The sequence below is a fragment of the Besnoitia besnoiti genome, chromosome I (genome assembly GCF_002563875.1).
Source record: "Besnoitia besnoiti strain Bb-Ger1 chromosome I, whole genome shotgun sequence".
Lineage (NCBI taxonomy): Eukaryota > Apicomplexa > Conoidasida > Eucoccidiorida > Sarcocystidae > Besnoitia > Besnoitia besnoiti.
In genome coordinates this window covers 200,138-258,852 of record NC_042356.1, presented here as the reverse complement: position 1 = coordinate 258,852, position 58,715 = coordinate 200,138, and the positions used below count along the sequence as shown (strand labels likewise).

Below are 58,715 nucleotides of genomic sequence, written 5' to 3'. Positions count from 1 at the left end.
AAACTCCGTGGGCTGCCAACAGCAGGCTGAAGCTACTCACACTGCAGTGGCAAACTGGGGAACCAATCTGGAGACACTTTCTCAACGGGTGCTTCTGGCTTTGCCCATGCTAGCCACTCCGGAAAGCCCTGAAGCCTCGTTTGTACTCCCACTGAAGGTGGATTTGTGGAGAGCGAACCGGTAACCGAAACAGGGTGAGCAACGGGTCAAATAAAATCGTCATTTTCTTTATGCAGCGACCACTGAAACACGCTTCGCTCCTGGGTGAACTAAGCTCGGTCTCCGAGACTGGGCACGAGCCCTCGCCCGGGCTCGAGACGCGGCTTTGAGCCCACGATGTTTCTCGTGGAGATTAGCGATTTCATAGCGTACAAGGACCTCAAAACAGCGAGGAAGTGTGCGCATGAGCAGCCTGGACTTGTCGGCTTAGACGCTCCTCACAGGCATCGCCGCGGAGACAGCGCGAGCTCAGCTTCTCTTCAGGAAATCCCGCATGCAGTGTAGGGCGCAAGCGCATTCGCCACGTGCGACGCCAACAGACAGCAAAAACGCGAGATAGTGATGCCTCATTTGAACCTGCAGGCAACTTCACCTTATTCAGCAACTGTGCAGACACTGAAAAACATTTGCTTGGCGTCAGAGTCAGTAATTCTCCGCTCCACTGACAACAGGCATGCTGCACATCTGCCTCGCGTTACGAAAAGACTCTGCCGCGGTCGTTCGTAATCCGTACACGCATTTTGAAACGGCGTTTGCTTCTGTCTCTGTGTGCTCCTGCTCTTTGCTTTCTCTCCTAGTCAACTGCTCAAACAATTGAGCGCGCGCCTTTTCTCCTGTCTGCCAAGCAGCCGGCGCTGGCTTCCACGCTGTGTCTGTCTCCGGCTCCCGCGCGCCTTCCCGCATGCCCAGTTGTTTTTCCTGTCACTCCGCAACTGCCAAAGGAATTTCTGGACCGTGGAGTCTCTTCCTGTCCTCTTCGTCTCGGCAGTCCTCGCTGCATGCTGTGTCCGTGCCCGTAGACCGCTTCGTGTCACGAGGAAGAGTCTGCATGCGCCGCATCTGCTCGACAGGGCCATTCCGCTGCGGAGAAATGGGCATGCGCGTTGTCGGGTGAAGAGGACGGTGTCGCCTATAGATCTGCGGCGAGGTTTTTTCTTCTGAATCTCGCAGCATAGTCCGCTGATGGAAAGATAGCAATGATGCTGCTGACCTCCGCGCAGCCAGGGTGGCGCGGAGCCTCGTTTCGCAGGGCTGCGGGGGCTTCTCCTCTCCCTCCCCTCCGGTCTAGCCAGGTCTCCTCTCGTTCCTTCTCTTCACCGCGCCCACGCGCTTCAGCCGCCTCCCTTCTCTCGGCGCATGGTACGAGTCCGCGTGAGCCGGCAAGCTTCGACGCGGTGCAGACTGCCATCGCTAGGGGTTTTCGTCCGCAGCCCCGCCTCGGAGCGCAGCTGTCAGCCCGTGTTTCGTCCCTCTCTCTGTCCTCAGGATTCGTGTCTGTTCGCCACTGCTGTCCCGCGACGGCGTCGTTTCGACTCCCGGTCTCGCGTGACTCAACGCACGCGTCGGCAGGCTCGCCGGTGCCTTCTCCGCCGTTCTTGAGAGGCAACCGACGCTTCGTTTCTGAGAAAGCCAAGGCCACAGACACGAAAAACGCCGCTCCTGCGGGAGGCAGAGAGCCGAAAAAGGGCCTCGTCGCCGGAGGTCGCTTCAGCTTGTTCCGCGCAGTCGAAAGCCTCGTCAACACACAGCCAAAGAGCCCGCCGACCGCCGCGGGGGGGGGGAGGCAGGCGGCAAAGCGGCTCCTGCAGGCGCTGGTGCTCTCCGCGCGGCGTCAGCTGCTGAGGGCTCCCCAGCGGATGCGGCCGCAGCGGGCAAGGCGCAGGCAGCGGAAGAGGCAGGCGAACCCTGCGTGGACCGACAGACCTTGACAGACGAGGGCAGCCACTGGCTAGCACAGCGTGCGCGGCGGAGGGCGCAGGCGCTCTCTGGTGAGGCCAGTCTCGCCTCAGCAGGCGGCGAGCCCGCCGTGCAGCAAGGCCCCGAAGGCGGACTCGCGAGGAAACCAGTCACCGTGGTGTTCGCTCACGCTGCATCGTAAGTGAGAAGAAGCGTGGCTCGCTCTCTGTCGCTCCGCCGCGAGCAGCTCGCCACGCATGTGGGCAGCCCCGAGCCTCCGCCGGGGTGTGACTCGGGACCCGGCCTCAGAGAGGGAGACCACACGCATGTGACGTGAGATGAAAAATGCGTCAAGCGGCGCAGCGAGCGAACGCCATTCTTCGTGTGTGCGGCTCTGTCCGGTGTAATCTGTTTTCCTCTCCAGCCTGGAAGAGACGAGTCCGTCGTCTGCCTCCTCGTCGTTTGCGCTCTTCCTCCGCAGCCTCCTCCCGAGGCTTTTCCTGCTCCCGGCAGACGCCTCGTCTGCAGGCGCCGCCCCACAGAGGCCCCCGGCTGTCTCCTCCAAACCGGCTCCGGCCCCGCTGCTGTCTCCGACGCAGCACCGGCACCTGCCCTTCGACTTGGTATCGGTCGACGTCTCCGCCGAGCCGCATCTGAGCAGTTACCTCGCTCTGTCTTCTGTCCCTTCGCTCGTGTGCTTCTACGATACGAAGACCTACGCGGGTAAGCCGCGCCCACCAGGATGAGAGAGCGTGTGCGCTGGCGTCTGCCGCCCTCAGTGGATTTCGCGCGTCTGCGCAGCCAGGCTGGCGCGGATGCCCTCTCGCATCCGCGCCCCCCCTCGTCGCGCAGGCAGGCCGGGAGCCTCTGCTACACTGCTCTGCCTTCAGGGTCGCCGGAGAGCGTCTGAGGCTGGTGCCGCGTGCACCATGCGTTTTTGTGGCGTGCGAGCTTACTTCCCCGCCGCCCTACTCAACTTTTGAAAGGGCTACAGGGTCGCGTCACATGCCTCCGAGCTCACGTTTGCCTGTGCGCTGTGGCTGTTTTGTCTCTGTCTCAGTCCTGACGCCTGGAGCATCCGATGCTGCGCTTCTTCGGTTCCTGAGAGAGGCTGCAGATATCGCGGAGGCGAGTCCGGCCTCGCCAGCAGAGACGACCCCCTCTGCGCGCGTGGCGCCGACTGCAGTCGCCGAGGCTGTGCGTGAAGCGCGCGCGGAGGCGGCGCAGGCGGCGAGCGTCCCTCAAAGGGAACGCGCCGCCGCGGCTGGCGTCTCCGCCTGGATCTCTAGAAAGATCTCCGAGACCGACGCAGCCGCGCTCGTGGGCGCCTGGGCAGAGAGGAAGCGCACCCAGTCTTTGCTGGCGCGGTTAAAAACAGCCATGCGGAGGCGGCAGGCGACGGAAGTCAGAAAGCTCAGAGACGAGGTAAAGCCCGCTCTGCGGCTCAAATGCTGCACTTCATCCCCCCCCCCCCCCCTCCCCCCCCCTCGACGCCCTGGCGAAGCCGTTCAGAGGACTGAAGAGACGCGCGCCGGCTGCAAGAGAGCGTGGGGGGAAGAATGCAACAGCGAGCGTGTGCGCCCTTTCTTGCAGTCGTTGCGCAGCTTCCTTCGCGTTCACTCGATCCGCGCGGCCTGAGCGACGCCTGGGATGGTGTCTGATGCGCGCAGCGGCTGGAGACCCGTGCGCACACAGCCACGCGGCTGCTGCACCAGCGGCGGAAGTGTCTGCCCCAAGGGAAAACCGTTGTCTCTCCGTTTTTCTTCAGCTCGCGGCGGACGACCGGCCTGAGGAGCTGGAGCTCTCCCGCGGGCGAAGGCTGTTCGCAGAGCGTAAGCCACAAGAGGGATGTGAGCGACGTGTGCCCTGGTGCGGTGCGGAGTGCGTTACCTCCAAAACGATTACCCATTTCAAGTGTCTCCATAGACATTTCTGGAGATCAAGCCAGTCACAGAGGGCAAAGGTCAGCACCGCGGAATGTTCAGGCCTTGACCCAGTGTCGCACGCATCCTCCGTGTTACGTCAGTGCTGACTCCAGTGATGTGTATTTGCACATACATATATACATGTATGTAATCGCATGCAAATATGTTTGCGACTGATCACGGAGCTGCACCGACGTGCGGCTCTGGCGCACGGCTCCTCAGCACACAGTCTCCTTGCGCGTGTGTGTGCCGCTCCAACCTTCAGTCCAGCTGCACCTGGAGCGCGACGGCGGCGCAGACAGAGCAGCGCTCTCGGTAAGTCTGCAGGCCTTCTCAACAGTCGCTGCCCCCCCTCCGGCGCGGACTTGACACGCACAGCCTGCGTGTCAAGTCTGCAAGGCATCCATACACACTTACATATATATATATTTATATATTTATATATGTGGCTATGAATGTGTGCGTGAATTTTTGTCGTGGGGCATGTCGGCAGTCCAGTCCGCGCTAGTGGCGCTCTCAGACTGTCACATTGCCTGTGCATTCTTTGCCACCTACGCCCGGACTAGTTGACTGCACTTTCGGCTCAGGAGGCGGGTTTCGCGAGGCTCGATTCACGCCTCAAAGGCTGAAACTCAACAACTCGACACGGCGGGCGGAAGAGGCCACTGCTGTGTGGGGACGCTGGAACGTGCCGCGTGCGTGTGTGACTCTCTCGTTCGATTCCAAAGGCGTTCGAGAGCGGCCGGCGGCTTGCGTGTTTCTCAGGCGCTGCTCACTGAGATCCTGGGCAATGCGCTAAGTCTCCCCAGCGGCTTGCGAGGCTCCGCGGCGGCGGAGGCGGAGGCGCGAGACGCGGCGACGGCTCCACGCGCTTTGTACCCGGGGGACGCGCGCGGGCGGCGAGCAGACGCGCACGAAAGCTGGGCGGTGTCTCCCTACGCCGTCCGCGGATTCATGAACGAACTTGAGACCGAGCCTGCGTTCGCTCGCCTTCTCGCGCGGGCGACTGTCGCGCTTTTTGACCAGGAGCGCGCAGCTCTCAATGTGAGGACGGCAGCGCGGACTGCACTTCACACCGATGGGCCGTCTGAAATGGAAAAAAAGAGCCTGTACACTCCTTGTGCTCGCACGCATGCGTGCACGCGTGTTTGTAGATAGTCGCTTCACTGGCAGACCCTTTCTGTGCCGCTAATAAGTGTGTGCTTCGTCGTCGCTCTCAATTGTGACGCCTGCCGCTCAATCGCTGTCTTGCTGAGGACAAGCAAGTCGTTTCTTGGGGCGTCACCGCTGTTGGCCGCGGCGCTTTTCCACGCAGCCTCAATCTCGTAGTGTGCAAATATGTGCACAGCCTTGCTGCATTCCTGGAGCCTCTCGCGCCTGCTGGTTGTCTCCTTCTCTCTCAACAGGAGCTGGAGGAGTGGACCGCGCGCATCGAAGAGCACGGTGACAAGAGCGATTGGGCTGCCATGTGCGCAGACATGCCTGAGTCGCTCCGCGACGTCTTGGAGACGGAAGAGCCTGTGCGGCCTCTGGATGAAGCTGTTCACTACGCACACGTCACCTTGAAGAATGAACGAGGTGAGTAGCTTTGTCGCCTGTTGTGACTCAGGCTTCGTTGCGTAGCTGTTGTCGCGACCGCCTCGTCTTGCTCTTCTCTGCATGGACTCGCCAGGGCTGCGGCGCGCGGTGAGCGTGTTTTGCAGCGCATCTACCGCTTGCTTTCGCCGTTCGCCTCCACGACTCGGCTGTCTCGCCACGCCCTGGTGGAAGTCGCGGCGCGGGCCTCCGTGTGAGTCCGTGGCTGTGGCTTGCGAGCTCCAGGGGCGAACAGCGGACTCGGGGTGTCTTCTTCGCATCGTTTTGGAGAGAGCGCTGCGTTTTCTGCATGCCTGCTGAGCAGATCTGGCGCGCTACCGCCCCTCGGTCTTCTTCCTCGCGGGTTCGCCGTCGCTTCTCGATTGCCCTCTTCGCACGCTCAGCCGGCTGTGCCGCATCCGGGCGGCGCGGCAGTTTTCCCGCGGCTGCGTGGAGGAGGACGCGCTGGCGCTCGCCGTTCGCGCGTACCGCCTCGAGAGCCAGGGCGCGGCGGAGGGCTCGCGGGACACCGCTCCTGCACACGTGCTGGGCACGTGGCGGGACGACGAGGCGGCGCTGCAGACCGTTGAGGCCTCGTACGACAAGCTTGGCGGAAACGGCCAAGAAGACCTCTTCGACCAAATGGCTTGCCAGCGAGCCGGATGGCCTGCCAGAACTCTCGTCATGGCCATGTACATGGCTCTCGGTGAGCGCGCACGCGACCCTAGACCCTAAACAGGGCGGGAGGGGGGAGGCATCAGGGCGGGGAGAGAGAGCGCGCGCGGCAAAGAGGGTGGGGGAGGAGGGGAAGCGCGCTCATGCGCGGCGGGTCTGAGTATGGTGTGTCTTGTTCTGCAGGCGCCAAACATCCTGCTGTGCAACGCAGCCGCGCAGAACTGGAAGTTTTGGTAAGTCTGCCGCCGCACTGACTGAGCTGGGCGGACGAGGCCAGTCGGCCACCCTTTAGGCCTCCAGGGTGAGACACGGCTGGCGCAGAGCGCGTACAGCGATCGCTGCGCGCCGACCGGGCTGGGGGCCTGCGGCTGCTGCCCTCGCGTGAACAGCGCATGCATGCACACGCCCCCTGTGCCGGAGACCGTGGCGTTTTCCACGTTTGCGGGATGCATTCTGTACGGGCCTGTGGGCTTGGTTGCGTGTGAGTGTTTGTGGACGTCACGACTGGCTTTGCCGCGAGAAGAAGGCGAGAGAAGCACTCATGGATGCACATGCATTGAACTGCTTCTCACACTCTCTGTGCAGCTCGGCACCGACGGATTCGTTCCCGTCATCTTCCCGCATACGCGTGCGCGAGCCGGTGGCAAGCCGATTATGGTAAGTAGGTTGTGGCGAGGGGGGAGGGGGAGGAGGGGAAAGGGTGAGGAGACTGGAGCGTTTCAGTTCCCTGCGGTCTCGTCCGCGCGGCACTGCGTGCGCCAGGCGAGGGAGCCGAGTGCCTTGAGCAGAAGGGGCGATCGGGCTCAAAGCAGGCGAAGGCGCAGGTTGCGCGCGTTGAGTTTCAGACGCGTGGCTCGCTTGATGGTGTTAAATCCAGAGGAAACTGATGGGATTATCGTAGTTCTGCAGTCCTAGGAACTAGCAGTATGTACGTGTCCACCGAGCAACAGAGGTCCTGAACTTGGGGTTGGAGAAAGGCGATGTTCGAGCTCGAGTGCGGTGGCAGAAACCGGTTTGTCTGTGTCTTCAGATGCGCGGCAAGAGCGGAAAGTGGCACTGGCTGGGTCCCTACTGGAAGCCGCCGTGGGCGCCGTCCAACAAAGTGCGCTGGCTGGCGGGACGGGAGGAGTGGAGCTGGTCTAACCCAGCCCGGTGATTCTGCGGCTCGCTCTCAGGTCCATCCTCTGCGCTGGACGATACGATCTGGATGCGGGAACGCGGCTCGCCAAGCGAGCTGTGGCAGGACTGGCAGACGGGGTTCCGCAGTGTCTCGTTGCTGCGCGAGAGACGGAAGGCACCGCGAGGGGAGACTGGAGGAGGCACTTGTCCGTCTCACGTCCACCGGCCGCTGGTGCTTTGCGATCGTCGCGGAGCGTCTCGCCCGCAAGCAGCAGCTGGGTTCTCGTGCACGCGACGTGCTGTGGATGTCTCCTGCGATCTCTGAAGTCACTCTGATGCAAACCTTGATTCACATCGCGATCGACTTCGCCAGTATGTTGCGGGTCAACCTGCGCAGCGAGGACGCGCCGGCTAGTCACCGCGGTTCGGCCAGAGGCGCCACACACTTTTTCTGCTGCTAGCTGAACGGCTCACGTTGATTTGCTCGGATGCTGCTAAACGACAGGGTAGAGTGATTGCAGTGTGGTCCGGTGGGCGGGGGGCACGGAATGGAAGGCGGCGAGGCGGACACCGGGGACTGAGAAGCATGGCGATCTACTCTCAAGCGGTAACAAGTCGTAGCTGGCTCGCACGGGGAGACCCCGGTTTCTCCCGATGAAGGCAAATGATTCTTAGCGTACAAGGCTTCACGGCTTGTTATGTAGCCTGTCGGATCGTCTAACAAGGCTCAATCGCAGCCGCTGCTGGTCGCCAACAGTCCAACACCGGCAAAGACACGTTTGCGAGGGAGCTATGCCTGAAGGTCGATGCCACGGGCATTTGTTTTGAATGTCAACTCACGCACAAACGAGTGCGTTTCAGCCTCATTCTAACAGGCTGTCAAACCGGATCTCTCGTGTTTTGGTCCGTGTACTGCCTTCGTACGTTGTTAAGTGGCTGAGTTGGGTCGACCGCAGAAAAACGGTAGAATGGACGGGTACTACGCGTCGGCTAAGGCATTTCTCCAAGAGGCAGTTCGCTGAACTCTGGAAGAAGCTTGGGAAAGAGGGACGCTTTTACTCGATACCAGACAAACACGCGTCGGCGGAAGGCCCATTCTGGCGGGCTGGCTAGTCAGAGCCTCTTACTGTTGGCAGGCTTGACGCGCTCGAGGCTTAGTCGTTCCACTTGTCCGGTGCACACTCTTCTTCTCGCGCTAGAGACTACGCAAAGAAACAGAAAACCCTCTTCAACCCCCCAGGGAAAGGCAGTCTTCGCGCCACTACACACACTCTCTGCGGCCGCAGCGCGCTTCGCCTCAGCGCGCCACGCCTGCGCTCGGCGGAGGCTAACTGTGTCTGCCGCAGATCTTTCCGTAGTTTTCCGACAACGAGTCTCTGCGACACACTCGCTACCTTTCTGGTGGATTCACAAGTGAACGCCTTGCTCCACCTGTCTGCCGTGATTGCCACGTGTGATACGAAGGCGTGTGCTGCCGCCACGCGTAGGGGCTGGCTGTTGGTCGCTTCGAAAATCAAGCTGCATCGATGTGCATGCGCACATACAGCCATAGCGACGGCGGGACCACGGTTTCTAGAAAGAAAAAGGGAAGCAGACGAAATAACGTAAGAGGTGAGAGAACGCGCGCCGGACCTCCTTTTCCACATGCCTATTCTGGATGTCAGTTGACTTGACTCTGGTCAACAAAGAGCGCAGTCGCTTGGCTGCGATTCTGTGCGACGGCTGCCACGAGCTGTTGAGCATGTGCTCTCAGCTACGCAAGCCGCCTGAATCGCCGCGCCGGCGGTCGCAGGGGGTCAGAAAGCATCGGAGAGTGGGTACGCGGAGCGACGCAGTGCTCATTCTCGCTTTTGACCCATGGGATAGTCATTTCACTCTTCCGTCGACATCCTCGCCAATTTCTGCGCATTCTGAAGCTCGTTGCTGCCCAGCCACGCGATCTCTCCCGAGACCGGCCGTACCGCGATTTTGTGTCTGCCGGTGCGAGCGCTGCACAGGAAGCTGCAGCACATCTGACTTCCGTCTGTGTACCTAGCAGCGCACTTTCGAGACCAAAATCTTTTTCGATAGTCGAGGGAGGCCGGGGGCCGCTGGCTGGCGCGAATCGATTTCAAGCTCTGCTAGAAGTCTTCCTCCACAAGGGCACAAGATGTCGTACAATCCATCCTACGGAGGCCAATTCCAAGGTCTCAATGCAGGTGTGACACAACAGCGGAACTTCTGGGCAAGGTTTTGTCAGAAGGAAACGCGTGTCGAGTTTCGACGCGGTTACGACAGAAATATGTGTGCATATAAGGCAGCGTCGTGTTGGACCGCTCTCGTCCCGCCGATGGCGGTTCGCGTCCGCAGCGGGTCGCTTGATCAGAGACAACGCCGACCAATCTCACGCTCACCTTCGTAATAAGAGATTCCCTGGCCTTTCTCAGACCTTCCTTTGCTTTAAATTTAGCAGCCCTCTCCCCCTTCACCAGCGAAAGACCCGGTTGTGTCTGGCGTCGCGTGTGCCGCTGCGCCAGGGGCCTGCGTTGTGTGCAGTAGAGGAAGGGCTCTCTCTCAACGCATGCCAACGTGGTGATTTATGCCTTCCACATATGGTTCTACGCTTGCGTATCTTTCGACGCGTGAATTTCGCGCCGAATGAGAAGTTGATTGCGTGGCAGATTCTTCAGACTTCTTACGCGTTCTGTGCGGATCAACTTCTGCCTCTCCCTACAGCGAGAGGAGCTGGCAAGAAGGAGGACCCGAAGTCCAAAGGCAGCTCCAGCTCTATGGCTAAAAGCGACCCGCTTGCTTCCGACACTCCCCCAACTAAAGTGATTGTGAAATTCACTGGCTTGACGTAAGTCGCCGCTACGTGCAAGGCATACGGACACTGTCTCTAACCTAGCCAGAGCCTGAGGTTTTTTTCGTCATAAAATCCAGCCTAGTGTTGAGCGAGCGAATTAGATTACAGTCTCACAAACAGAATCGGCCGAGGACGGACGTGTTCTGAACTATGAGGGAGTGGCATGGTATCACAGCTTAGTGCTTCTTTTTATGTGTATGTCATCGTGCACCCCGGGTTCCTCCTGCATTCCCTGCTCCGGTGAACACAGGTTTGTCGGCATGCCTGATCTGAAGGCACCCGATCGAAGGGATTTCTTCGTCGCAGCAGTCTTCGAAAACGATGACCTGAACGAGGTAGGCAGAACGGGAGACGGTTCGCACCAGCCGCCAGTAATTCCTGGCTTGTTGGCTGAGAGGGGGCGGAGCTGGAAGAGTAATGGCCTCGACGTGAGCCTCTCGACTCCACCGGGACAGCGAGTTGCAGATCGTGACAGGGAGTGCGGTGCGTTTTTTTGGTTCCGAATCGTCGTTCTTTAGGTGCCTGCTGTTCCGTGTGCAGGTCATGAAGCATAAGCGGGCGAGGACGCCCATTATGCCCGGTCGATATGTTGGCACTGTATGGAATGCGGACTTCAAAAACTGTCAACTGGTGCTTCCGGTGGCAGACCCGAGCAAACGACTGCGTTTCTACGTCTGCGCGATCACTACGACGCATGTAGAGGAGGAAGGCAAGCGGTCGCGAGATATTGCGCTAGTCGGCATTGGCTACTCAGATTCATTCTTCATAGACAAATGCAAAGTACGTGGGAAGGACATCTTCTTGATAAACCGTAAACCGCACTCTCAACGGACCGGTGGTCAGGCTTCTCAGAAAGAAAGGGAGAGGCGTCCCCTGGCGCATGCAAGGGCGATCTCCTTCCGCCCTAGTTTTTATTTCTGTGGTGGTCTTCCAGGCAGCGAGCGAGTTCTGTCGTCGGTGCACATGCCTTCCTGCGTCATGGGCTGGGACAGTTGGAACCAAAACTCCGCAACTGTGGGCAGCTACGGTCTACTATTATTGCGTGTGTTGCCTTGCAGACGTACTTCTCGTCTGTCCTGGAACTGAAACCCGTTCAAGGCGGCGATGAGAGCATCAAACCCGGTGAGTGAGATACACAGCTATGGCGGTAGACGGGCTCTCAGGCGGATAGGGCTTTGTGTGCGACACTCGTCATGCCGCGCAACTTGTGTTTGATCTCTTTCGGACTTGCTGTTCCTGCCCACGTTTACACTGCCTTCAGGCAAGCTTGAACTCTCTGTGGAATGCTGTGGAGACAACCATGGTCCCCCTATCCCTCCCGACACCGAAGACAGGTAAGCGAAGTGACTGCTGCATTTTTCGACACACACTGCTGGCAGAGAGGAGGAGGGAGGGGGAGGGGGTAAAGGGAGAAGGCTACAGGGTGTGGTCGGGAAGAGGCATAGCTCGCCATAGGATCTTCGCGTTCTCAATGTAGACGTGTATCAGTTTAGCAGTCTATCTCCTGCCTACCCAAACCCGTGGAACTAAGTCGCGTTCGGTTGCTTGATACATTGCGGTCGGGGGGGTGCCGGACTGGGCATGCTTACAACCACCAACGGCGGTGAAACGGTACTGTGACAGATGCAGCAGGATGCGTTACGTTCAGATCTTTTACATTGAGCTGTGTGTCTGTGCATGTGTTCAACATGTGTGTCTGTCTCTCTCCAGCGTCATGGAGGCTTTCCAAGCGTAAGCAGGCCAATCGCAACTCGCGAGGAGTGTCGCGCGAGCCGTGTACTCATTTGTCGTTGCTATTTTAGCTCAATGCTCCTGATTCGTGAGCCGCCGTGGTTTGGGCAGTTGCGACGAGCCCACGCGTGAGTAGATGCTTCGTCGAAAGCAAGGGGGGCGTTCCACTGAGAGGCTGTGTCGGGGATTCCGCGCATCGCAACCCAGGGCGACTGGTGTTCACCAGGAAACGCCAAGAGATTCAGGCGCTGTGGAGGGTTCGTTACCGACTTCGTTGCCTGTGATTCTGAATCTGCGAAGAACTCTTTCCTGTGTGTGTTGTTTCTGCGTGCATGCCTACAGGACGCTAGACCAGGACAAGGCGAAAGCTTGAGGCTCTTCTCTGAGGAACCGCGGGCATGTGTTGGTTACCTTTGTGGACGTGATCTCACTTTTTTGCTTCGTGGCTGAGTTCCTCATTAGGTAACAGGTGGCGTCGTTAGCTCAACTAGTTGGCGACTGTAGAGCGGAGGTCGGCTGGTCGGCTTGGGAGAATGCGTCGCGTCTCGAGTGCTTTGGGATCGAATACATTCCTGCCTCAACAACAGAGGATGAGCTGCGGCGTTGGGCGCGGAGCGACTAGGGTGGGCGGCCTCTTCCAGCCGATGTGAGCTGCTGTAGACTCGCGCAGCGGGTGCACAAAACCCACTCACCTTGTTTTGCTTTGAGTTTTACGATTGTGGCTCTCTGTCGCTACCCGGGTAGATCACCTCACGCCGCTAAACATGCCAGGTGTTTCCTTCGCGTTTTCGACTTCCGTTCGCATACTCACCCCTTCTCAAAGTGAAGCAGTTCGGAGTCGAGTTTTTTCAGGAGCCTGTCCAGCCTCCTCGGGAGCACCTCCCCCTGTCCTCCTGTCATGTGCAACCGCTCGCTGACATCCGCGCTACTGTTTAAGCTGGTTTCATGTGAGGAAAACAGCTAGGCGTTCTGCTCCCATTCGGATTTCTCCTCGCATATACAGTACGAAAAAGAGATCGTCTCGCATAACAGCAAAAACGGAAGTCTGAACCCACGGTCAACCGCATCAGCGACTTGGTCAGAGGAAACTGCTACGTACTACGCAGGACGGCAGGGATCTTTTCATCTGAGCAGGTCACTCCCTCCAGCGCTGGAGCACTGCAGTCAGAAACCCATAGATGCGCAATCGAGTATGCGACCTGCAGCATCGTGGCGCCGCAGATGTAGTTTCAGTCAGAGCCGCGACGTGAGTCCAAATCGCCATCCTCCTAACGAGCCTCATAGAGGCTTAGTGCTGTGTGCACACGTGTGCTAAAGAGCTCGATAGCAGATGAGCAGTCTCGCACGCGCGCGACTAGAACTGCATCTCTTCCGGATCTCTTTTGCAAACTCGTCAGCTGCTCTGGGCGGCGTATTTCCAACTTGTGTTTTTTGCCAGCGGTGAACACCGGTGGTGCAGACGTGGCGGCGTTTGAAGCCTCTAGCGTTCTTTGCAGCAAGGCATCCATTTGTCAAGCTTCGCATTGCCTCACTTCGGAACGTACCAACGAATAGACTAGCGCAACAGCTGCACATCTACGCACCCTCCCACACACCCACATCAAAAAAACCGCATCTCGCCTTCCACCGCAAAAAACTCCGGCACCCGACAGTGAAAACGCCCCCTTTACCCGTAGCCGATGGCTGCGCGCCCCTTGTTCTGCTGGGCGCGCCTGGCCCTCTGCGAGAAATTCTGCAGAGCTTTGTCGTCTCCTGCGCGTGCCTGCATATTGAAACACATGACGACCAAATGCAGGATGCAGAGGAGGAATTTCTTGCGCAGACAGAGCGCGGAGATTTGCACAGAGTATCATGCACTTTCGCTGCAAAGGCAACTGTGCAAGCGCTGCATGTGCCAAAGCCATCCACAAACACCCGGACAGATGCTCGCGGACGGAGAAAACAAACTGTCCGACTGAGAACTTACGCGTGGGCGCCGATCAGGATCAAACCAGGTGTAGCGCTGGCCGAATGCCTTCCGCTGAATCGCGTCGGGATCTTCATCGTCGTTCCTGAAAGCAACGTGGAAATGAAACCGTCAAATGAAGATTCGAGCACTGCCGGAAACGAACACCCCGACGCCACGCAGACCGCGCGCAGACGAACGTACACCGTGTCGCAGTACGAGTTCAGCGGAAAGAAAATCGACGCGTCAGCGCCAAACGAGCGATGCTGTCTCGTTGTGCAGCAGGCAGCAGACCCGCGAAAATGAAGGCGAAGCGAAGGAGAACAACGCATGGCTGTCCACGTGTCTTCAGTCGCCTGCCTCCCACTGCAGAAACTACACTCTACAACATGCGCCTGACAATACGTGAGTGCATACATATATACATATACATATAGAAGCTTGTATCAGCACGATACTCCGACCTGCCAATGATCGAGGCGACAGGAATGAGTACGCAGTGAAGATTCGTAAGTGAAAAGACAGACACTCGATTCACAGCCCACAGCGGAAGACACACAGCGTGCAAAAAACCACTTACACAGCTTCAGGCTCGCCCTTCTTCAGCAACGCGCGCTTCGCCTTCTCGGTCGCCTCGATGTTCTTCAGCTTCACTCTGCGAAATATGCACGCCGTCGTAACAGACAGACACATCTACGCATATATATCCAGGTGTACAGCATACATACATACATATATCCTATATCCATATATATCCATATATATATATATATATATATATATATGCATTTATATATGATCTTCTTCGGCCGATATCCTGAGTGTGCGCAGCGCAGTTCATGTGCTACCAAGCACTCTCCGCGCTGCTTCTGCCTGAGACGACATTCGCTTCGGCCTGGAGTGTGAGTGACTCGAGTCGTTTCGACGAAATGCATCTATGCGAACGACTTGCTCGTCTCTGCTGCACAGCGCGTTTCTCTCGCTGTCGCTCCTCTCTGGCAACCAAAAGCCCCTCCCCCCCCTCCTCTCCCTCCGTCTCCGCCTTCCGTTCTCTCCCGCGCTCGAGTTTCTGCTTTTTTTGTTGCTTGCTTACGACATGGGCAGCTGAACCTCGGTGAGACCCGTGAGCCAGTTGAGTTGCTCCTTGTACTCGCCGCTGCGATCGGGAACTTGCAGGCGCTCTGGCACGCGGTAGAGGTCGCCCTCACCCCTCGTCTCGCCTTCGCAAGGCTCCGCTTCTTCCTTCTTCGGCGCCTCCTTCAGCTGCATGCGCTCGCGCAAGAACTCTTCCCTGAGCACAAGAAAGAAAAACACCGACACACGCACCATGCGGCGAGCCGCGCAAAGAGAGAAATCCGTGACGCGCCGAGGAGGAGACAGGCGAGACGCAAGTGCAGCCGGGAGAGAAAGCAGACCAAGCGGCGCAGCGCTTGCAGAGCCGAGGAACACGCATGCATGCACATGCACACCGACGCCCACACGTTCAGGCAGCCATCAAAAAAGAGGACGAAAGGCGCATGGCCAGAGGCGGTCACGCAGTGCAAGGTGGATCGCGAAGCGGCGCTACGCCCTCGCGCAGTCCATGTGCCATTCCTCCACCTACATATCCCAAAGGCATGCAAATATACTCATATACACCATATACATGTCTATAAATGCGCGCACTATGAATACATATATGTATATATATCAGACAGTATGCACGGACGCAGAACCCGGCGGACGTCCCCGGCACCTCACAGGCCTCAGGCGCTCTCCCGCCTCGGCACAGAGGACACTCCCGCCACGCCGACGTCTCACGTGACTCTGCTACTTCTGGCGAATCATTGATGCGGCAGCGCTGCGGAGCCCGACGGACTAACCGACGTACAAGTGTTTGTCAAGTGTGGCGCCCGTTGCGCTGTTGACTGTCGAGAAGTTTCGCTCGAGTAGACCGTAGCCTGAGAGGTCGTCTTCTCCCTCTTCTTCGCCTTCTTGCTCGGCCTGCTGTTCCTCCTGCATGCTAAGGACGTCGAGGCCTTTCCTCCGGTGCGCCTGCCGCGACTTTTGGATCTCGCGCATACTCTGGAGCACCAGCTTCATCTCTTGCTCATCGTCTTCTTCCTTCTCCGCCTCCTCCTCCCCGCGCTCGCGCCGACTCACGCCTCGGCGCAACCCCGAGCGGGAGCCGGCGGCGGCGCTCGCGGCGCTCTCAGCACCCGCCGCCGGCGCGCCGCCTTGCTCCGCCGACGAGAGAGACTCTTCAAGGCTTTCTGTGTACATGAAGCTCTCTTCTTCGTGAACCGCCTTCAGGCGCGCGAGGGAGAAACCCGCGCCGAAGCCGCGCCGCCGGAAACTTAGAAAGGACGGCGCAGACGAGAGGGCAGACGCCGCGGAGGAGGCCGCGTCGTCGGTCTCCCCAGATTTCGGCGCCGCAGCTTCTCTCACGCCTTCCCGACTCGCCTCATCCGGATTCGAGCCGGGGGCGGAGGGAGAAGGCGAGGAAGGAGACTCATCCCTCCGCTGCCCACGAGGCGCAGCGACAGCAGGCGGATGGCGCTCTTCTTCCTCCTCTGCGGAAGAATCGCTCGCGCGTCTTCTGCGGCTTCGGCGGCGAGACTCTGGAGACGGTGAGGAGTCGCGTTCGTCTCGATGCCGCCGAGGCGAGCGAGAGCGCGAGCGCGACTCGGAACTGCTTCTGCGTCTTCTTTTGGTGCGCTTTTCGTCTCTTCGGTGCGCAGCCCGCGGAGGTGGGTAAGACTCGTCTCTGCCGCGCCTTCTCTCTCGGGAGTCGTCGTCGTCGCTCGATGGATTTCTCCCCCGGCGCTCGACTTCCTGCCTCCTGCTGCGCTGTTTGTCTCTCTCCATCTTGCTCTGTGAGTTTGGCATGAGCCGGCGAGACTGTGCAACCGCGACCGGCGTCTGCACAGCAAGGAGAAGAAAGAAAACGCCTCAGCCGCCGCAGCGGAGAGCCAGGACCGTCTGCTCGAACCTGAGACACTCGAAGACGACGAGACGTCGACGAGGAGAAGAGAAGAAGGACGGGCTCAGCGGCGCAAAAGTCTCGCGAAGTTAGGTACCAATAAGACGGATGCGCCCGCGAGAGGCCTCGGGGAAAAACTAATCGCGACAGCCGGTGGCGAGCGCGTGTTGGACAGGGGACGAGAAGCAGAGTTTGCTTGGATACTGTGGAGAATTCGAAGGAACTGCGAGGCGCGCGGTCCCAAAGCGACCGCTGCAGCTGAGAATTTTCAGCTGCATGCGCCAGCGAAGAAAAGCGGGCAAGCTGCATGCGTGCCGCGTTGCACAGAGCAGTGTGGTAGCCGAGGCCACGAGTCGCCCTGCAGAAAGAGGGCTGACTTCTGCACCGCCTCTCCTCATTCAGAGTCTCCCTCTGTCCTTCCGTTGACCCTGTTTTTGTTCCTTGCCGGTTTCCTCCCTGAAGGAATCTTTCGGTTGCGTCGCATCGCATCGTCCTCGGCGCGGCTGCCCTCCACCCCCTCACAGGCAAACCGACCTCGGCGATTCAAGCGCCGAGTCAGTCTGGCGCGCCAGTTGCGTGTGTTTGCGTTTCGTCTCTTCTCGCGTGTTCGCCCTTTGGCGACTCTGCTGTCGGCTGGCCTTCGTCGTCTGCAGACTCGAAGCGCCGGCAGGTCTTTTCTTCTCGTGTGCGTTCACTGCTCACCCGCCGCCATCATGCTGCGCGTCCGCTACAACCCGCAGACGCCCCCCTTCGTCACTCTCTGCGTCTCGGCGCTGCTGGAGAGAGGCTTGGCTGCCTGCGTCCCCGACAACAAACTCCAGGGGCCTCTGGTCATCGTGAAGCGGGCGGACGGCGCCCGCGAGGAACAGTTCTCCGACGTCGCCGCGGCCAAAATCCTCTGCCGCCTCAGCTCCAAGACTCTCCTGGTAAGACGCCTCTCTCTCCTCTCTCTTCTCTTCTCCTTTTCTTTCTCTGCCTGCGTGCGGCTTCTTCAGCTGCGGTCGCTTCCTGCTGTCTCGGCTTCGCTCTCCTCTCGACACCTTCTTCCGTTGGCAGCCTAGCCGTCCCTCGGCTCCTGCGGCGCACCCGTTCCGCGTGGTCGCGTCTTCTTCTCAGCGCCCCCCCTCCTCTCTGTCTCCTCCCCTGCAGTCGCCTTCGCTGGCTCTGCGGCCTTCTCTCCTCTTTTCGCTTCTGCTTCGCTGTGTGCACCGGCCTGTCTTGGCGCCTGCACCTTGAGAGGAGAAGCATCGCGGCTTCAGCGGGAGTCGAGACATCGATGAGGTGAACCGGAGTCGAGCCTTTGGGTGCAGTGGCCTGACTGAGCTGCCAGTTCGGCTCTCTTTCGCTGCCAGTCTTTTGACGCATTTTTTCGGCGTCTCCTGGACACAGCTTCCTCTTCTGCTCTCTTCACTCGTTGCGTTGCGAACGTCGCTTCCCCCCAACATCCACCCCGCCCCCTCGGATGCGTCTCGGGTCTCCCGAAGCGCCCTTTTCCTTTTCGTGCGTAGCTCCCACTCGCTTGTTTCCGTCTCTATCGTCCGCGGTCACCGATGCGTCCGCCGTCTCTTTTTCTGCAGCTTTACCCCGCGGCGGGGTTTTCGCGTGTCTCGCTGGAGGAGGCCTCCGCGACTGCGAGCGTCGACGCGATGCTGTCACTTGCGGCGTCTCTCCAGGCTGCCTCTGCGCTCTCGCCTAAGCAGCTCGGCGGCCTCAGCGCCCACCTGCAGCTGCGCACATTCGTCGCTGGCTACCGCCTCTCTCTCGCAGACTTGGCGCTCTACTCGCAGCTCCGCAGGCTCGCAGACACTGAGGCCCAGGGCGGCGTCGCTCCCGCAGGATGGTCAGTGCGTTCTCTGCAACGCATATATATATATAACGTCTTTGTGAAGCGGGTGTATTTTGCATCCAGTTACATGTGTGTGTGTATGGGCGGGCACACTGGGCGCGGATGCAACCTTTTTACATTTATCTGCCAAGCGATTCGTCCGCGAGCTACAGAAGCGAACCCGCCTCCAGGGCGGGAAGCCAAGATCACCAAAGCGCACATATCTATAGTATATTTATGTGTATATGTGCGTGAATGTGCATAGATGTATGTATACATAGGTGCATATATGTGTTTGTATATATATACACATGTACATGCATATGTAAATGTGCATAGGTGCGTATGTGTAGAGTAAGTGGATGCTTATGCGCGTTTTCATCGCGTCTAACGACGGCATCTACAAATCGACACTCCGCACGGCTCCGTGGGCATTTCTACTTGGGGGAGCCGGGGTGCTTCGCAGGCGTGCCTTGCTTCCGCGACTTTGCGCATTTCGGTGCACACTCTGCGCTGCATGCTTTTTCAGGAAGGACAAGTTCGTTCACGTGTCGCGTTGGTATTCCTTCCTTCACGGTCAGCAGCCGATCGCGGGCGCCGTGGGCAGTGCGCTGCGAAAAGCCGGTTCAGGAGCCAACGCTCCGGAGGCGCGGAAAGCAGACAGCGAGAAGGGCAAGAAGGGCGCTGGCTCCGCTTCTGGCGACAAGAAAGAGGCCGCCTCCGCGCAGGCCTCTTACGAAGGTGCGACCCAGACACCGCTGTCTGTAAACGGCAGCCTCTTTGCAAGCTGCGTCAGTTCTGCGAACTCCCAAGAGACGCAGACTCAAGATGTCAGGCGGTACCCCCTCCCGCTGGCGAGATCCGTACAGAGATGCGCGTGCCTATCGGGGTTCGCCGCTGCATTTCGAAGACGCGACCGCCGGTCATATGCATGCAAGCGTGTTGCGGAGACGAGACATATACACACACAGCATATATTCATAGTGTTAAATCTGTATATATGTACGCCGCGCGGCTGACGGGCGCGGGGGCGGGCATGTAAGGTTCCTGACTCTATTGAGGGAGCACGCGGCGCCTGGGATCGCTTCCTAAGACTTGAAGCGCACTGTTTTAGTTGCGGAAGAACTTGTATTTGCGTAGGTGCGTGCGCCTGCTTCTCCGTGAGTACGGGTGTAGCTCTGGACTCTCCTCGCGAAGTCGAAAAAAGACGGGGTGTCGAGTTCCTCAGTTCTGCGAGAGCATACTAGTTTGACTTTCGCGAGGCGTGCCGACGTGTTTCAGGCAAACTCGAGGGCGCAGTCGAGGGTAAGGTGGTGACGCGCTTCCCGCCGGAGCCTTCCGGCTTCCTGCACATCGGGCACGCCAAGGCTGCGCTGCTGAACCACTACTTCGCCAGCAAATACAAGGGCAAAATGATCTTCAGGTGAGACGTGCAACGCCTTCAATTTTTTTCGGTTTTGTTATGAGCTCGCTGTGGCTGCGTGCAGATACACAAACATACCTGCCTATGTGTCTATTCATACTCATATACATATATATGCAGCCAATACGCAGACAAGGTCATCAGCTGCCCACTCATATATATGTTTATATATCCTCGGGAGCGAACGAGATACGCAGTCTGTGGAGAGGACGAAAAGTGCGGTTACGCGGCAGTGGCAGGTAGATGCATGCACCAGGTGAACGAGTGCCTGGAGTACTGCCATCAAGGTGCTTCACCGCCTGCATACTTACAATTATATATATGCATATATGAAATAAGTTTTTTTGGAAGCGCGATTTTCTTTTGTGCTTAGATTCGACGACACGAATCCGGCGAGAGAGAACCAGGAGTTCGAGTCGAGCATTGCTGAGGATCTGCGCATGCTGAACGTCGACTGGGCTGCGATTACGCACACTTCGGACTACTTTGAGCACTTGCAGAATCTCTGCGAACGCCTCATCAAGGAAGGTGCGTTCGAGTTGATTTATTCTGAACAGCTTGTCTCCGGTCTTTAAATGCTGGTTTTCCTGCGCGACTTCCTATTCGGTTGGGTGATGTCAAACGCTGTCGTTTCGGCGGATAGAGGCGTCGTCGGTTTCATCTGTCTCTCAATGTAGACGGACTTTCACAGCTTATTTCCAAGTAGAAATATGCTTCTCTCTCCGCCAGGCCACCCCAGCCTGCAACATATTCGTATATCTATTTCTTTTTTAAATGTCTAGATGTGTGTCTTTGACGGGCGAGTCTTCAGAAGCGCGTGTGGTGCCGGGATCGTGGTGCTTGAAGCATTCCGGAGCTCGCTTTCCTTTTTCTCTCTCAGGCAAGTTCTACGTCGACGACACGCCGACGGAGGTCATGCGCGAGCAGCGTGGCGAAGGCATCGAGTCCTGCCGAAGGAACGCTTCTGTCGAAGAGAGTCTGCAGCGGTGGAGCGAGATGTTGAAGGTGCGGCCGTTTCTCCTTGCTCGGTGTAGTTTCCCCGGTTGCACGCATCACCTATCTCTCTAGCCCTCTATCCAACTTATATAAATGTATAACTGCGTATCTATATTTGGCTGTTTGTCGTGCGTGCGTTCCTTCGCATTTCTCGTCATCCCGGCCTTTCTGATATCTTGCGCGTATCCTCGTTCTTCTGGTTTTCAAGGCGCATGCGGTTGCTGCGGCTCTCTTGCTGCTGCTTCGTAAGCCCCTGCGACCCTGGGTACCGAGCTGCCGGTGCATTCATCTCCACCTCCATCCTCTAACTGGCTGCATGTTCGTGCCTCTCTCTCTCTCTCTTCACACAGCGCTGCCGAAAGCGCACACTGCGACGTCAGCGCGTGAGAATCGATGCAGATCTCCGGTCGGCGGCGTCATCGGTTTCGCGTATGTGTGCGCCTCCTCGCCGTTCCTCTGTTCGGCCCTCGAAGCCGTCGAAGGCGCCTGCGGACGCTTTGTCTCTCTCGCTTTGTCTCGTCTGTTTTCAGGGGTCTGCAGCTGGACAGCAGTGCTGCGTGCGCGCCAAGATCGACATGCAGTCGAAGAATAAGTGCATGCGCGACCCCGTGATGTATCGCTGCGTGGCGGACGTCCGCCACCACCGCCACGGCGACCGCTTCAAGGCCTACCCGACTTACGACTTTGCCTGTCCCGTAGTGGACGCCGTGGAAGGCGTCTCTCACGCACTCCGCACCAATGAGTACGCGGACCGCATTCCTCAGTACCAGTGGGTAAGCGCGATATGCCCAGACATGCGTTTTCTCCTCGGCGCTCGCTGCACAGGCGCCGGCTTGTGGCGTGGTTCGTTCGCCGAGCCCCTCCGCGGAGGGAAGGCGTCTCCAGAGTCGCAGCGACTGCTCGCCAGAGGCTGCATCCGAGGCGGCGAGGTCTTCTGTTCTTGCGCGTCGTGCGCCCTCCGTTGGCTCCCCACGTGTGGCGTCCTCTCTCGTCACGGCGGTCGTCGTCGCGCGCGGCGCGTGCTGTGCTCTCCAGGTTCAACAGGCCGCCGGGCTCGCTCCAGTGCGCATCTACGAGTTCAGTCGGCTCTGCTTCGTGCGCACGCTGCTCTCCAAGCGCAAACTCAAGTACTTTGTTGACAACGGATTCGTCGAGGGCTGGGACGACCCGCGCATGCCGACTGTCAGAGGTGGGTGCACGGCTCACGGTCTAGGGTCTAGGGTCCAGCTCGCCGTCCTGATAGCCGTTTTCAAGCCCCTTGCTCTCACGAGCGCGGCACACGCTGCACGCGGAAACGCGCCTCTGGAGATCCGGTCAGCCGCAGAGGCGGAGGGGGGAGGGAGGGAGGGCGGAACGGGCGCAGCCAGAGGGGAAGCGTCATGCGGTGCGCGTGCTGCGTGTTCGCGTTTGCGTCCAGGCATTCGCCGGCGCGGGCTGCAGGTCGAGGCGCTGCTGGACTTCATTCTCGAGCAGGGCCCCAGCAAGGCGGGCAATCTGATGGAGTGGGATAAACTGTGGACGAAGAACAAGCAGCTGATCGACCCTGTTGTCCCGCGCTTCATGGCTGTCGGAAGTGAGTCTCTCTTGCGCGCGCGCTGTCGCCCTCGCGTGGCATTTTGCCGCCAGTGGACGCCCCGCCGGTCTCGGCGCGGCTGAGATCGAGTCTGCGGCGTTGAGCTTTCTCTTTTGGTTCCAGAGTTCGCCACACGTGTTCATCTTGCCCTTTCAGTCAGACTTCGGTGCTGTTCTGTCGAGAGGACTTTGGCGTCTCCACCCTCGCCCGCTCCGTGCCGCGTGCCGCTTCGCCTCTGCGTTGCTCTTCGTCGCCCGTGTGGGGGTCGAGTCGAGTGTCTCCGTGTCGCGCTCGCAGGAGGTTGGAGCGCATTTTTTGTCGATTTCTTTTTTTTGCTTTGTACCCGCAGAGGACGCCGTGCCGGTCTTCATCAAGGGTGCGCCGGAGGCCGCCGAGACGAAGAAGCGTCGCATGCATGCGAAGAACGAAACCTTGGGAGAGGGAGACCTCTGGCTGCTGAACAAGGTCTTCGTCGACCGCGACGACGCCGCCATGTGCGAGAATGGAGAAGAGGTAACGGCGCACACGAACCACGATACGCCTCTCGCACGCATAAGGCCCTCCACCCTCCGCCATCCTCCATACATTGCATGTATTTGAACATAGCTGCATATGTGTAGTGAAGGCGGTCGCCAGTGCACCTCTGTGTGTGGAGGCGAACAAACCGGGAGGCCACGCCTCAGTCGACAGAGAGCGAGCACTAGGGAAGGCGAGCGCACGTCTCTAAAGCGTGCGGCTGTGTGCGGGTATAATTGTCTGCTCCCTGTTTGCTGCAGAAGGTGCGACACTCGAAGTAGAGACTGACGCTGGGCGCAGCGGCAGTTTTTCAGTCAAAAGGCGCTCTTCTTTTCCGCGTGTAGGACACATGCAAGTTGCGGGTTGTCGCCGTGTCTCTGCAACTTTCGCTTTTTTCGCAGGTGACTCTGATGCACTGGGGAAACTGCGTCTTTGAGCAGATTGTGAAGAACGAGGCAGGCGAGGTCATCGAGATCCAAGCTACCCTCCACCTGGAGGGCGACTTCCGCAAGACGAAGAAGAAGCTCCACTGGCTCGCCAACCTCAACGGCCTCGCCTCCCCGCCCGCCAAGGTCAGACAAGCAATCGCGCGGAAGTAAACTGCGAAGCTTCCTGTAATTGTGTTTAAACTGCTCGTGTCGCTGCTGGCGCGCCTCTGCTTGGTGCACGACTCTGGTGCTGCCACTTGTTCAATGATTTAGAGTCCCCTTTTCGTCTTTTGTTTTCAGAGTGCAGAGCTGGTGCTGCGGGAGTACGATCACCTCATCACCGTAGACAAGTTGGACCAAGAAGAAGACAACTGGGAGAAGTTCATCAACCCCAAGACGCTTTTTGACACACCTGCGATCGGCGACCCGCTTCTCTGCCAGCTGAAAGAAGGTAAACCAATGCTGGTGCCGAAGCAGGAACATACGACCTCGACTTTGCGATTTTTCATACCCACGTCGAACTGCAGGTTCTGTCCCGCGTGGAAGCAGATGCTGCGAGGCTTCGATAGCGCAGCTACATGCCTATGCTTGTATTTCTTCCTCTCCGCTCTTTTTATCTCTGCCTCAATCTGAATCGCCGTCGTGCGTCGCCTGATAGAACTGCATACGCCCCTCCTTCACTCCGAAAAGACATATATATATTATTGCTTTCATTTTTCGCTTATCGTGTCGCTGTGCGCGATGCTGTCTACAGGTGCACGTACGAATGTGCACCTTCTATGCCTTGGAGATCGCTTGTGTCTGCGTCTCTTGTTTTTTTCGCAGGCGATCTGCTGCAGCTGGAGCGCCGCGGCTACTTCCGAGTGGACAAGGCCGGCGAGCAGCTCGTTCTAATCAAGATTCCGGTACGTCTCCTCCTCTGAAAACGGTAGAGTATTTTCTGCCATGATCAATTCGTTGTAGTGGCTCTTCGTGCACTCCGCGTTTCGCCTTACAATGGATAGATGTGGTGCATAGAAACAGCGTATACATGTATACATACATATATATACATAATCTTATGTCACTACGTGTGCGAGTGGACAGTCGCGTGCATGTGTGGATGAATAGAATGGAGGAGGCACGTCTGCGCGAGCCTGCGGGGGTCAGGTTTTTGGCCTCCGCATCCCTGCAGTCGAGGCAGACTCTGCGTTGGATAAGAACGCAAATCCAAGTGAAACCAGGACCTTACGGTTCTTAGAATACTGAAGATTCTCCGGTTGTGAGGTACAGACAACCGAGTTCTTTGTGGCTGCAGAACACGTAGCCGCGAGTGTTTAGTTTTTTCTCTCTTTTTTTTCAGGACGGTCGCTCGAAGGCCATGAGCGCGGTCTCTTCCAAGGTCGATGCCGCGAAACTCTCAGGCGCGAAAATCACCGGCAAGAAGAACTAATCGCGACGTAGAGAGAAGAAATCGGCGACTCAGAAAGGGGTGGCTTGCAACGAGAGAAAGAAGGAAAGCGCGAGTCGCCCTCGTTTCCTCGTCCTCCTCCGCCAAGCATCTCGCGAAGGCGTCTGGGAGAGACGGACGAAGAAGAGACAGCAGCAGAAAGCGGGCGTCAGCCAGGCAAGAGTCCCTTCGATGCCTGTCGGGTCGTGTCTGGTGTCTTCAATGTCTTATGGAAAATCAACAGAGCGAAAGCGACGAAAGGCCGCGACGCGCGTCGCGCATGTTGTGTGACGCCTTTCTGGCGCGTCGGCGTCGAGACGTCGCAGGTTTCATGTCACTGACTTAAATTGATCTTCGCTATTTGGCTGCGGCGCACTCGCACTCCGCAGCTTGCGCTGTGTAGAGCCTCTCTCAGCGGTCTTCCTCGGTCAAGAAGACGAAAGGGTTAAACGAGGGATGTTTCTCCGCGGCTTCCAGACAAACCGGGAGAGGCCAAGCATCCCACGCAGATACATGTTTCAAGCGTATACGTAGCGTAGCTCGCATATATATATATATATATATATATATATATATATATATATATATATGCGTCCGAAAGCGCGTAATCGGTTGCGCGGATGTCACGGAACAGGCATACTCGCTCTCTTGCTATACATATATACGAATGGCTTCAGGTGTGAGCTAAGCCAGATACATGCAGATGTCTGCAGATGTGGTACAGATGAATGGAGGCAGCCTGACAGATGGACGGGCAGGGAAGCCCCGACCTTCTCACGCGAATGAGGAGTAGCGGACGCAGACATATGCTCATATGTGTAGTATACATATATTATCTCCGGATGCAGTGCAGCTTGTTGACACTATTTGTTTTCATATTGTATTTGAGAAGACGTCTCTGCGTGGGTTACGTTTTTTGCTTCTCTTCGGTCCTCGTCGCGCCGGCCTCATGCGGGATTACCCTTTTTTTCGGAGTTCGTTCTCTTCGAGCGGTTCGCTTCGAGTGCCCGTCTACGTGTTTTGTGCGATTGCTTCTACCCCCTTTGTGTTTGTTTTCTCTTTCTGGCATGCGACGTGACGTTTTCTTCTGTCGTCTCGCGGGGAGGGTGTGCGCCGCAGGGGCGGAGGCAGGCACAAGCGGAGACGCGAGAGCTCAGCCCGCTCATCCGTCACTAGAAAAAAGAGATCAAAATTAACTGGCGTGATTCATTAGCTACACAGAAGAGAAAACTGCGCAGGTATGACGACGTGTAGCACGCTGTATACGTATCCCTGCGCAGCAGCATAGACGCCTTGATGGCTGACTACACAAGCATCTGAATCTCCTTGACAACCATGGCATACATTTTCAACCCCTGCGAAGAGACATATTTATACACATGTTTGCATGGATCCATGCCGCTTGAACATTCGTACGCATGTATTCATGCATGCATGGATGTGACTAGAAAATACACATGCACACTCGATGCAAGCGCATGTCGCGTGCATGCATTCACGGCTGTTCATAACTGTTGCTATCCAGGCGTCCCACACGAGCTCCTCGCATATCAGCGACTTGTAGCCTCTCCAGTGCGTGGAACAATGCGACCGCCTGTAACCTGCAGGTCGTCTGCGGCAAAATAGGACGGAAACGTTGAAGGCTCGAAGCGCGCACCTGCATGCGCCTTCTAGATGATTTCGGCGCAAACCTTTGTCCTGTATTCGACTCCATTCGCGTGGTGAGGCTCCGCCAACCTCTCGCGCTCTCGGTCGGAGACTCGACCCTCGATTCTGGGAGCCGGCTGTGCAGCGTGTGGATGAAAACAGAGGCGCAGAGGCAACGAGGACGCGAAGCGAAGACTAGGCAGACGCAACAGACGGAGAGGGCGGCAGCGAAAGGCAGTGCCGAACCGACGCCGCGAGAAGGCCACGCAGAGCCTGATGCATGCGGCTCGACAGCCGAACGCCGAAAGCCTGAAGCAAGAGAAAGCCACGCCGCAACAATCGAGAGCGCCTCAGCAACTGGATGCTCCGCCTACACACAGGCCTTCGCCTCTGTGTCCCGAGCCGCGTCACACCATGATGGCTGCCCAAAACGGCAGCAAAGTGACGCAAAACTCGCCGAAAACGGCTGCGCGCTCATCGCTGCCTAGCAAGGGTATATCCGCATCTCCATCGCATGTATGGACACGCAAACACGTGAGGCAACGTCCTCATGGACGCATAGTAATGCGCAGATAGTGTCTGGCGGCGCCACATGCGCGGAATCTCTATCTCGCGTCTGATGAAGGCCCACAAAGCCCAGTGGCTGTCGCAGTGAAGCTTTTCGAGCTAAACCGGTAGCGCAGCGGCCTCCTCAGGGATTCGGAAACGTCCCTGGACGAAGTTTCCAAAAAATGCACAACTCTGGGACTCGCCAGAGCTGCGAGCCGCTGGCGCGCGGGCGAGAGGAGCGGAGCGGGCGAGGGTGTGTGCGTCTCGAAACACGGAGAGTTTGCAACCTTTATTTTCGAGCGTATGCAGTGCGGACGCACCTGCGCCTGCTCGCAGAGTTCGAGAGCCTCCCGCGGAAGCCGATTCTCAATGCAGATGCTGAGCATCCACCCCAGAGTGAGTCTCGTGACTCGCAGGCCAGTAGATCCCCACGACCCTGAACGGAAACGAGTGGCATCGACGCGAAAAAGCAAACACAGCCACAAAGCCGCACAAAATCAGCAATAGGAAAGCGGCGAAGTGCAGGCTCGATGCAAGCGACTGATGCATGCGACGTATGCGCCGCCCGTGAAACCCACATGCCTGTGGGCGCTCTCAGAGCGTTCCGCGACGCCCTCAGAAAAAACGCAAAACGAAACACAAGTTGGAGTTGCTGTGAATCCAACGACGCCAAGCTAGGGACATGGACGCTGACACGAAAGAAGCGAGGGACGCGAAAAGAAGAGGACGACGGAAACGGCCGGGGCAAGCAGCAAGATGCGGAGGCAGACGAAGCAACAGACGAAGTGATGGCGCGACCAGCAAAACAAATAAAACGAAAGTGGTGCAGACCGCGTGACGCCCAACTATACACACACACGCCATGCATCTATAAATAGGTGTATGTACGCATATATGTATATATATATATATATAAATATTTGTATGCCTACGTATGTTTATGTGTATACAGATGTGCACATCGATACATATATAGATATAGATATATAGATATAGATATAGAGAGATATACATAGAGATATACATATAGATATAGATGTAGATAGGTCCATTCGCGTCGTCCTTGTCTGCCAGAGGATATGCGCGAGGGTCGGGGTGCATCTTCGTTACTCCTGAAAGACAAGGGGCGGGGTGGCGATGGCCTTGAGTCCATTTTCCTAGAAAAAGTTTCATCCCGTTGGTCGACGGCATTGTGACGTACCTCGGCCGAGCGCTGAGACCCCGGCGTTTGCCGCGCTCGCAGCCGCCTCCCGGAGTTCGTTCCAGAGCTCCCACACACGCTTGAGACGACCTGCCAGGGAGGCGAAAACAGAGACGAATCAAACGTGCCACGCATGTAACCAGACAGCGGATGGTAGAGATCGAATCCGCAGTTGCCTCTCTAGGAACATACCATTGGCCTTCCTGTGGTACGAAGGCCGCGACGGCTGGATGTGTCGGGTGTCTCATCGAGACGCGAGGAAACCTCAGGCCAAATGCGGCGTGAAGTGCCTCTGGAAACGCGCAGCAGGAGGGAGACTACGCGAGGGTTTGCGGCGCACCACGTGTAGGCAAACTACGAATAGATGCAGGCGCGAGTCTGAACAGGAACGCCCAACGCGCTGGACATTTCGGCGCGGCGTCTGTCGCGCGGCTGGCGCAGTGGAAGCTTCTCGCGCACCCGCTCGGTAGTTCGCCCGCATGATTTGGTAGAACGTGAACTCTGAGAGGCCGCCCGCGGACTCTCGCGGCGCCGGCGAAGAAGGCGGCTGCGAGGAAGGCGGCTGCGAGGAAGGCGGCTGCGAGGAAAGCGACGCCGGAAACCCCGTCGCTGAGGCGTCGCTCGAGAGGCGCTGCGCGGCGGCCTTCTGCTTCAGGGCCTCGAAGACGCGCTCCGCTGCGTCCACCTCGCCCGCCATCCCACACGCCTTGATGAGAATCGTGTAGGTCAGCAAGTCGGGGGGCACGCGACACCGCTGCATGCTGAAGACACAGACGCAGAGCGGACGCGTCGCGCCACCAGGGATCCGCCACGGCTCTCTGGAGACGCGCCGATGCATCGGGGAGACAGACAAAAAAAGAGCCAGTCCCCGCCGCAGGCGGGGAAGGCGACAAGCAAACCTCGCAGCCGCTACGCACTGCCGGTCGGCACGAGTTGAGGCCACTCGTGAGCGGCGCTCCAAACTAGCTCACAACACGCTGAGACTCATCACTCCGCGTGCGCGTTCGCAGAGAGGCAGCGAAACTCTGCGGTGCGCCTCACGCTGTGAAGACGGCGAGGGCGAGGCTCAGATGGCCTGCCTGAGCGCACGAGTTGAGCAGCGCGTTGAACGCGGCGATGTCAGGGACGAGAAACGCCGTTTCTCGTCCACTCTCTCCTGTCCCCTGACAGTTTGCGTCTTCTCTCGCAGTGCTATTTCTCCGTGACGGCGCGGCCTCTGCGGGTCGCAGACTCTCGCTCCCGCGTCCTTCTCCTTCGTGCCCATCCTCGGATGCAGCCTCACTTCCCGCTCCTTCGCCGCATTCTTCCCCATGCGTTTCACTGCGTTTCCGTCCTCGCCCTGCGGCTCCTTCTCCTCTCTCTTGCACACTCCGAGAGAGAGGGCGCGCGGCATCCACGATAGCGGTGCGCGTCGCAACGAGCGCCTTGAACAGCGCAAAGGCTTCCTGCAGCTTGGCGCGCCGCAGTGCCTCTTGCGGCGACACGACGATTACTCGCGCGCTTTGGCTGCGCTCCGAATCTCTTGCGGCTTTTTCTTTTCCTTCGCGCTCGCCTCGCGCTGCGCCGATTGCCTCCTCGCGCCTTCCGTGTTCGGTAGCGGCGTCTTCTCCCTGCGCCTTCTGCTCGCCCGCGCCGTCTTCTCCCTGCGCCTTCTGCTCGCCCGCGCCGTCTTCTCCCTGCGCCTTCTGCTCGCCCGCGCCGTCTTCTCCCTGCGCCTTCTGCTCGCCCGCGTCGTCTTCTCTCTGCGCCTTCTGCTCGCCCGCGTCGTCTCCGTCTTTGTTTCCACCGCTCTCTGCGGCAGATGCCTGCCGCGGAGAGGCTGGGGCGCGCGCGAGCAGAGCAGAGCCCGATTCTCCAAAAGGCGAGAGAGGAAACGGAGTCGCCTCGGCGCGCAGCGCGTCGTCGGCGGCTTTGAAAAGCGTCTCCAGCGCGTGCCGCTCGCCGCCCCGCTCCCGACGGGGGCCTCTCTGAGGAAAGACCTGCTCGCCGCGACGGCCTGCTCGTCGCAGGCCGTCGCCGCTCGATTCGCGGCTGTCGGCGTCGCTGTTCTCCGCTCCTTCGCCTCTCGGCACGACAGGCGCAAGCGAGAAGGAAGACAGGAGAGGCGGCGCAGGCAGGTCTGCGGGAATTCTCTGCTGGCAGGGGCGAGGCATCAGTCGCTCGGGGTTCGAGCGAGCCTCCCTCGCATGCGACCGCAAGGCCCTGCCGGCACGCAGCCCCGGCAGCGCTCCAGTTCCACTTTTGCGAAACGATTCTTCTGTGGAGTCAGCCTTCGCGCTCTCACGCTGCCGCGCATCGCCGTCCGTCGTCGCACCGTCCTCTCCGGCGCCATCGAAGAGTGCGCGCGTCGCGTCTTCCTCCGCGTCTCCGACGAGGCGACCCGCCCCGCGCGAGCTCCGCCTCCTTGCCTCGAGCCGCCTCGCGTCGAGCGGCCTCGCCTCCGCCTGCTGCAGCACTTCGCGCGGGCGCAACTCTCGGCGCTTCCTCGCAGCGGGCGCGACCGCCCCCGAGGCAGCCCCAGTGCAGATTTCGCAGAGCCTCAGGGCCTCGGCCGTCCGGGTGTTCGCCAGGCGCTCCACGGCGTCGAGGGCGCCTTGCAGACGCCGTGAGAGGACGCCGAAACCGGGCGAAGCAGGCGCCGACGGCGACAGCAATGGCGACGAGGCAGACGGAGAGGCAGACGACACCGAGGGCGCCGCGGCCGGCAGCCTTCGAGACGGAGGCGAAGCGCAAACGCGCAGAGGCGCGCTGGAGCGGAGCAGCGTGACGACGTACGAGATGCTCCGCGCACGCGCGGTCGCGGCCTCGACTGCAGCCGCCATCAAGGGACTGACGCCGAGCGACCCGCGAGAAGCCGCCGACGCCGAAAACAGCGAGGAGAGAGACGCCTCGGGAGACTCGCGCGGCTTCTCCAGAGCGGGAAGAAGCGGCGGCGTGCCATGCAGAAGCTTGAAAGAGAGGGAGCGAATGGCGCTGCAGCATTCGACAGAAACGACGGGAAAGGAAAACGTGAAACGGAAACGGAGAGCGACAGCGACACAAGCGAAGACGTACGCGGCAACCCGGGGGCACGGGGAGCGAAACTAGCGGATGCGAAGGCGACTGATGGAGACATTCGCCGCAGCCGCAGCGCAGCCCCATGGCTAAGTCTCGAGGCGCGAGATACTGGCTACCGCCGCCACACATAGATTCACGTTGGCAACTTTGTTCTTCCACGTGTCGTCTATCCACAAAGCAATCACCGGCACAGCACGCCAGGAGCTGACGTGACGGCAGATAACGGGAGAAAGGCTTGCGCGAGGCCGGTTCTGTTCGCTGAAGCCTGGGGCGGGGGGGACGGTTGGAGGGGGAAGGGGCAAGGCGCTTTTCTCTAGAGGCGTCTTCTAGATGAATGTGGCACTTGCGGCACGCGTCTGCAGCTAGACGTGAGCATCGGTTCCGCCGTCGAGTTCCTCTCGCTCATCAGCGGTTTGATCTTCACCGCAGGTTCACCTGAGTGTTTTGCTCGCTGCCGCGAGACTCGGTGCGGCTCCGCGTCGCCACGCAGCTTCGGCTTCAGTCCCTGTTTCCGCCTCTGTTGAATCAGTCGTGCGTGCCTGAAGCCGCGGTTCGTTCGAGTGCAGGCGGTCCACGAGCCAGGGAGGAGCTGAATCCTTCCGCTTACTTCCCTGCGCGTCCGCCGTGTGAGTGCTTCGTGAGTCTCCCTCCCTCTCTTCTTGCGCTGCGGCTCTTCCATCTTCGCTTCCAGTGCCTGTCGTCTCTTCTCCTCGCTGGCTCTCGCTCGCTCTCCTGCCTTGCGCGGCGGGTTCGTCTGGCTTCCCGCTCGCCTCCGCGCCGCCTCCACTCACGCTGCGTGCGTCGGCCGCCGGCGCAGAAAGCCGCGACGAAGGAGACGAAACAGATGGCGTGAAGGGCAGCGCCGCGAGCGACGGCAGGGACGCCGAGATGCGGCTGTAGAGCGTCTCGATCCGGCTGCACGCGAAGAGGAATCTGAAGCGAAACGGTGCGCAAAACAGGCAACACGCCACCAAGCATGAAGCAGAGAATGCTCTGTCTGCAGAAGCCGCCACCATTTGAGGGTTTTGCACATGAGCGACGAACGGCTTGGCGGCCGCTAAGAGCTCTGCTGGATGGAGGGCGCCTACCAACGTCCGTTGATGTGGTGACTGAGTATTCCCGACTTGAACTTGCAAGCACTGCGCGAGATTGCAGCAGGAAAGCTGAGTTCGTCTCACTTTTGAAGCAGGCGGCGGACGGCGGGCTCCACCGGGCAGTGCGAGGCGTGCCTCAGGAACGCGGAGACTGAGGCAGTGGACGAAGCCTGTGGAACGCGCAGCGCACAGAAAGTGGAAGCAGGAACGAAGTGATTCTCCTTCAATGCAAGCAGCCCGTTCGCGAGACGATACTCAGCGAGGAGGAGATGAAGCCGCAGATTGAGGGCGCGGAGATGTAACGAGAAATCCGAAAGCGCGACGCGGACAAGGAACTGAACAAAGGCTAGATGCCTGCCTCGCAGAGGGTGGAGAAGAGAAAACGCGAACGTGCCGGACGCCTCCGAGAGAAACCAAACTCAGCACACACAACGCCAGGTCTCCCGCGCATCAGGGCAGAGGCGGCGCGGAGGACAGACAGCCGAGAGACGCAACGAGAGAAAAACGGAAGCGCGAAAAAGAAGCAGGCAGGCTCGTTGGCAACGCAACTAGCGGCATCTGCGGCACGCGCGAGCGCATGCTGCGCATCCCGACTCGTCGCTGGCTCTCACTCGCCGCCTCGAGTCGACTCCTGTGCTCGACGCCGTGTTGCTGTTACCTGAAGCGGAAATCTCGCGGAGGTGTGGAGCAGCGGGGATTCGCTTCCGCCGCGTGGAGGTGTCTCTTCGCTCGCCGCGCTTCCGAGCGCCTTCTCAGAGGGCGCTGACGAGGGCGGAGCCGCACGAACAGCGGACGAGGGCGCGCCCGAGGCAAGGCCTATTGGACGGCCTTCGGCGAGGACGTCGTAGGTCTGCCGCCGCTTTTGAAGCACCGAAATCAGCGAAGTGAAGGTCAGCTGGTTGACGGCGAAACCAGCCTCTTTCATGAAGCGACAGACTGCCAGCGCGGCATCGAAGTGAACGACCGGCCGCGGGTGCCGAAGGAGCCCGTAGAGCAAGATGTTGCATGCCCGTCTGAAGACAGGAAACAGACACAAACGGGAACACCCGCGCTCTACCCGTGCCCTGGTACGCTTGTGTGTCGAGCCACGCGCTAGTCGCCCAAAGCCCTGAACCTAGACCGTCGCTTCGCCACGAACCTCTCTGCCTTCTCCAGAAGCGCGACGTGTCACATCTCTGGAGCAACACCTGCTCTCCACATCCATACGCTTTTGGTGAATGCTGTCCTGCAAGCCACAAAGTGTTTTCCAGCCGAAATTCACTGCGAAAGACTCCTCTGCCGTCACGTGCCGAAGTCGCGCGCTTCGTACAGACGCTCGCCGAGAGTCGCCTGCGCTCTCTCTCTTCTTTGACAAGAAGTCTCCCCTTACTCATTGGGAAACAGGCCGGACGCGGCCATCGCCTCCACAGCCTTCGGCAGCCAGGGCACAGCGCGGAACGCAGAAAGCTTCTCGTCTCCCTCTCGGTTCCCCGCGTCGCGTGTCTCTCCAGCCTCGTCGGGGAATCGACGCGAAAGCCCCGCGTCGCTCCCCACTTCCCTCGCGGATTCAGTCTCAGCCGCCGCCTCCACAACGCCCAGTGGGCGCGCCTCGGAGCGAGAGAGAGTCGCTTGCGCATACGGTGAAGAGCGAAGACGCGGCAAGGCGGCGCGTTTGGCCGCGGACGCGGATGTGCGAGAACGAGACGACTCATGGGGCGGATTGTCCCCCCCTCCTTCCCCAGCTGCCTGGCAGCAGGCGTCCAGCAGGGCAGCCCACGACGCGACGGTCGGCTTGACCTGCGCGAGAGCAACGAGACACGCGAGGCACTCGCCCTCAAACGACGCAGCTGCGGAGGGGGGCGCTGACGCGCGCCGGCCAAGCGAAGCGTAGGAGGGCATCGTTGTCGTCAGTTGAAAGATCCCATACCTCAAAAACCAGTTTTCAAGCGAAATGCAAGTCGTCAAGGCCCCTCGAGGATGTGAATCCGTTTCACGCCTGCTCAGGCGTAGGATTGCCATGCGTCAGAGACGGCGAAGCAGAACGGCAAGAGAGCGCACGGAAGCGAGCGAAGCGATTCGAGAGCCTCTCCGCGCCAAGCGTGTCAGGCGCGAACATATACCTACTGGCATACATGCCAACGTGATGACAGCCCCATGGAAATCTGCCGACATCTGAGCCAAGAGCGAGCACACGTCACCCCCGTTGCAGGCACGTTTAAGCGGCGCCGCCCGCCGATTGCCGCTGCTCCTGACGCGAGTCGACTACACAGCGAGCACACGCAGATACTTGAACGCGCTCCCAGCTGTCTAATCGTCGTGTGCATGGCGGCGAAAACCCATATATATTGCGATACAGATTCCCCAATAGATACAGACATACATATATATATATATATATATACGTAGCACGTCCGACTCCAGTGCAGTAACATGCAGCTGGACGGTGTGGGCGTCGTGCGCTGGGCGCCACCCAGGCGGGCGCCGCTCGGCGTTGGGGCTCTGACTGGGCGTGGGTGCGTACCTTTCCGTCCGCAGCCATCTTTTGGAACAGCCGCAGTGCGCTGCGGTGGAACCCCGATTTCGTGCAGAGGTGAATGAGCGTGGTGTGGACGAACTCGTTCGGCTCCACTTTCCACGCGCGCTGCAGGTAGGGGAGCAGACGCAGTGCGTTGGTTTCGAATCTCGCCGCTCTCGCATCCGCAGCGCGAGAATATCCGCGCGACCCGATTTCTACCTCGAGGCAGAAAAACCCCCAGAGGCGGCATCCGCGAACGGCCGTGAGGAGTTCTCGCGGCGCAAGCAAAGCAACCCAGAGGGGCGCGTGGCGGCACAGTGAACCGACGAAGAGGAGGCATGTCCCATGGAAAGCAGACAGGAAAACGGGTCGACCTGAAAAGGCACGGAAGAGATCGCGTCGCTCACGCAGCGTCCGGGAAACAAACATGCTTGGCTGCACACCTGCCTCCGAGAGGGTCGGTAGGCACGCAGCCTGGCGCCCGCCAGCGCAGGCGCGAAGGGCGAGACCGGCGCTGCGCGCGTCGTCGGCCGCCTCTCATCTACCTGCGTTCGCTCTCGATTGCCCGTAGTCCTGCAGGGCTGGCGTCGGCCCCGACTCGCTTCGAGGGCGTCTCATGTGTTCAGCAGCGCCGTCTTGCATCGCGTCTGGATTGACACCGCACGCCGCGCGAGACGGCCTCGGTGACAGCCACTGCTCCCCCGTCTCACTCGAACAAAGGTATAGTTGTCTCTGCCGAGCTCGTCCACCGCTCGTGCCTCGGTCTCCTCCGCCAGAGTCTGAGTCTCTGCGAAGAGCCGCTGCCGAGGGAGCCCCGCCAGCCGTGAAGGCCTCACCATGTCTGCGTAGACTTCCCTCGCGCCGGCGACATCTCCGTTCTGGGCGGCAGCGTGGAACCTAATCGAAAAGGTGCGCGTGTTGGGCTGCAGGCCGCGGGCGAGCAGAACGTCAAACAGACGCGACACGCTGAACAGAAGGCACAAATCTCACACCCGGGGGGACTGGAACAGGCAACGCATTCACTCGCACAAGCGCTCGCCATCTGCGATCTGCTCCACCGTGTTTTTTCGTCGCTCCACAGACTGGCTCGGGCACGCATAAAGGTGCGGCTCCCTCCCACGCCAGCCCGTCGAGAGGAGGCCTCAACGCGCGTCCTGCCAGCGGTGCGCGCCGGTGGTATTCGGGCGCGATGGAGCTTTGAATTTTCAGTCGCTCTTGCTGCACGCGCCCAATCACTTCGTGGCAGCCAGGCACACACATGGCGACCTCGGGAGCACAGCGCCGACCGGTCCGTCCCCTCTACTCACATACGCATCAGTATGTTCACGTAAGTACAGATATACATATACATACATATATATATATATATACGCGGGTCTGAGATCTGCCCCTCTCCCGCAGCGAATCTACGCTTCAACCACTCGCTCGGAGTCATCGATTTTGACTGTCTTCCGCAGCTCTCTCGGCAGGAGCACTCATGCCTATAGAGTAGTTTTCCTTCAGAGATGGCGACGCGCGTACCTCTGTACGTCGCCTTCCTTGGCGAAAGTGTCCATGACGGTGTGGAAGCTCTGTAGGTCTGGGCGCATGCCCAGTTCCTCCTCCATCTACGAAATCGGACGGCAGACGGCATTAACCGACGCGCATTTACACACGGATGGGAACTCAGCACACGAACAAGATCCCACTTTTGGGATGCAGGCAGCAGCACGTCCTCCTAAGTCCGTACGTGTCCACTGCATGCACTGTGTGCCCATTTACGCCCATGGAGAGAGGAGAACGGCAGGTGCCGAGATCGACACATCGGTTTGACAGAGTGAGGAAGCACCGTGGGCTCTGAAAAAGATATCACAAACACCCTGCAGTGGATGCGCAAAGCAAGCGATGGAGGGATTCGACAGCGCAGCTCCAGCCTCAAGGGCGGATTTCTACTAGAGAGATATTCAGGCACACTTGAACGCAGCACCCAAAAGGCCTAGAGATTTGGAAAACCAGCAAAAACCGCCAAGCACACAACCGGGGGGCAGGCGCGGAGGCTCGCACACAGGGCGAGCGATGCCCGTACCTCTCGAAGAATGTTGAGAGCTGCGCTGCTGGGGCCCTCGAAGAGAGTGCCTCTGCTGCGGCATTTCCCAAGGAGATTCATCAGGGCGTTGCAGACCGGGACGTCGAGCACCGTTTTGGGGTGACTCGTTTGTTCCGCCTGATCTCGCGGGACCTCGCGCCCCGGCGGCGCGGCGGCTCGCTGAGTTCCGGCCGCTGGCAGCGCCCGGTCTGCCTGCGCTGCGCTTCGCTCAAGCCCCTCGCCGCTTCCCGCAACAGAACATCCGCCTCCGCCTGGATCATCTCCGTCTCCTTCGCCCCTCCCGGAAGCGTCTCCTAGTCCGCCGCGCGTGGCCTCTGCGTCGCGCGCGCGTTCGCCGTGGCTCGCTGCGAAGGCGAGCAGCGCTGCATGCGCGCGTCGCGCATTTCTCCAGAGGGCCGCGGCGAGCGGCAGCAGCCACGGCCTGTCGCGGCACGCCCCGAGCTCCGCGGCGACGTGGCGGTTTTTGTTTTTCACGCACGTCTCGCACTCGCGAGCAAGCGCCGCGAGCAGCGCCGTCGTCACGCAGGCCGTCACAGGAAAGGCTGACGACGGAGAGAACTGCGGAAGCCGACCGAAGGCCGCAGGCGACGTGGCAGGGGCTCGAGGGGAAGCCGCCGCTGCTTCCGCCTCACTGCGCAGAGGTGCGGGAGTCCCCTCAGGTGCGGCGAGGTGTAACAATTTCTCCGCGTGAGGGTGAAAAGCGAGCCGAGGCGGCGACGCTGTGGTCGACTCCCCACCACGGCAAGCGGTCGCTGTCTGCTTTTCGTCCGGTGCGACGCCATGGCTTTCGTTCGAGGGCTCGTGATCTCCTCGGTTGCCTGGGGCGGGTGAGATATGGACGCCGCTGCTGGCGGCGCCTGAGTCACAGGGGCCGCTTACCCCTTCTTCGCACGCGGCGCTCGCGTCTTTTCCGCCGCCGGCTTTCTGTGCTGCCTCTTTAGGGTATGGACTTTCCCCATTACCCGGCTCGCTCGCTGTCTCTCGTTCACTTTCCACGACCCACTCGTCCTTCAGGTCACTTTCAGCACGTCCCACGCATCGGCTGACTCCGTGTTCCAGGGGCGATACGCCCATCTGCATGTCCTTCCAGCGCTGTCGCTTGCGCCACAGGGCATGAAGGCGCCGCTGCAAATGCCTGAGATCTGCGTACAGACGAAGCGCGACGAGAAGCGGAGGCGAGACGGGAATGGAGTCGCACGCGGCCTCCGCGAGAAGCACCTTGATGATTTCCTCTGCCTCCTCGTCTTCGTCTGCTCTCCCGGCGCCAGCTTGCCCTTCGCGTTGGCCGTGAAGATCGCCTTCTCGAGCTCCGGGCTCGAGGCTACACGCTCGCGAATTCAACTCCCTTTCATCTTCTTTCATGCACTTATCGAAACCTATTTCACTTTGGTCGCAGTCGCCTCCACGCGGATGCGAGTCAGGATGGGCTGCACTCGGCCGAGAGGCTGAAGCCTCGGTGGAAAGCGCGGAGAGAGCGCAGGAAGCCGCGCACGCCGACGGAGTATGCCACACCCGCGGAGGAGACGCGGGGGACGGAAACGTGCCAAGGAGGGTCGAGGCGAGGTCGGCAGCCGCGGGCGCCTCCGACCGTCGAAGGGGGGCGTTTGAGCTCCGCGCGGAAGTGAGGAGAACGAAGAGAACGTTCGTCAAACGCACAAACCGCCGCACGCGAGAGGAGAGATTCTCCGTTTCGCTGCAGAGCCTCGCTGTGCGGTGTCTGGCGGGCTCGGCGTCGCCTGGGCTGCTCGAGGGACGCGGTGGAGGCGAAGACGGAGAAAGTAGGTGTGCTACGTGCGCGTCTTCGTCGCTCAAGGAAGCGGACAGAGACTGGAAGGCGCGAGAGAAGTGGCGGAAGGCGCGAGCCCAGTCCGCGCGTCGAGCCGCCTCAACTGCGGCCTGCATGCTTCGCGTCTCCGCTTGCGACGGAGACGCAGAGGAGGCGGGACACAGCGAAGGCGTGGAGACCCCAGCCTTCGAAGGCGTGCACGACGGCGGGCTCCCTGACGAAGCGGAGCTCCGCGCCGCCAAAAAGGAGGGAGGTGAGGACGCGAGGGCAGCCAAGCGACGAGGCAACGAAGAGGAGGCAAAGGCGCCACGCGAACAGGGGAGAGACGCCGAGTGAAAAGACGCTCGACAAGCGGGAGACCGACAGACGCGTGGACTCGCGTGGGAAGACGAGCTCGCGAGGAGCTCTCGGGTTGGAGTGACAAAGGCTTCCGCTGAACGCGGCGTACAGCCAGTTTGCTGCCTTTGTTGAGGAGAACGGGATTGACATTGAACAAACCTGTCAGCGCACGCGGTCATATTCACTCTCCCAGGATCGCGAGAGAGTTCGACACTCCGCCAGAATATCGGGGTGACACACGACGACAGAAAGCGCACCGAGCCACGGCAGGCAACCGTAGAAGACGGTGACGATAACGATGCAAGCGGCGGCGAAACCAAACAGATTGGAATGCCACCCGAATGCGGTAATGAACACCAAGTCCGAGTCAATACAGTCCACTCCGGAGACCCCAACGACGAAGCCGAAGCGGAGAACAACGCCGAGGGAAAAAGCGAAGAAGAACAGGTGGTGGCGGGACAGCGAGTTCCGGCGGATGACCGGCGCGAGGATGCGGAAGCTCCGCGGCGAAAGAGAGAGATGCTCCTCCAACTCCTCCCCCCTATCGTCACAGGAGAGAGAGACGCTACGGGCGCCGCCTCACGAGGCACAGCCGGCTCGAGCGGCGAACCACGCAGTTGACAGCGTGCATCACCCGAGGCGAGGGACGCCGAGAGGAGCGGAAGCAAAGGCACACTGAAACAAGGTAAAGCCAAAATCGCGAGAAGCGAATACGCGAGTGCAACGAACCTGGGAAATCGTGCAGACCGGCGGCTGCTTGCCCTCGAGTCGAAACGTTCGGCGCACTGCGCGCCAGAAATGCCGCGGCACCCTTCTTGTTTGAAGCTGTCAGCTTCAGTTCTAGAACGCGGTTGCCTTTCGGGTTGTGTTGTCTTCTCTGCGAAGCCCTTCTGCCTCTCGATCGCTTTCGCTGCTGCCTCACCGCCTCCGGTCAGCTCTCGCCTGGTTTTCTCCGCCGGCAGTCGCGCGTCGCGCCGCCCTCTGCGCGCGTTGAGGAGAACGCATCCATCAATTTCCCTCACTCGGTGACTCTCTCCGCTTGAGGAAGTGCTTCGTACGCCAGGCGTCGTCTCGCGCGCGGCATCCTGGCTGGAGTGTCTCCTGGCCTCGTTGTGTTCGGCCCCAGCTGTTGTCTCCTCCTGCGCTGCCCTCTCCGATTTTTCCTCCTCTCCGCCGGTTGTCTCTTGGCTCTCTTTCTGCCTCGCTGCTTTCTGTCTCTTCTGTGGCACACTCCGGAGGTGCGCCTCGCGCATCAGCAGCTCTCCCATGGCGCCCCTGGCGTCGCTAGGCGATCATCTCAGGTTAGACGAGACAAGGAAAGTCACGACACGGGCGCGCAGCTCCCCATTCTGAGACAGGGGATTCTCCGCGATCCAGCAGAACTAAGACCTCTTTTGAGGCGGACCCGCTGGAACACACACTCAGGCATCGCGTAGTAGGTGACTGGTGGCGACGGAGCAAGCGAAATCCTGGGCGAACCGCTGCAGACGCAGTCGCAGTTGCTTCTACGTTGCAGAGTTAGCCCGGATGCAGTCGCCCATGCTTTTGCATGCACGCGTGTGTTGACGACAAGCTCAGTCAGTGGAGCGTGGCGGTTGCGGATCAGAGTGGCGCCAAGCGCGCGAGAGGGCTGGAGGAAGTCTGAGAAGCGGCAGCCAAGATCACCTGCAGCAGACGCAGAGAGCTACTTCTTTCTTGCGGGAGAGAAGGACGAAGACGAGGAAGATGAGGACGAAGGGGGGTCGATGGGGCTCACGGGAGGCTCGCATGCAGCTACCTTTCCGTCAAGAAACGACTGCCCTGAGACAACTTTCGAAGAGTCGCCGAGGACGAACTCGAGCTGCTCTCGGCGCTCCTTGAGAGTGCGGCACGCAGGAGAACCGAGCCGGCCTCTCCAACGCGGACAGCAATTCGCGGCACCCATCACTTCAATCAGGAAAGCTCAAAGCAATGAGAATTCCTCCGCACACTTCAAATCACTCAGCTTTCATCTCAAGGATGCACATATATATACCTACACACATTTACTTAGGCACAGATATACAGCTATATACATATATATATTTGTACTCCTTGTATCGGATCCAAGCGCACCGTGGAGGGGAGCTCAGGAATCGTTCATTTGTTGCATAGCGTGACATACGCCTAAATGCATATAACATATCCGGTACAGATGTACTTGCGCGTGCCAAGTGTATTTCTCTAGGATGGGCAGATCTGGAAAGTCCGCTGGAGATAGTATTGTCGAAAGATCATCGGCGAATGCATCGGCGTGACCACGACATGGAACAGTGCCGGCGCCAGCTGCATAGGATCGCACAGCGGAAGAGCAGCCACGCGTGTTGTCACAACTACTCAGGGCGTCTGTGCGCTCATGGAGCTGTATTAAACGCATGGCGCTCGTGCGTGAGGCTAGTCTTCGCGAAACACGCTCATTCTGGAGACGGCAACGGCGAGATAGGACGCCTGGATCACTGCCAGGTCCATAGGAAAGCAATAGAGCAGCGCAAGGCATGCGGAGAAGAGAAAAAAAACACACAAAAAAACCAAAAGGAAATTTGACAGCAAACGAGGAGATCAACCGGTTGAAAGCCACCCCCAAGAAAGCGTGGAAAGAGCTGACGGCAAAGATGGCGGTGGCGACGAAGCGCAGCGACACCGGATCAACAAATTGGCGACGAAGCGCAGCGACACCGGATCAACAAATTGGCGCCGCAGACGGCATATAAAAGAAAAGGAGAAAAAAGCCGGGAACTAAGAAGTCGCGTGTGCCTCTAAGGTTCAGCACACACAACTCAGGCGCTGAAATCGAAGAACTGGTGGATCCGCCGAGATCACAACATGATTCCGCCCTCCTGTCTCCTAGGCAGCTTCGAGTTGCCTTAGTGTGCAACTGCGCCCACCCTGTGCGCTTGTGCTCGCCAGCGCCTCAGGTGCGTGTTGTGGTGTAACTGGAAACGAGGATGAAACAGGAAAAGAAGAAAGACGAAAAACTTCTATCGTCAATGTTTCAACAGGGCTTGAGGGGCGGGACTGCAGTGTGTGAAGTTCTGTCTGCGGCCACTCACCACGCGTTCCGATTTGAGGTGTCTTCACGATTTCTTGGGGGGCCTGATCGGAACAGATGCCCTTGCGGCGGGCGCGCTCTGATTTCGTTAACCGACAAGAAAGTAGTGTCGGTCCGAACCTTCGTATCACTTTGTGTAGAGCGTGCTGTCACGCAGCCGATATACCGGCTGACTCTGCGATGTTATGCCCTTTTGAGGAATGGGAGGTCGATCAATCGACAGAGCCACTCTGTCCGCAAGTCCAGTTCCAGTCGATCAAAGGTATTAACAGCTGTCAGCAAGAGACAATGAGTATCCATAAACCCACCCGCCCTTCCCCCAATATCGGTAATACTCCAATAGCATAGACTCCAGCATTACAGTTAGTCTGGAAGATGCACAGTTTGAACCTGGTGGACGAGAGCATTCTTCAGTCACGGAATGTGCATTACGTTAGAAAACCGGGTTCCCGCCGTTGTACTATTTCACTGCAAAGTCATCTGGAGGGCTGCTATCCGCGTGCTGACTAAAGCCGGGAGAACCTTGGAATCAGAGAAATTATCCCCCGTAATCCTCGGCAGTCTTCCATGAGGTGTTGTGCTATATTCAGGCTGTATGCTGGCGACAGGAAGTCTTTGGTCTTCCTGAAACGCCGGCACATGAAATGGATAGAGCTGTCAAAGAAGTGTTCAGTTCTGTGACAGCTGAGACAGCTTTCTTGAGGAACACGGAGGTTCGGCTTTTTCCCTCCGAGAACTCAAAGACCTGCCAAATGACAGGATCCCCGGAGAACGAGGTAGTTCTTCACTTTTCTGTAGAAACAGATGAAAGCACAACTCGGCGGGTGCCGCTTCTCTAACTGATAGTTGAAGACGCGTGTTTCCGGCCGAAGATGATATCGCCCCATCACTGCGGTTCTCGGAGGCGCCACCCCCCCCCCCCCCCCCCCCCGCCCTTCTTCTGTATGGTAAGGGTACACTGCGGCTCGACCGTCAGCTCCTCTTCAGTTTACCAGGGTAGTGAAATCCGGAGTAAAACCAGAGAGGAGCCGGTATCCCATGCAGACACAGTTTCCGCTAGAGACTCTCCGCAAACGTGCGGGGGCCGGGGATAGGGCCTAGAGTGTCGGTGTGAGTCGACATCCCACGCAGCCCGTGATCAGTACGCATTTTGCGTGGCCCACGAAAAAAAACATGACTTTTCCACTTGCATGGCTGATGCTTGTAGCCCGGGTACCGTGAGCCTCGTATGGTGGTGTGCCTCAAGTGCAAAAAGCACGCCCCTATCGTAGTACTATGCGCTCAGGCTAGACTAGCGCCTACCCTTTGAGTGACAGGGTTAGGCAGTCAATCTACGAAAGATGGATTCAACAGACGCTGGTACATAGTCGTGACACCTACAAATATACACACTCGGCTGGCGGGTGATGGCACTGTCAAAGGCCCCCGTACGGTACAACGCTTGGGTCATAGAGACCACTCCACCGGCAGGCTGCACTTCACTTGACAGCCCATCATCACTATCGCAAGACGAATAAGAAATCAACAGGGGCTTCAGTTTCTTCCGTAGCGGATTTTCTCCGTACTTCGTACAGTAGTCACACACCAAGATACCCTAATCGGCGGAAGCTACTAGTGGATGCATGAAAGCGTTGGATTCGTTTTTGTTTCAGTGTGCGGAGGAGCGTCATCAGCTCCACAGCTTAAGCACAGAAATTTCCACTCATGCGGCACGAATGTTCTGCATCGTGCACTACGTTCGAGGACCTGGCAAGACGCCACCGCGCGAGATGAGGAGACGGGTAGAGGGATGGGCAAATGTGTAAATTTCTATGCATGCGCTTTGGGTGTACATGCAGTCATCGCCTTCCATGTCTGCGACTTTCGTTGAAAAACCCCGAGCCTGGGCTTGCTTCGCGTCTGATTCTGCCAAACTGGAAAGCGTCAACAACTTTGGTTCATCTTTTCTGTCCGCAGTGTTTTCGCTGAGCAGCGTTCCACTCGTGCACAACGGTGGTGCGACGACGTCAGGCGCCTTCGTGAACCTCCGGCACTGTGCAGCCCTGATGTATACCCTTTCTCGGCCGACATTTTGGCGCAGTCAGGACGTTCTTTGTATGCCACTGTACTGAAGCCCTTGTATCGTCGGCCACCCACTGTATAGCGTCTCTTTGTTCCCTAGGAAAAGCGCACCATTCGACGCTGCCAGAGCAATCTCGTGTCGAAGGCCAGCTTCCCGTCCCCGTCACGTTTCCACCATCTTTCTGTGAGTGCACATCCGACAAACGTCCGTATCCGAAATGGTGCGCGTGCCAAGATACCCCGCTTCTCCGGTCCAGGAGATCTTCTTGCCGGAGCCCGTCCCGTTTGTTCAATTCGACGCGAGCACGCCGTCGCCGAGCAAACCCCCGGCGCCCTTGCCAGCCCCCAACATTGCGCAGTGCGAGGGAGAGAAAGATCGTTTCCGAGACATCTGGAGTATGTACAACCGTGGAATCGCGGGATCCCAGCAGGTTCGGGAAGCCTACTCCAGCATGACCAAGTGCTTCGAGCGCGTCTCCGTGTGGGAGGCGATTGAAAGCGATCCCGCGCTCCGCCAAGCTCGTACGTCCGTTTTGGGGGGCAATGAATTGCCAAAAGTGGAAACTGGCACGGCGCTCGAATCAGCTTGAGAGTTGCCGCAGATGTACGGACGCAAGCAGATGTGCAAAGGGAACAGTGCGTCAGCACGACCTTCAATGCCCTCCACGGGCCGAACGTGCGTACCCCCTTTGCTGGTTCTTTTTAACCTACGTTGTTGGAGCGTACATGGGTTGCGGCCTCCGCTCGACAGAGACTGCTTTTGTCGGAAGTAGCTGACAGCAGTGGCTCTCTGGTAGCCTTCGTGTGTAGCGTCCGGGAACCAGGAAAGCGGGGCGGTGTACGCCGCTTTGTTTGGCGCGGCTTGTTCCTGGCTTGGGCTCACGAAGGCTGCAATGGATTCAAAAAGTCAAGACATGGAGGCTGCGTCGCCCGGTAGCTCGTCTGCATATTGGTTCTGTGCTGCAGCGAGACACCGTAAACTTTGAGGGCAACCTCGTGGGAACGAGCTGCACAGTCAGCAAGCTCGGGGCATTGCGTAGCATTGACTGGCTTCCAGTGAGGAAGAAGCGTGCGAGCGCATAAAGCCTGTGTTGTGCCTGTCGTTTGTCTGGGTCTGATGCAGAGAACTTCACTATGGACAAGAAGGATGCCGAGGCAGACCAGCGCTACAAGCAGTTGCAATACGGAAAAGTCCCCAGCATCCTGACAAAGTACCATTTGTAGTGAGGTCTTCCTTTTATCGCTTCTCCTAGGTTCTGTTCGTGCCCCTGTGCGTGACGACTTGTTCATAAGCGAGTCTGAGCATGGTCGCAGTAGGGGAACAAGGTTGTGGTGAATAAGTGACATTGCCGGGGCGAAAATAAGCCGCCAGTACACAGGAACCAGTAATCGCTTGCACATATCTCGGCGAGCTTGTGGGCGGACTGCGGGGGCTAGGCGCGGCGAAATGCTTCGTGTCGATCTTCTCATCCAGAAGTCCTCACGAATCAGTCCAGCGCCCGTTTCCAGACGCCGCGTGCGCGTGCGATATTTACAGCGGCGGTCCTATATGTTATGGCAGGAACAGACGTCAGGTGTGTGTCTAGTTTTTGAGACCTGGGAAGCAGCACGATACTCGGAAGATTTGACGTAGAGGCGTGCGCGTATCTACCGGTTTCACACCCATCGACGTAGAGGCCTGATAAGTGAGCTGGGAAGTTGAACGTATGAGCAAGCGCGTAGCTGAGAAGACTCCGGCTTTGCAGAACGCACCGATAGATATGCGGATACTGAAGTCCACTGCACTGTTGCGGCGGCGCTGACCAAGATCGGCGCACGCATCATCTGAAAACTTCTGTCCACTCCGACACTGCTGAAGAGAATGCGCCGGGCAGAACTGCACTGGTGAAGCGCGGGGCCAAACGTATGCAGCCTGCAACTGAGATCCAAGTTCCGCTAGGGCGGCTGAGACACGCCGTACCAATTGCGCACATACTTGTAGCGCATCCGTCCTAAAATCCTCATGCTCTTAACGCCTGCTTTGAACGAAGGGCTTAGTAGTTTTCCTCTACCAACGTATCTTGGTGGTTCGGAAGATTGCGACGCCCTCCACTGGTAAAGGAACAGTTCGCTGGTTAGCCAGCGAGTGCGTGGTCTTGAGAGTACGTCCTCCGTTGCGCTAGTGCGAATTAGGCGGTCCCACGCGTTGGCAGAGTAGCCGTCAAGCTGGAAATCGCCAATTTGGGAAGGCGACCTCCAGTGGCAAGGAAGTGGAAAAAGCCGCTTCAGTCAATACCCTCTTCCACACAAAGGTGCCAATGGTGGAGTCGCCGGCTCTGCAATGGTGAATTCTTCGCCACACCGCCATTTCCAGTGCAGACGCTCGGGGCTCATCACGGGATCAAACATCCTGGCAGCAGTGCTTGACCAAACCAATCGCGACTAGCCTCGAGTACATGAGGTTCAGTTTTCGCTTTCCGTCTGCACATGAATGTGACACACGAGCGAGTCGCGGAGCGAAGCACCGTGCCCGCGTGGTAGCAGTCTTAGTTCATCCGCGGAAAATCAACTAAGGACGGGTCACAGGCAGGCATTCGTCTTCGTACACACACTGTTCGCGGACACGTGTCTCCATGTGGCGGGTAGTTCCGTGTGTGTAGCGGCAGGCTACCACGATTTGTTTTGTCTCCACCTTTCCACAGCTAGCCTTAGGGAGCGAGGTGTTCGCTGCGTACATCCGCCCTGTTTCGGTCACGAATTGGTCTTCTTCGCGCTCCACCCTCGTATTGGGTCGCTTCTTTTTTTCCCGCCTGCAAGCGCATCGCACGGTTCTAACTTGCCATGAAAGCGCGCCCGGCTTCCGTTGCGCAAAGGCACGCAGACACTGTAGTGGTCGCCTTCCGTTTTTTGGCTCCAGTTCTCGCAAGTAAGCCCTTATTTCACTTGCATATAGTATCCTTTTCCGGTCCCGCAGCCTTCGGACTCCTCGGGTTTTCCCAGGTGCAGTCGCGGGCAATCTTTCTCCGCACGGCACAGCGCTCCGTCGTGTGCATCTGCCGATCGGTACCTCACTGGCGAACAACCGCCTGCAACTCCTGGCATACTTCTATTCACAGAAAGGCGGGTCGGCCTGTGCGTTCTTGCGTGCGATACCCCCCTGACTTTGTCTGTTGTGACAGCTCCGCTCGCCCCTGGCTGCCAAAGCCGAGACGGAGGCGTCGTCGACGGCGCAAGCCGAGGGCTGCAACGAGCAAGTAGCTGGGGCTTCTTTCTACTCTTCTAGTCCACACACGGCCACCATGGAAGACCGCGACACGCGCATTCGGCTGGTGGCCGCGCAGAAGGACGCTTGGGCTGCGCTCAGCGCGAAAGAGAAGCTCGCGTTGATTGACGAGCTCATGGACAGGCTGAAGGAGTTCTCTGACGAGCTCCACGAAGCCTCGATCGAGAAACGTGACGAGCCGGGAGCTGTGCTCAAGGACCAGGACAACAACACAGGCAAAGCCGGCGACGGCAACGACGCGGCTGAAGAAGCCGAGGGCGGCTATGCTTGCTTAGATCCCGAAAAGCAACGGATGCTGGAAACTGCTTCAGGGGTCGCTCACTGGCTGCACTCCTCCATGGTAATTCCGTTCATCTGCTGTTTAGGGGTTTTGCGGTGTCCGCGTTCTCTTCCTGTTTAGCGCGTAGTGCCTCCTCGCTCGCAGCGTTCCTCGACGTTTTATGCTGGTCTCCTTCGTTTGCTCCTTTGCTTCTCCTCTTTTCCGCCGTGTCTCGCTTCCCTGCCCTCCTGCCCTGTCGAGCTTCGGCAGGCTCCACGCCTTTCTTTTCTCGCGCCTTGTTCGTCGGCAGCTCATCGGGATCTGGCTGAGCGTCATCCGGGAGTACTTTGAGGCGGTTGTGCTCACTGGCAAGCCCCCGCGGCCTCTCGCCGTGACGCCTGTGCAGCGTGGAACCAAGAAGGAAGAAGAGGATACGCAAAAACCGAGTCAGCACCTCGTTAAGGTATGCACGCCGCGGAGCATCTGCGTCAGAGTCTGGACTGCTCGCATGCGGTCGTGTAGGTGACCAATTTCTCGGCTTTTTTGAACGTGGTGTGCTTCGAGGCATGAGACTCGGGCGCGGGCAGTTATGTAGTGCTGAAATTCCAGGTTGACGCTACCTCGCAGCGAAGCGGGTTCTCAGGGCTCAAAGAGTGTGGGGGTTCGACTGAAACTGCACAGTTTGCGGAACGCCTGAGACTTTGGGTGAACTCCATTTCTTCTGCGTCTTGTCCACCCCTCCTCGTCTCACCTCCTCCGCTTTTCACGTCTGTCGTTCGCCGCCGGCGCCCGCGTACACTGAAGCTGGGTCATGGAGAGACTATGAAGAAAGTGAAGAAGCCCGCCAGCAGGCACCGGTGTCGCCCTCCCGCTGGGTTGTTCGGACTTTCTTCTCCTTCTGCTTCCTTCCCTTCCGCTCGCCTGCCGTCAAGGCGCAGAACCGCGAGGTTCGCTTGCTGGCTTCTCCGTTTCGTGCGCGCGGGTCTCTAGGAGGGCTTCAGAATCCCTCGTTCTCGCTCCCTGTCGCTGTCTGCCTCAGGTGGGTCCGAAGGGACTGCTGTTCACGACGATGCTTTCGTTTGGAACCATGGAGCTCCTGGTGGACGGAGCGGTTGAGCAAGATATGCTGCATGAGCGCCCCGGAGGCGTTGTCGCCGTGCTGGGCGCTGGCAACTGTGAGTCTCGCCGTCGCTGCACAAGCGACGCGCCACGAGGTCCCTGGTGAGGCGATGCCAATCTCAGCCGGCAGACGTCGGGGGCGCAGGCGGGACGGTTGCCGCATGCGGAGCGGCTCCCTGGCGTGCGGACACGCAGAAAGAAATGCGAAACCTCTGCTTGCGCGAAGCAGTTTTCTGTGTCCGTGTCTCTGCATCCCGTCTCCTTTGCTTCCCGTGTCAAATGGCGCCTTGCGGGCTGCAAGGTGTGGCTTGAACGAAGAAGAGATGTCCACACGCGTGACGTTTAGGCGCGCAGCGCCAAGCTGCTCTGATTTCGACTTCGTCCTACGGCAAGTGCGCCACCCCGCTTTTTATGTCGTTTGCCTCCGCAGTCGACGCCCCCGTTGACGTCCTTGCCGCCCTCTTCATCGAGAACAGTGTCTGCGTTTACAAGGTAGGCGGCTATCTTCCGCTGCTTCGCGTGTTTCTGGCTAGAAGCAAACGCTCCGCGTCCTGTGGCGTGTCGGGAAATGCGTTCGCCGGTCGAAGTGCAGAAGACAGAGGCGCGTTCCATCTGCACGGAACGAGGGCGGCCCCCAGCGCCACTTGGATCATCGATTCGCCACACGCTGCGATTTCGAAGAATTCTGGAGGCGTCCACTTCTCCCGCATACACGCAGCCCCTCCCCTCTCGCAGCAGTCCGCTTCGTCGTTTGTGTTGTGCCTGCTGTCTCTGTCTCGGCGCAGGGTGCTTCGCGTGCGAGCGGGTGTTCATGAGCTGCAGAAATGGGATGAGAGTGGGCCACACTTGGGCATGCGCTGTGTGTTTTGTTCTCTCGCAGAGCAGCCCGTTCAACCACCGCGTCGGGCCTGTGCTAGAGCGGATTTTCAAGCCCCTGGTTGATCGCAACTTCCTTCTCTTCGTGGAGGGAGACGTCAAGGAGGCGACCGCCTTGCTGCATCACGAGTGCGTGACTAAGTGGATCATGACAGGTGAGACTCGCGCGTTGACGGGCGAGCCTCCAGGCGGTGCATGCCGCTCAGCGGGCACGGTGCTTCGTGGCGCCTTCTGTCGGCTTCGCCTCTGTGCTTTCTCCTCTTGCACGCCGCACGCGCGTCCATTCGCGTGTCCTCTGTTCTTCTGGCTCGTGGTATGGCGACGCGAAGAGCGAAGCTCTGTGGCCTCCTTCTAGTCGCGTGGGCATTCGCGCAGCATCCACGTCGCTTTGCCGCGCCTTGCCGCGCGCGTCACTCTCTCTCTGTGACTCGCGCGTGTTGTCTGCAAGTCGCCTCAGACCTCTCCCCCCCCCCCCCCCCCCCCCCCCCCCCCCCCCCCCCCCCACACACACACCCTACTCTCGCTGTTGCTTCCGTCTCTCTCGTCGCCTGTCGTGTCGAGACCCGCTCGGGATCGCTTGCAGGTCGAGTCAGGCGGTGTTCGCCTTCAAGCCTGGCACTTGCATTGACTCAAGTACTGCACGTGCCTCAAAACCGTTCTCGTAGAAAACACCCGTTGTGTGTTTACGGGAATCGTCTGAAGGTTTGATCGTCTAGCAAGCGCTTTCGTGGGGTTGCCGCGTTCGTAAGCGAATACACGGTCGCCTTGTCATCTTGCGTTTTCGGCGGCGTGCGCAGGCAGCATTCACACTGCGAGCCGCATCATCTGGGGCTCGCCGAATCCGCCGCCGAGAGCGGATCCGCTGCCCAAGCCCGTCTTCGACAAGCCTTTCATCGGCGAACTCGGCTCCTGTACGCCGTGGATCATCTGCCCCGGCAAGTGGTAAGCTTCCCCAGGAGGAGCGGAACTTGCGGGGGGGGCGTGCGCGAAACGCAGGCTCGACGCCTCTGCTTCAGGGAGCAGTTGGCTGGTCTGCACAGAGAGTGGCACGCACAGATATCCAGGTATATATATATATATGTATGTATTTGTGTCGCGTAGTCTCGTTCGATGGCATGCGGGTTCACACTGCGCCTGTGGGGCCTCCGCATCTTGATCTGGCTTTCCTTCAGGTCGAAACGAGAGCTTGATTGGCACGCTCGAGTAAGTTTGGAAAGTGGCGGCAAAGGCGTTGCGCATGCGAAAACCAGTTCGCCAGCATGTCCGCATACGTGACTACATAAGGAGTATATGCATTCAGAGCTCGAGTTCCAGAAAGTGGATCTAGGTAAATGAGAGAGGAAAGGCAGGTATTTGTTGGAGAACTCCTCCAGTGCTCCGCTTGAGTCAGCGAATGTTTCCTTCGCATGCCGTGTGCACCGGAAGCTTCTGCGTCGCGTTGCATTCGCGCTTCTCGCTTGCGCAGGCCCGTGTAGTTTCTGCGGGATCGTCCGCGGCGCGTGCGTGTGTGTAAGCCTCCGCTGCTTTTCCTGTCTTTCGCGAATCTTCAGAACGTCGCTGCCGCACTCTTGTATAACGGGGCGCACATCTGCGTCCATCCGCAGTTGCTCCTAACCTGCAAGAACTGGGCACAGAGGTGAGCCGAGAGCCGAATTTTTTCAGCGACATCAAATTCAGTGCATGTCCTGTCTGTTCGAACCTGTCTCGCAGTCCGTGGAAGCAAAAAAGACCTCTGGCCGCTTGAAAGCAGTGATTCGGATGCGTTCGCGTGCCTTGGAAATCTGTTGAAACCTTTGAGGTCAGCCGGCAGTTTGCCGAGCTGCACGGCGGCGAACGGGAGGGCCTCGGAGGCGGTCATCCAGGATTCATCCGAGTTTTGAGACAGCGTACTCGCAAACACGTTGTTGGAATAAAAGGGACGCGGATCGGAGAGCAGGCATGCAAAGCTAGGTTCTCTCCCTTGCTTGGATTGCTTCACCAGCCAGCATCCTTTCAGGGGCGCGTTGTCTGTCTGGGCTTCTCTGCGGATAGTTGGCCTTGTCTGAGGCGGCACCGCTCTGTGCCTCCTCGAAGTCCGTCTTGGGTCGTTCCTTTCTTGTTCTTTGTTTACGGTTCCGCTGTCTCCTTTCGTGTGTATCGGCTTCCTGTCCTCGTCGTCGCTGAGCCGCGTCGTGTGTGAAGCGCGCCGTTGCTCCCTCCAGCTAGCTCGGGGCTTGCGTTGTGCGGTCGTGGTCTGCGGGTTTCAGGGACGCGTTTCTGAACCTCGTGAGAGAATACCAGAGGGAGACTCTGTACGTGGGCTGCTACTATCCCGACTACGCCGACAGAATACGGTAGGCGCGAGTGAACGTGGATCGCGTGAGGTTGCACGACGAAGCTTGAGATCGAGGTGCTGGGAGGGAGCAGGCCTGAACATGGCAGATGTGTGGGCACTTCCCTGCAGTGTTGCCTGCGTATTCAGGACACGCATAGGTACGTAAATGCGTCTGTATGCTGTATGCGTGGCGTGCACATGCTTGGCGAGAGGCGGTCTTCTGTCGGCACGCATGATGCATAGCTGTGAAGGTATTCGTGGCTCGACTCCTTCAGGCTTGTTCGTGTCGGGGCTGTGCGCTCGCATCCGCACAACAGTGCACAAGGCTTCGCTCCCTAGTTGTTTTTTGCGAATGGGTTCTTCTGGACGCGGCTAGCGGCGTCGATTGACGAGGAGGTGCTCAGTTGTCTGTGTATGCGTTTCCAGGGGTGCGCGAGAGAAGCTCCTTGCGCTGGGACAGAAACCCGAAGATTTCGAAGTTCCGGTTTCCGTGCCGCTCTCGGGGCGCTTTGCGCACAAGGAAATGAATTACGTCATCTTCGCGACCGACCTGCCCCAGGACAACTTCATTGCAGTCGAGGTAAAGCGTCATCTGAAGAGAACTTCCGTTCTCTATCTGCATCAACTGTGCGCCGACGGCCGCCTCATTCGGCGTTAGCGGCCTGCGCCGAAGGGGCCTGGAGTCGATACTCGAGCGAGGCAGACGTCCTGCGTGGTCTTTTCGGCGCATGCATTCTTCTTCTCGGGTGTTTCCTCGAGCTGTCTCGAGTTTTTTCTTCACTCGAGGATGCAGCGGGGTTTGCGTCGGGTTTCTCCTCTCTGCTGCTCGATTCGCAGGAGATGTTCTCCCCGGTGTGCGGCGAGGTGCCGCTGGACACGCCGGCTACGGTCGCGGACTTCTTGCCGGCGGCCGTGGAGTACGCGAACGAGAAAGTCTGGGGCACGCTGTCGGTCAGCGTCTCTGTGAAACCGAACAGCCACAAAGATGAACAGGTGAGGCGCTCCCCGACCGCCCCCGATCTCTTCAGGGCTGCAGGTCAGAAGCCGTCAAGGGCGTCGAGGGCGGCGGAATTCTCGGCGAAGAAGCGGGTGTGGCTCGTCTCTGGAGGCGGTGGAGGGGGAAGGGGGGAAGGGGCGGGGAACGCTTCTTCGTTGGGGAGTCATGCTTCCGGCCTTGGCGGCTCTTTCCGCAGCGCGCCTCACTCCGCGCGCGTTGCGTGTCGTTTTACCTGGGGATGTCGGGAGTTCCCTACGTACCAGTGTCCGCAGTGGGGCGACGTCCCATGCGTAGGAAGAAATGTGGATTGAGTTCTCTCTCAGATATACCCGAGGGACCTAGTGAGGGCGACTCCGGCGCGAGGGGATGGTTTTTATGGCCGCGCAGGGAGCAGGCGGCTCACACAGACCGCGGTTCTGCGCTGCCTTCTGACTTTGGCGGCTGTTCTTGCGTGCAAATCGTGTCCTCTCTACAGGCTGTCGAGAGCGCGATCCTCGACCTTCGCTACGGGTCTGTGCACATTAACGCGCTCTCGATGTTCGCCATCGCCTTCCCGACGCTTGTCTGGGGGGGCTACCCCGGGGCCTCGATCTTCGATCTTCAATCGGGCCTTGGATTTGTAAGCGCCATCAGCATCCGCCTCTCTCATCACAAACCCGAGTCTGGGCTTTGCTTGAGACGCGCAAAGTCGTTTTATAGCGTATTCAGGGGTCGTCACAGCAGGATTTCAGCGCTCACTCCTCGGAAGATAGAGATGCCTCTCTTCTGAGTGTGCCTTCTGTCGGCGACGGCGCCGTGACTGTGACTGTTGGCGACCAGTTCCTCGACTTGTTGTAGCTCCAGCGTTGCGCCATTCGTGCTTGAGGAATATCGTTCCTTTCGCGGTCTTTGTGTCTTCAGTATGGCAACTGCTACGGTTTCAAGCGCCCCATCAAGTCGGTCATTCGGGCTCCATTCCTCAACTTCACCCAGATGGTAGGGGCGAAGCCTCTGTGGTGAGACGTATCACGTCGTGTGTTTCTAGTGTTTCGGTAGATTCTCGAAGTTGTCCCGCACAGTTGGTGTTTAATATTTCCAGTACTGAGTATCAACAATTTACAGTTAATATTTTTAAAGCTTTAACTTAGTAAATTATCCAGTAACACCTTCCTATACAGCTACTTTCTTACGACTTCTCGCGCAGCGGGCGATTCGCCGACCTTCCTCGGCTGCGTGTGGTATTTCGTGTTTTGAACTTTGCACGTCTCTGTCAAGCCGTGGCTCAGCGGATGCCTTTTCGCTCACGCAGGCGAGCCCTAGCCACATCTACCGAGCGCTCAAATCGTGTCGCGGCCTCCTACGCTGGCGTGTTGTTGAGCTGCAGAGTCGCGTGTCTGGTCCCCCTCAAAGAGCTGTGGGAATACGAATTGCACTGTCCGTGGAAAGGGTTTTCTGTGTGGCACCGCTGCGAGTCCGCTGCATACGCGTTTGCACGCGGCAGCGTGTCGGCTCCAAGTCGTGTCTTTGCCGCATCTGTCGCGTGTGTCTGCGATTCGCCCTTGCGCGCTGCGCCTTTTGGGTTTGCTCTTAGTTGATCGTTCCCAGCAACAAGCACAACGTGAGGAAGATGGCGAAGCTGTGGCGGCGGATTGTCGTGTCGATCCTCGATCGCAGATCGACGCAGGGCTGGTTCAGCTTCAGCGGCCAAATCACCAAGATCGTGTCTGCCTTCGTGGCAAATTTGTAGATGCCGAGCGGTGCGAGCTCCCCGTCTAGTGTGGAGATTCATTTGAGAAAAAGACAGGGAGCGGGTCGTACAACAGCTCAAAGGCACAGAAGCTGATTTCCTTCGCAAACACGGTGCGCGCAAAGAGCGGTGGTGCATTATTTATACGTGCGATGTCAACACAAGAAGGGACGACGGAAGCTCCAGCGCTTAGTGTTGAGGAGATGAGCTGTCACACACGTCCGTAGTTTACTTGGAGGTCCTTCGCTTTGCAGGAGGTGTCGTACTCTTTCTTGCCTCTAAAGGCACCGCAGAAAAGAGCGTGCCGGCGGAGGCGACGCAGTGCCACGCTCTCCCAAGCCGGTTGAGAAATTCTGGCAAAAGGAGGCACGTGATGTTCTTCCTGCAAGAGTACGTGGATAAGCGACACGACAGGGAAAAAGAAAGTGACCTCTCACCGAAGAGGGTTTTTTCCGTATGGGCGCACTCGAACAAGAGAGATACTACACACTCGCGCGCTGCAGTTTGTTTCACACACGTCGAAAAGAGTAGATACGGATGCGTGAAAGAACCGATTTTTGGTGTAGCGATGCAACTCTCTTCACGGCGGCTTACCGATCGGTGTGCACACTCCACCCATCTTTTTCTGTGGACAAGGAAGTAAGCCTGTTTTCGTGTGCTGTCGTCGGTTTTTAGCCGAGCAGTGACCCCCTTTCCCTGTCTCGCGTTTACGACCGTGCCAGCAGCCCTCCCGAAGAGTAGGTGAAATGTTAGAGTTCTAAATCCCAGATGATACGCCAGCAGGAAGCAAACCCTCCTCAGCACAGCGGCAGGCGGTCCACGGGCTGCCGCGTCTCACTGAAGCCGAGAGGAGGCATGGAACCGTCTCGCTCATAAGGTCGTTTTAGAAAACGGCATCAGGAGGGAGACGGCGTGGACAGCTTTGCAGGAGAAGACGGCGACGCCTACGCGTTCCCGTTTAGCTAAGATTTGAAGAGCGCAGCCTCAGGAGGTTACACGTCTGGCTCGCCCACCGCGTGTAGCCTGCATCGAGCAGGCGGGGGGCCCTCGAACTTCTGGAGTGCTGCTTGCAAGTGAAACACGCGCTGCTCCCCTCGATGCCTCTCCTGCCGCCCTATAGTGCGACTAACTGCGTAGTGCAGCGAAGAGAGACGGAGATCGGCACAATGTGTACTGAGGCAAACCTTGCTGCAGAATTAAACATGGCTGAGGTTCGCTGCCGAAGGCAGTTTGCCACGTCGTGTGGGAGTGCTGGCAGGACGAGACTCTGACAAGCGGAATAGTGTGCAGTTGCAGTCGATGTGTGGTTTCCTGGGAATCCGTGTGTGCCACGTTACTCGAGAAGGCGACGAAGGAGTGGCATGTGCTCTGACGAACGCTGTGCATGCTAGGCTTCCGTCGATGTAGCGGTCGAACCAAGAAAGGGCTAGGAAAGGACTGGCTCTTTGTGCAGCTTCGCTAAACAGAAGACGCCGCTTTCACAACAAATCTGCACAGTGTAGGGGGCGTTGCGAAGGGGAACGAGGTGCAGGAGCTGTGCCATTTTCACATTTTGCGTTCCTTGTCGTCAAGCATACCCGACAGGTTCCGCCGGCACGCGAAATGCACGCGATTCATTCGTCAGCGCGTTTTTCCCGCCTTTGCATGCGGTCATGAGTTTGGGTCCACGGGGTATGGCGGTGCTTTCCGCTTCGGCTTTGTCGTATCTCCTTTTTTGTGGAGGGAGGAGAGCTGTCCCTTGGTATTTTTTCCTACGGAATCAGAATCTCGCGGCTCGGCATGCACAACCAATCTGTGCTGCTGAAGGCAGAGCGCCCGATCCTACCTTGCTGTAGAAACCTCGCGTTTCCACGCGTCTTCCGCCGGGATTCCTTTCTGTCCTTGGTGTTTTTTTTCTTTTCCAAGCGCGTGGATCTTGTCTGTGTTTCTTCTGCTGCTCGCGTGCTCCAGCGGTGTTGTGTTTCCTGCTCTGGCGGAGACTAGTCGCCCGCCGCCAGCGCCTCTACCACGCTGCTGCATCCTCGCGCTTACTCACATCCAGCGTGGCGTACCCTCAGGCGCACTTTCCGCCCATTTTCCTCTTGGACAGTCGCTTCCCCGGATCCGTTCTCCGCAGCTGAAATAGCCTGTGTGTGCGTGTGCGGAGGTCACCCATTCCTCGGCAGCAGCAATTGTTTTTCTCCTTGTGTGTGCCTTAAGCGTGCCTCCGTCGACCATGGATTCTCGCAGGGACTACGGAGATGAGAGAGGAGGGTCTGATGGAAGAAGATCGGGCTACGAGTCTTCGCGATACAGCGAGGACGGAAGAAGGGAAGGCCGAGACAGAGGCGATAGGCGGGAAGACGATCGCGAGGGTCGAAGCTCACGAGATGTGAGAAGAGATCGCGAGCGAGAGGGCTGCTACCGGTCTTCCGACAGAGACAGGTATGGACTTCAGAAAAGGCAGCGAGGGAAGAGCGAGATCAAGCAAGTGACGCAAGTGTTAACAGCGCAGAATTGAACCATGTGCGCCCTTTTCTGTATAGATGACGAGCTAAGAAGGCAGGATTCAGGGCGGAGCCGATGTATCTCCTTTCAGCGGGGCCCTGTACGTGCCGAAACAGCTGCAAGGGTGCGCACACGCGCCCACAACTCGGAGTGCAGAGCTTGCGGACAGCCTGGAGGCGGAGGCGACGGGTTCTGCGTCTGCTTCTGTTTTTCCTTTCTGCCTGCAGAGAGCGCGCCCGCTCGGGTCGAGACGACTATCGCGACAGTGGCGCGCGCGACCGAGGCGAGCGGCGAGACTACGACAGAGAGAAAGGCAGCCGCGGCAGTCGTTCAGACAGTACGTATCACAGCAGCGCCTCCTCCGCAGACCGTTACCACTCCAGTTCGAGTTCTTACGGCCACCCTTCTTCGTACTCATCGCGGGCAGTCTACGGTCGCGGCGGCTCTCGCAGTCGCTCTGCGGAGCGGGGCCGTGGCGACAGAGACCGCCAGCGAACTCCGTGTCCGCCTGCAAACGGGAGCAAAGACCGCCGCGGCCGCGACAGGGGGGAAGGTGGGCGGCAGCGGCGACGCCCGACGCGAAGCGGCAGCCGCAGCAGCCGCAGCAGCCGCAGCAGCATGGCTGACAGTGGAGACAGCGGAAAGGAGGAGGACCTGAGTGAAGAGCAAATGCTGCAGAAACTCATGGGCTTTGAGGGATTCGCCTCCACCAAGGGGCAAGACCACACCGCGTCGAGCATGTCGGGTGTGAACAAGAAAACCAAACGAAAGTTCCGCCAATATATGAACCGAAAGGGAGGTTTCAACCGCCCTCTCTCGCCCGTGTTTTAAACCAGACCCAGCAACAACGCACGAAACCCGTGCGGAGGATGGAATCTCCCAAAATGCTCTGACGACCAGCAGCGGTGCTGTCTCCTCTGTGGGTGCGAGCCGTCCTCGTCTTCGTATATGGCCCTCTCCACATTCGTGTGGATGGGCTGGTGAGGCCTGCGGCGGCTGCCTGCTCAGGTCTTCTGACGGGCTGTGAGAGGCCAGCAGCCGAATGCAGTCTCTTTTCGAGTCTCCTTTCGGGAGGCGCGTCTGTCCGTGCTCTCTCGTTTTCTTTCGGCGCGGGCTCCGTTCGACCTCGTAGTCAATGCAGACTTCAGGCGAGAGGAAAGAGCCTCGACGCCAATGCACACGCAAAAATCGTGACGTCGTTTTCTCAGTGTCCAGTTAAGGATGCGCTGGAGCAGGTGGTTGCTGCCTACACATCAAGCAACAAACTGAGCTCTGCTCTCGCTCTGCATAGGCGCCGGCTGCAGGATACCACTTGCTTCAGTGTGCAAGCTACAGGTAGATCGGGTGCCGCGGCCGCACCTCTGGCAACTATAACTACAATTTACTCAGGCAACGTAGTAGAAAACCGTCTGGATCAACCAGCCGTCGCCG

The 58,715-nt window shown here is 58.7% G+C and overlaps 8 protein-coding genes across 8 annotated transcripts; 6 read left to right on the top strand and 2 right to left on the bottom strand.

Annotated features, from left to right (window-relative positions):
* Nucleotides 1–1,356: 1,356 nt before the first annotated feature.
* BESB_000320 (uncharacterized protein) lies at nucleotides 1,357–7,227 on the top strand (the record flags this gene model as incomplete). The annotated part of the gene is made up of 12 exons (XM_029358787.1): nucleotides 1,357–1,359; nucleotides 1,712–2,094; nucleotides 2,321–2,619; nucleotides 2,957–3,321; nucleotides 3,665–3,728; nucleotides 4,087–4,136; nucleotides 4,587–4,865; nucleotides 5,228–5,399; nucleotides 5,722–6,102; nucleotides 6,255–6,304; nucleotides 6,657–6,728; nucleotides 7,102–7,227. 12 exons carry the CDS (start codon nucleotides 1,357–1,359, stop codon nucleotides 7,225–7,227), a joined length of 2,244 nt encoding a protein of 747 aa, XP_029221699.1.
* A 2,112-nt stretch (nucleotides 7,228–9,339) lies between these two features.
* On the top strand, nucleotides 9,340–11,770 carry BESB_000310 (uncharacterized protein; the record flags this gene model as incomplete). Its single annotated transcript, XM_029358786.1, has 7 exons — nucleotides 9,340–9,388; nucleotides 9,906–10,029; nucleotides 10,286–10,370; nucleotides 10,576–10,815; nucleotides 11,094–11,157; nucleotides 11,297–11,369; nucleotides 11,746–11,770. The coding sequence occupies 7 exons, from the start codon at nucleotides 9,340–9,342 to the stop codon at nucleotides 11,768–11,770; spliced, it is 660 nt and encodes a 219-aa protein (XP_029221698.1).
* Nucleotides 11,771–13,432: 1,662 nt separating this feature from the next.
* BESB_000300 (uncharacterized protein) lies at nucleotides 13,433–16,558 on the bottom strand (the record flags this gene model as incomplete). The annotated part of the gene is made up of 5 exons (XM_029358785.1): nucleotides 13,433–13,528; nucleotides 13,733–13,817; nucleotides 14,292–14,366; nucleotides 14,805–15,002; nucleotides 15,582–16,558. The coding sequence occupies 5 exons, from the start codon at nucleotides 16,556–16,558 to the stop codon at nucleotides 13,433–13,435; spliced, it is 1,431 nt and encodes a 476-aa protein (XP_029221697.1).
* An 828-nt stretch (nucleotides 16,559–17,386) lies between these two features.
* On the top strand, nucleotides 17,387–24,866 carry BESB_000290 (glutamate-tRNA ligase; the record flags this gene model as incomplete). Its single annotated transcript, XM_029358784.1, has 14 exons — nucleotides 17,387–17,599; nucleotides 18,251–18,513; nucleotides 19,028–19,239; nucleotides 19,780–19,921; nucleotides 20,295–20,449; nucleotides 20,802–20,926; nucleotides 21,448–21,690; nucleotides 21,953–22,106; nucleotides 22,335–22,490; nucleotides 22,840–23,003; nucleotides 23,408–23,578; nucleotides 23,735–23,885; nucleotides 24,260–24,339; nucleotides 24,777–24,866. 14 exons carry the CDS (start codon nucleotides 17,387–17,389, stop codon nucleotides 24,864–24,866), a joined length of 2,319 nt encoding a protein of 772 aa, XP_029221696.1.
* Nucleotides 24,867–26,705: 1,839 nt separating this feature from the next.
* BESB_000280 (uncharacterized protein) lies at nucleotides 26,706–39,295 on the bottom strand (the record flags this gene model as incomplete). Its single annotated transcript, XM_029358783.1, has 13 exons — nucleotides 26,706–26,819; nucleotides 27,380–27,495; nucleotides 28,261–28,350; nucleotides 28,720–29,021; nucleotides 29,302–31,233; nucleotides 31,753–32,250; nucleotides 32,496–32,581; nucleotides 33,070–33,424; nucleotides 33,781–34,187; nucleotides 34,912–35,031; nucleotides 35,742–35,871; nucleotides 36,427–36,512; nucleotides 36,971–39,295. 13 exons carry the CDS (start codon nucleotides 39,293–39,295, stop codon nucleotides 26,706–26,708), a joined length of 6,561 nt encoding a protein of 2,186 aa, XP_029221695.1.
* Nucleotides 39,296–44,462: 5,167 nt separating this feature from the next.
* Nucleotides 44,463–45,468, top strand: BESB_000270 (uncharacterized protein; the record flags this gene model as incomplete). The annotated part of the gene is made up of 2 exons (XM_029358782.1): nucleotides 44,463–44,766; nucleotides 45,368–45,468. 2 exons carry the CDS (start codon nucleotides 44,463–44,465, stop codon nucleotides 45,466–45,468), a joined length of 405 nt encoding a protein of 134 aa, XP_029221694.1.
* Nucleotides 45,469–47,522: 2,054 nt separating this feature from the next.
* On the top strand, nucleotides 47,523–54,797 carry BESB_000260 (aldehyde dehydrogenase; the record flags this gene model as incomplete). The annotated part of the gene is made up of 14 exons (XM_029358781.1): nucleotides 47,523–47,846; nucleotides 48,076–48,228; nucleotides 48,805–48,940; nucleotides 49,315–49,376; nucleotides 49,765–49,915; nucleotides 50,558–50,702; nucleotides 50,933–50,963; nucleotides 51,311–51,396; nucleotides 52,007–52,093; nucleotides 52,501–52,654; nucleotides 52,912–53,067; nucleotides 53,547–53,690; nucleotides 53,972–54,046; nucleotides 54,642–54,797. 14 exons carry the CDS (start codon nucleotides 47,523–47,525, stop codon nucleotides 54,795–54,797), a joined length of 1,860 nt encoding a protein of 619 aa, XP_029221693.1.
* Nucleotides 54,798–57,012: 2,215 nt separating this feature from the next.
* BESB_000250 (uncharacterized protein) lies at nucleotides 57,013–58,115 on the top strand (the record flags this gene model as incomplete). Its single annotated transcript, XM_029358780.1, has 2 exons — nucleotides 57,013–57,221; nucleotides 57,512–58,115. 2 exons carry the CDS (start codon nucleotides 57,013–57,015, stop codon nucleotides 58,113–58,115), a joined length of 813 nt encoding a protein of 270 aa, XP_029221692.1.
* Between the last annotated feature and the right edge of the window lie 600 nt (nucleotides 58,116–58,715).